The sequence below is a fragment of the Lissotriton vulgaris genome, chromosome 3_2 (genome assembly GCF_964263255.1).
Source record: "Lissotriton vulgaris chromosome 3_2, aLisVul1.2, whole genome shotgun sequence".
Lineage (NCBI taxonomy): Eukaryota > Metazoa > Chordata > Amphibia > Caudata > Salamandridae > Lissotriton > Lissotriton vulgaris.
Window position 1 is genome coordinate 323,740,701 of NC_141690.1, and position 72,089 is coordinate 323,812,789.

Here is a 72,089-nt window from a genome sequence, read left to right on the forward strand (position 1 = left end):
AAAATGACACAGCTCAGCACAGTGAACTGGCTTGCAGAGTCGCAATGTGTCATTTTTCTGTAAATGAGTCCCTGTGTATTTTACTTTTCAACTCTAGTCTTGCAATGTCTTAACCTTCATGCCTCCTCCACTTTTGTGAATAGCATTTTGCAATAAATTTGTAGTACTAGTGTAGCAATACAAAACGTATCATAAAATACAGTTTGGGAAAGGCCCCATTGTATTTTCCATGAGGTCCACGTGACTGTTCCAACATATGACCTCCCAACATATTCAGAGAGAGTCAAATCCAATCACAGGTCAGCCTATCCTAAAATACTTCTCTGACAGAACTGCAAATCCCTGCAGACCTCCTGTCTGGAACTGGAAACCAGCAAGCATACCATTTTCCCTATCTCTTGGTGAGCAAGATGTTTTATTAAATGGCAACTTTGTTTATGATTTTGTAAGAAGGAGCGGGCAGAAGGCTGGTCCAAATGTCTCTGATGAGATCAATTTAAGCTTGCTTCCCTTAAGGAAAGAGTGCGCCAAAGGTAAGCCCGTGTACGCCCGTCCGCGCCTGGACCGCGCCCAGCACCAGACCCCCTGGTCCACGCAAAGCGCACTCCTTCAGCATAACGTATGACGCCGCCACCCACCTAGCCCTTAACCCCGGACGCACACCTCTATGCTGCGTAGCTGCCCCAGGACACACCCATGGACCCGTCGCCTGCCACTCCTGCAAATTTACCAGCATCAAGACCCATACCACATCCACTAACCCCAAACACAGCTCCGACTCTAACCACCTGAAGTGCATCCTGCTGAACACCCGCTCGGTCCACAGACACGCCACCGAACTCTGGGATCTACTCAACACTACTTCACCGGATGTCGCCTTCCTTACTGAAACAAGGATGAACGCATTATCAACACCCGATATCGCCATAGCCATCCCGGACAATTACAAGATCATCCGAAAAGACCGCTCCAACTAAACAGGAGGAGACATCGCCATCGTCCATAAGAACACCATCAAAATCACGACCAGCTCTGCCGATAACCTTACAACTGCCGAACACCTCCACTTCCAGGTCCACACCGACCCTAGAACCACACTCAGAGGCACCCTCATCTACAGGCCTCCAGAAACCCGTAAACAATTCAGCGAAGACATCACCGACTTCATCAGTCCACATGCCCTCGCCTCCAAGAACTACATTCTATTAGGAGACCTCAACTTCCACCTGGACAAGAAAAACGACAGCAACACCACCACCCTTCTTGACATCCTGGCCAATCTCGGTCTCAAACAACTTGTTGACACCCCCACCCATGTAGCCGGACATACGCTCGACCCAATTTTCACCTCCAGCAAACACATCTCCTTCGATCACACCACAGCTCTCCACTGGACGGACCATAGTTGTGTTCACTTCAGCTACAAAACCACCTCGACCCACAACCCCCCACAACCTATCCCCCGAAGAAAATGGAACAAAATCAACACGACCAACTCCTCACATCGCTCAACCAAAACCCACCCGCCCTCTCATCGGACCCAAACCAAGCTGCCATCAAATACAAACAATAGATCACTCACAGCGCTGACAAATTAGCACCCTTGAAAAACCATCACACCAAACAAGACAGTAAAAAGGCCCCCTGGTTCAACGATGACTTTAAGAAATCCAAAAAGCTATGCCGCACTCTCGAGAAAACATGGAGAAAAAACCCAACCACCGACAACATGACCACCTTCAAGACAGCCACCCGCACACACCACCAGCTGATCCGAGCCACCAAGAAATCAGCACTCAAGATTCGACTCGACAACAACGCCCATAACAGCAAGGAACTATTCAACATCGTCAAAGAATTCACCAACCCCACCGCAGCCTCAAACGACATCACTCCCTCTCAAGACCTCTGTGACTCGTTATCCTCCTTCTTCTACAACAAAATTGCCGACATACATAACAGCTTCGAAAACAGTTCCAACAAACAATCCTCTCCACCCCCCTCAGAACCTAAACCGCCCTCTAACAACCTCAGCGCCTGGAACCCAATCACCACCGAAGACACCATCCGCCTAATGAACTCCATCCACTCTGGCTCGCCAACCGACCCCTGTCCCCACCACATCTTCAACAAAGCAGACTCCATCATCGCACCCCATCTCCGTGATGTCATCAACTGCTCCTTCATCTCTGCCACCTTCCCAGAAAGCTGGAAACATGCCGAAGTCAGCGCCCTCCTGAAGAAACCCACAGCAGACCCCTCCGAACTTAAAAACTACCGCCCCATATCCCTCCTCCCATTCCCGGCCAAAGTCATTGAGAAAGCGTCAATAGCCAACTCGCTGCCTTCCTCGAATCCAACAACTCCCTCGACCCCTCACAGTCCGGCTTTCGAGCCAAACACAGCACTGAAACCACCCTCATCGCAGCAAAAGACGACATCTGAACACTACTGGACAACGGAGAAACAGTGGCCCTCATTCTACTCGACCTTTCCGCCGCCTTCGACACTGTTTGTCACAGCACACTCATACATCGCCTCAGCAACATCTGCATAAAAGGAAAAGCCTTGGACTGGATCATCTCATTCCTAGCTGGGAGAACTCAGAGAGTCCAACTTCCCCCGTTCAAATCAGAGGCCACCAAAGTCATCTGCGGAGTACCACAAGGATCATCACTCAGTCCCACCCTCTTCAACGTTTACATGAGTCCACTCGCTTCCATCGCGCGTCAACACAACCTCAACATAATCTCCTACGCAGACGACACCCAGCTGATCCTCTCCCTCACCAAAGACCCCAACACAGCCAAAACCAATCTTCACAAAGGCATGAAAGAAGTAGCCGTTTGGATGAAAGACAGCCGCCTTAAACTTAACTCAGACAAAACGGAAGTGCTCATCCTAGGACCAACCCACTCTGCCTGGGACGACTCATGGTGGCCTTCGGATCTGGGCTCAGCACCCATACCCAGGGACCACGCACGTAACCTTGGCTTCATCCTAGACTCTTCACTCTCGATGACCAATCAAGTCAACGCCATCTCATCCTCCTGCTTCAACGTACTTCGTATGCTCAAAAAAATCTTCCACTGGATCCCCGCCGAGACAAGAAAGACTGTCACCCACGCACTGGTTAGGAGTCGGCTAGACTACGGAAACACCCTCTACGCCGGAATTACAGCCAAATTACAGAAAAAACTCCAACGCATCCAAAACGCATGAGCGAGACTCATTTTGGACATCCCTCGCCAAGATCACATTACCGGCCACCTGAAAGACCTCCACTGGCTTCCCGTCAACAAGAGAATAACATTCCGTCTCCTCACCCACGCACACAAGGCCCCATACAAACTAGGTTCCGAATGCCTCAACACTCGACTATCCTTCCACACACCCACCCGCCAACTGAGATCCTCCAATCAAGGCCTCGTAGCAGTTCCTCGTATCCAAAGATCCACCATGGGAGGTAGATCCTTCTCCTACTTGGCGGCCAAGACCTGGAACTCACTCCCCACTCACCTCCGCCTTACACAGAACCACATCTCCTTCAGAAAATAACTTAAAACCTGGCTATTCGACAAATAATGAACCCCCTCCCCAAGCGCCTTGAGACCCTCTGGGTGAGTAGTGCGCTATATAAATTCTTGAACTTGAACTTGAACTCTGTGGCTTTGTGTAACATGAACGGTGAATCTGCATTTATTTCGGTGCCCGAGCCAGTAGGTCTCCTAATCTAAAAAAGAAGGAATACATGACTGAATGTATGCATGCTTGAGTGAGTGAATGGACAAAACTAGCAAATTGCAACAAACAACCATGAAAAAACAGTTACTCAAAGGGGCAACTTTTTGACCTATCAGGGGGTGGGTGTGCATGTTGCTTGGAGAAGGAACATGTGTGTGTGTGTTTATTGACAGTATGTCTTCAGCCACATGTTGAAGAGATCGACTCCTATCCTTGATGACGTGTGTTGGCTGCCCTTGAAGTACATCGTCCTTCCTGCTGGGGCAAACTGATCACCAAGAATGGCACTGAATTTGCAATGTTGGATATGGAAATCTCTTTTGTCGCATAGAACACTACCTCTCAGTTTAGGAACACAGCTAAGAGCAACTTCATTCATAGGTGTGTATCTGACCATTGTTACAAGACACCCCTTCAAGGGGCACAGATGAGCCACTATTCATGGTGTCGACCATTTCAGCTGTGCAGCGGGGCTTAGCAGGGCTTCGCGTAGCTTGACTTCAGTTCCGTTGAAGCTTGCAGCTGTGCAGCGGGGCTTAGCAGGGCTTCGCATAGCTTGACGTCAGTTCCGTTGACGCTTGCAGCTGTGCAGCGGGGCTTAGCAGGGCTTCGCATAGCTTGACGTCAGTTCCGTTGACGCTTGCAGCTGTGCAGCAGGGCTTTACTTCGCTTTGTACTGGATTTCAAATGAGAGAGCAAGTTCTAGAGATCTGCCATTCACTACTAACATTACTAGAAATGTGTTTTGTCTTCTTATAGATAAGCAGTGAATATGGTATCCTAGTTACAAGTTACTATTTAAACAGATAGCCTTGACAGAATAATTTTGACAGTTGCTAAATAATTTCATTAGTGTTTACTGATAGACATTTCTATTCATTTTCAAAAAATATCAATGGTAAATGTGGTGAAGCTGCTTGGGTACCCAATATATATGTATGTGTATTAAACATATGTATGTGTATTTGTGAATGAGGGTGTAAATAAGTGTAGAACATATATAAACAAGCATTTGCAAGTACATTAGGTATCTAGCGCTTGCTACCCCTGATGGGGTGGAAGTTGAAGTTTTTTTGTTTGTTTTTGTTTTCTTTTTTACAGTGAGTAGCACGCTACTTCGGAACCTATAAGGGATTAGTGGTGAATTAGCATAGCGAAAAATATCAAAGTAATTTGAGTGGTGGATATGTTAGTCAGATTATTTGGATTGAGAAGGATTGTGATTGGATAGAGAATGCTTAAACGTATGAATAAACACAAGTAAACACATAGAGACACGCATAAACAAAGGCACATACACCGACATGCAAATAAACTAGACAAGATATCACTACTTTTATGTCCCTGGGGTACACAAGTCCAGCATTTTTAGGTTGTGCCATTTGAAAGGTGTATGGGAAAAGCTTTATGCAAACTGGTTTCACCATATCTATCGTTGCAGGGTAAAGTACACTTCTAGGCCCCGTACTCTCTGAAGGGGATAAGGAAACAACCTCAAATCCTAATGTCTGGTTTGAAAGGGGGGTCAAGCCAACAAGGAGCAGCTTGAGTCTGTATTGGCAAAAAACAAGTGATCCACATTTGAAATCCCTCACGGGGAGACGCATCAGTATAAAATTCTTGCAAACAGAAAATCAAAGACTACTACCACACATGAATCAACACAGAAAATTTAAACCCAGCAATAAAATCCTTTGGTAAATCTTTCATGCATTACTATCAATGTGGAGTAGTGAAGGGACATAATGTTTTCTTCTTTGCACAACTTCTACTGCCGACATGTCAAAGCTGCTTCAAAGGCTGCTCATTGCTCTAATACAGGAGGTCTACTGCCGCTCCTGTGACCAGTCTCTTAAAGTCTCATTCGCTATCCTCTGCAATATGTTATTTGGTTCACATCAACAGTAAGCACGCAGCCCTGCTCGAGATGCATTGCAAATGTATAAAAACTTAGGGGCATATTATCAAGGTGGGTGATAGGCAATTTTCGCTGCTTTAGCGGCCGTTTTCGGCCGCTAAGCGGCGAAAATTCTATCGCCCCATTAGCAAGCTGTCGCTAACAGCAGTTAGCGACAGCTTGTAGGAGATAGCGAGCAGTTTGGGGCCAGCTTTTCATGTTAGCAATAATTAACGCTAATGACATGCAAAGTGGGCGTTCCCAACCTGTTAGCGACTTAAAGCATTCGCTAACGTCGCTAACGCCTATTAGCAAGGCAGGCTTAGCGATGGCAATATTCGCGCTAAGTGCGAATATCACCAAAAACTAACATCTGCCCAGACCAGTTCTTAGCCATGTTATCCAATGAGAGGTGGATAACATGGCTAAGAACAATTAGTCGCTAATGAGTGAATATCGCTGTATTCTGAGCGATATTCACGCTATCGCTGGAAAAATTATCGCTTTGGAGATAAACGTAGCTAATAGAACGTTATCTCAGCAATAATTTCCGGCGATGCTTTGCAATAAAAAAATAGTTGAAAAGCTTAGTTAGCGATAAATATCGCTAATCTTTGGTAACATGCCCCCTAGTTCTCTGGGATGCAAACTGAAACCATTATCTCTGTTTGTAATAGTAATTCGAGCAAAAGTATCTAATATGTTATATTTTACTGTGCATGCCTCTTAATAGCACCACCTATAACCCAAACTTAGGGGGTCATTAGGATGGCGGACGGAAGTGCCTCCGCATACCCTGAGTATGCGGAACAGGCCTATTTTCCGTGCGCCCGTCGCGGACACTCCGTCCGCCAAATCAGGATACGAAATACGTGGCAAATTCCGTCCGCGACGGTAGAACACGGTCCGCCGCACCACCACACCCAACCACGCAGCAGACGTAACCTTTCCAGAGACTCCGCCGTACGGACTGACGACTAGGACCGTCCTCCAAATCAAGATGGCGGAAAACACACATAAAAGCGCGGCGGAAAAACAACCTGCCTGACCACGGCGGATGCTCCACAGCGACCATACCCACCACGAGCCGCACGCCGACATGGACCCTGCACTACAGGCTTACCCGATACTCTACGCGATCCAGTACGTCCTCGTCTTGGCCCACCATCGACGACGACGCAGGTAGGCACCTAAGCATTCACTGTCTGGAGAGGAGTACCGGCCAGGGCGGTGACGTAGGGAGGGGGGAGTGACATGTCCCAAAATGCACAAATGCCTGTGTACGGCAACGCCTCCAAGGGCCGTGACCCAGGTAGGGGAGAGTGACACGTAGCACAACCAGGGCTCAAGTCGGGGTACCACGCGGGTGGACGGCGTCAAAACACTAATTCAACAGGGAGCATGATAACGATAAACTGCTACTGAGTGGAAGCCACCCTATCACTTCCTGTCGTGATTTCTGCGTCACCCCACTTCTTGTTGCAGGACTTGGGTCCTGAGCAGAACCCACCGCCCCCAAGAAAATACCAATCCACACCAGCATCAGACACGCAAGAATGACTCTGACAAAGCACGACACATGAATCGCTATTTTATTTACGCTGATTCGGACCAAAGTCACAGTCTAGAATGGAGCATGCCCATAGTGGACACCAGAGCAGGTACATCACAGGGCATACATCAGTATCAGAACAGCGACAGGGCAGTGTGGACACCAGAGCAGGTACATCAGAGGGCATACATCAGTATCAGAACAGCAACAGGGCAGTGTGGACACCAGAGCAGGTACATCAGAGGGCATACATCAGTATCAGAACAGCAACAGGGCAGTGTGGACACCAGAGCAGGTACATCACAGGGCATACATCAGTATCAGAACATCAACAGGGCAGTGTGGACACCAGAGCAGGTACATCAGAGGCAGTACATGAGAGGGCACAATGCAGTATCAGAACAGCAACAGGGCAGTGTGGACACCAGAGCAGCTACATCAGAGGCAGTACATGAGAGGGGCCAAGTGCTCCAACAGTCCATTGCACTGAAAACGTCCATCAGAGGCAGTACATGAGAGGGGCCAAGTGCTCCAACAGTCCATTGCACTGAAAACGTCCATCAGAGGCAGTACATGAGAGGGCACAATGCAGTATCAGAACAGCAACAGGGCAGTGTGGACACCAGAGCAGGTACATCAGAGGCAGTACATGAGAGGGGCCAAGTGCTCCAACAGTCCATTGCACTGAAAACGTCCATCAGAGGCAGTACATGAGAGGGGCCAAGTGCTCCAACAGTCCATTGCACTGAAAACGTCCATCAGAGGCAGTACATGAGAGGGCACAATGCAGTATCAGAACAGCAACAGGGCAGTGTGGACACCAGAGCAGCTACATCACAGGGCATACATCAGTATCAGAACAGCAACAGGGCAGTGTGGACACCAGAGCAGGTACATCAGAGGGCATACATCAGTATCAGAACATCAACAGGGCAGTGTGGACACCAGAGCAGGTACATCAGAGGCAGTACATGAGAGGGCACAATGCAGTATCAGAACAGCAACAGGGCAGTGTGGACACCAGAGCAGGTACATCAGAGGCAGTACATGAGAGGGGCCAAGTGCTCCAACAGTCCATTGCACTGAAAACGTCCATCAGAGGCAGTACATGAGAGGGGCCAAGTGCTCCAACAGTCCATTGCACTGAAAACGTCCATCAGAGGCAGTACATGAGAGGGCACAATGCAGTATCAGAACAGCAACAGGGCAGTGTGGACACCAGAGCAGGTACATCAGAGGCAGTACATGAGAGGGGCCAAGTGCTCCAACAGTCCATTGCACTGAAAACGTCCATCAGAGGCAGTACATGAGAGGGGCCAAGTGCTCCAACAGTCCATTGCACTGAAAACGTCCATCAGAGGCAGTACATGAGAGGGCACAATGCAGTATCAGAACAGCAACAGGGCAGTGTGGACACCAGAGCAGCTACATCACAGGGCACAGTACAGCAACTTACAGCACACTATCAGGTGGATTGCGTGAAGTACCCGCATCGGACACACTGGCAGCACCAGAAACCGGAGTGTGACACACAGCCACAGATGTAGTGACTGACACGTGAGCCACAGACCCAGATACACTGCCAGCACCTGATACAGGAGTGTGACACACCGACACAGCCCGAGTTACTGACACATGGCCTATAGACCCAGATACACTGCCAGCACCTGATACAGGAGTGTGACACACCGACACAGCCCGAGTTACTGACACATGGCCTATAGACCCAGATACACTGCCAGCACCTGATACAGGAGTGTGACACACCGACACAGCCCGAGTTACTGACACATGGCCCATAGACCCAGATACACTGCCAGCACCTGATACAGGATTTGTCTCGACGGATACCCTGCCACTAACAGACACATGCGAGTCAACTGCACCAGCGCCACTGTGACCACTGAAATGATGAGCCACAGGACTGTATGGTCCAGGAGGCAGGGTGGCTCTGGGAGCGGGGGATAGTTGCAATTGGCCGATATCGGATTGGGCATGTGTCAATGCTGTGTGTCTACGCTTCTTTTGGACATGTGCCTGCACCCTGGACAGGACAGGAACCACAAGTCGACCGGACTGAGAAGCAATTTCACCCACCATGGGAGGTGCATGTGCTGGGGGGGGAATGGTCTCTGGGGACGTGCTGGAGCCTGCTTGTCGTTTGCTGTGTGGCTGCCTTGTGGCCTCTGCAACATGTGTCATGGCGGATGCCACGACAGGGTCCACCTGCATCCGTCCCTGACGGGCCATGATGGGAGTGGATGTAAGGGGTGACTCCACTGCTGAGTCTTCTGTATTCCGTTTGCCAGAAAACAGCTGTCTCAGAGCAACTATGGGTGATGTATGCCTGTCCCTGACAGCGCCACTATTCATGGGCGAGTCCTTGGGCCTTGGATGTTCCATTTCCGTAGGAGTACTGTACTCTGTGGACTTGCCCTGTTCCCTGGATGGTGCCCTCTTGCAGGCAGCAGACTTGTCGTCTGTGGTGTGCATATCAGCTGGACACCCCTTCTGCCCGTGTGTGTCCCTGCCCCTGGGACTGTCCGTGCTCCTCTTAGGTGCGTTTGTCTTGTGACTATTCTTGTCCCTGCCCTTGGGAGTGGCTCCTTCCTTCGTAGTCTCCCTGGCCTTGGGAGTGCCTACATCCTTCCTGCTTTCCCTGGCCTTGGGAGTGCCTACATCCTTCCTGCTATCCCTGGCCTTGGGAGTGCCTACATCCTTCCTGCTTTCCCTGGCCTTGGGAGTGCCTACATCCTTCCTGCTGTCCCTGCCCTTGGGAGTGCCTACATCCTTCCTGCTATCCCTGGCCTTGGGAGTGCCTACATCCTTCCTGCTTTCCCTGGCCTTGGGAGTGGCACCTTCCTTCCTAGTGTCCCTGGTACTGGGAGTATGCGAGCCCTCAAGAGATGTATTCGTCTTCTCACTGTCCTCGTACAGGGTAGTGTCAATGGAAGCGGGAGTGAGTCTTGGCCTGGTAGTACCTTGTGTGTGGGATGGCTGTGCAGCATGTGTAGCCATTACACCCAACCCCTCTTTTGCCTCACGTGTGTGTACTCCACTATATCTGACGTTGCCCTTGTGAACAGAGTTACCTGACCTAGGGGATGGGGTCTGAGGCCTCCGTGCCTTGACGTGCTGGCTGACGCTGCTTCTAGTGCAATAACCTGTATTGGAGTCCTGGTCAGAAAATTCACTCCCCCCTGACACATCCAGAGTTGTAGATGGCGGAACAGAAGTACCACCCAGTCCGTGCGACTGTACAATGGCAGACGACACACTGTTAGACAATGACTGCAGTGTCCTGTGTACACCAGCCAGATCACCATGCATACCTTCCATGAATGCCACCACCTGCCCCAACTTCCTATCGTGGTCTTGGAATGCATTAATCATATTTGTCTGGCCCACACACAGCTGTCGCAGCAGATCAACAGCCTCTGCACAAAGAGAATTTTGGGTCACCGAGGCTGGGGCAGCGGTGCCGACACCGAACGCCACTCTGCTCCCCCTACTCCTGCGTGCACGTACAGTACATGGTGCAGTTGCCGGCAGGGTGGGCCCTGTGTGCTGTGTCCCGACCGAAGGTGTTGGTTGCCCACTCCCAGTCTGTGACAACAGTGCTGACTCACCAACACTGTCGGAAGATGATGACGATGTTGTCTCCACATGCGAGTCCTCCGGGACGGTCCTGTCCCCCTCTCCGCCGCTGGCCCCTTCGGTGTCAGTCTGCGTGTGCGCGACGTCTGATCCGGATGCATTGCCTTCTGTAATCTCCGCCGTATGTGGCTGAGTGCCCTCTGCCAATGCTGAAAAGCACAGGAAATGGGTGTAAGTAATGGGCACACACACGTACAGTACTGCTGCGGAATCCCTAAAGCCACTGATGACACTGTCCATCGATCCCCCAACCTGCACACAGCCCACCCCAAGCAGTCATCCTCACAGGAATTCTGTGGCGTTGGCCGTAATACATGTACAGCATGCACACTGGGCATGAGGAACTACATCAGCACACAAGTGTTGGCAAGGGGTGACGGAGCACTACAGCATGTGCATGACAACTGAACAGCTTAGCAGGTGGCGGCTCAACATTCCGCATGTGCAAGTGCAAAGTTAACTGTGGCAATGTCACCAACATGCCATTGGAAATAGACTCACGATAGACGGAAGACCCTAATGTGTGTGCGCAACCATACATGCATTGCACTCACAAGCAACATACACTGACAGTAAGCTTACCGCCACGTTGATGTTCATCCACACGCAACCGCTCGGACAGGTCAGGATGCGTCACAGCTATGATACGGTGCATGAGAGGGGTCATTGAGCGTCGGGCCAGACGTGCCGTCCGTGGAATCAGCCCTAGTGTCACTTCCGCTACATTCTTGCTCAGTCTGGAAATGTCGTCCCAGCGTTTGTGGCAGTGTGTATGTCGTCTATTGCACACCCCCGCTGCTCGTACTTCACGTGCAATGCTCCTCCACACGTCCTTGCGAAGGTGCAGCTTTACCTACCATGATGGGAGACAAAAGGGTGGAAGTCAGTGGACAGTTGGCCAGTCACACAGATAGGAGCAACACATTACTCTCAGCAGCCATGCACATATCGATTCTTTAGTTGGTCACACATCACACCGCCAAGTTTCCAGAGCCCAGGTGCCATTTGACACCTCATGCACTACAACTTATCCCCCACTGCACTTACCGCCTGTCCGGGTGCGCCATACAGGCGTCCGTAGTTGCGGAGCACAGCGTCCACGAGGACATCCAGCTCCGCGGCGGTGAAGGGACGAGACCGGACCTCTTTGACTCTCGACATGGCAAGGTCACGGAGTATGGCACTAGAGCGGCAGTCGGTGGTCAGCTCCGCAGCAGCAGGTGGAGGTGATGGTCACAGGCAGCAGTCGGTGGTCAGCTCCGCAGCAGCAGGTGGAGGTGATGGTCACAGGCAGCAGTCGGTGGTCAGCTCCGCAGCAGCAGGTGGAGGTGATGGTCACAGGCAGCAGTCGGTGGTCAGCTCCGCAGCAGCAGGTGGAGGTGATGGTCACAGGCAGCAGTCGGTGGTCATCGTAGAAAGTTTGCTTTTGCACATCACACATATATAGGGCCCAGTGGCCATGTCAGTGGCATACGGCGCCAGCCATTGGTCCGCCGTGAGAGCGTGTTTGGAATTGGGCCAATGATTGGCCCTGGTGTTGCGGTGAACACCATACGGTACTTGCAATTGGCCAACCGTGGCCCATGTCCACACCTCCCATTGGCTGCACTTGCACAGACCGTCACGCTCACACACCGGCAACTGCACGTGCTAGAGACCAGGACGGATGCATCATTTGCAACAAAGTTGTAAGAGTGGCGCCACCATGGCGGGGCACGTATTCGGCGGGGGAGGTGGAGGCCAATACAGCCATTAGCTGATGTGCATGCACATGCCAGTTCATGACCCCCTTACAGTGACATTGCATCAGGCAGCCTACACCGGCCGGCCCAGCTCTACCCACTACCGCCGTGCCAGGCCTAGCCCTTGACCGCCGTTGCGGCCGTGCCAACTACCGCCGCTTCAGGCCCCCTCCACTACCGCCGTGCCAGACCTAGCCCTTGACCGCCGTTGCGGCCGTGCCAACTACCGCCGCTTCAGGCCCCCTCCACTACCGCCGTGCCAGACCTAGCCCTTGACCGCCGTTGCGGCCGTGCCAACTACCGCCGCTTCAGGCCCCCTCCACTACCGCCGTGCCAGGCCTAGCCCTTGACCGCCGTGGCAGGGCCGCCAGGGCACGGCGGTAGTGGAGGGGGCCTGAAGCGGCGGTAGTTGGCACGGCCGCAACGGCGGTCAAGGGCTAGGCCTGGCACGGCGGTAGTGGGTAGAGCTGGGCCGGCCGGTGTAGGCTGCCTGATGCAATGTCACTGTAAGGGGGTCATGAACTGGCATGTGCATGCACATCAGCTTATGGCTGTATTGGCCTCCACCTCCCCCGCCGAATACGTGCCCCGCCATGGTGGCGCCACTCTTACAACTTTGTTGCAAATGATGCATCCGTCCCGGTCTCTAGCACGTGCAGACAATTGGAATGTTGAACGCGGGCCGCGTATGGCCAGACGTCAACAGCGGAAGCAGTGCACCGCCATGGCGGCGTCAATGAGTGCATGTCAGCTGACGATGCACGATGCACTATGTTTAATTGTCTGCAGCTGCATGCTGAGGGTTGTGTGCGTGATTGCGTGACTCCACACTTCATGCTCTATCCCATGGTTTCCATACCATGCCCATCGGTGTGCCACTAATGACCGTCACTTTTGGGTCATGTCACATGCCTTGTTGCCAGTGATGTTGAGGTGCAACAGAGTGCATTGGACATGTTGCAACACATCATGTAGCTGGTGGGTGCACATTGCTACGTCAATCCATGTTGTTGTGACAATCAGAGGTGTCACACATAAGCAAATCGAACACTGCCTATTACATGTTGGATAGAGTGCGGTGACATGTGAGTGAGTTGCACAGACATGCGTTGTATGTGAATTGACTTCCATTCCATTTACTCCCACACAGGAGGGCTCAAAATGTCCATCGCCCATATACTGTGCTGGAGGACATGGTGGACGAGGAGGTGGTCCGGAAATTCAGGCTTGATCGACGTCGATTGCTGGAGCTTGTGAACAAGTTGTCTCCTCACCTGCAGCCGCGGAGAACTTATCCAGGCTCAATTTCACCCACCCAAAAGGTGATGGCGGCACTCCATTTTTTTGCTACGGGAACATTCCAGTACACTATAGGACATGCCGGGGGAATGTCACAGGCCATGTTTAGCACGGTACTCAATGATGTACTGACAGCCATGATGCTGTACAAGCATGAGTACATACATTTTCCACAGGCGGCAGAGTTGGCAGCGGTCAAGGCAGACTTTTATGCACTGGGTGGCATTCCACACGTTGTGGGTTCAATTGATGGCACGCATATTGCGATCATCCCGCCACGGGCACGTGAGCAGGTGTTTCGGAATCGGAAGCACTTCCACTCCCTTAACGTGCAGGTGGTGTGCCAGGCCAACAACATTATCTCACATGTGTGTGCAAGATTTCCTGGCTCTGCACATGACGCCCACATCATGCGGAGCAGCATAGTCCCACGACTGATGGCAAATCTGCGTCCGGCACAAGCCTGGCTTGTTGGTGAGTATGCTGTGGTGACTGGAGTGATATTTGGGTGGCTTGGTGTGGCCACATGTTCAGGTACTGATGTCTCTCTCTAATTCCCACATACACAGGCGACTCGGCTTACCCAAACAGGCCTTGGCTTCTGAGTCCAATTCGCAATCCCACCACAGCAGGAGAAATGCGATATAACGATGCCCATGGTAGGACACGTCGAGTGGTGGAACGAACATTTGGCCTGCTTAAGTCTAGGTTTCGGTGCCTAGATAAGACTGGAGGGGCCCTGCCTTACGCACCTGGCAAAGTATGCAAGATTGTGATGGCCTGCTGCATGCTCCACAACCTGGCTGTGCGAAATAACATTGCACTGATCTTGGACCCAGATGAACAGCAAGTTCCTCGCCCTCCCGACCCACCCATGTCGACTGATGAGGATAGTGATGAGGAGGAAGGTGTGGACCAGAGGCGCCAGCTCATAGCACGCTACTTCCCTTGACTGTAAGTGTGCCTCTTGTGCTGCTTGTGTATGCCCTGTGTAGGTTTGCTGCTCTGGTGTCATTGTGTTGGGGATCATCTATGTGTTGTGTTATGTGATGTATGCATGTGTGTGTGTGTCTTCATTTATGAGTACATGCACTTCTCCATGATGTGTGTAGTGTCAGCCATTCGTGTAGTGATGTGTGTGGTTTGTTGTAAGTTGCACTGCAGTGAGTTGGGATGAGTGTGATGCTGTTTACTAACGTCTGTTTGCGGGTTCTATGTTTCCCTAGGTCACTCCGTTGCGGCATTATTCTGTACCTGTTGGATCCCTGAACCTGGTTACGTCTGTTTCTGATGCAATCATGTGAATAAACATGGAGGCAACACATCATTGAGTGAGTAAGTGGTATTTATTTACAGATTGTGCATAGGTGTAGGTGCATATTTACAAAGGAGTGAAGGGGTGGGGGAGTGAGAGTCCAAGGTAATGGTAGATGAGATGGGCGTGCAGACACCACATAGGGTGGTGTGTGCCTAGTGCAGCAGGCCTGTGGCAGGTGGGTCCGGATACTTTCCAGGTCTCTGAGGTACTCCAAAGAGTCACTGTCGGCTCCTCTTGGAGCGTGTGTCATGTGCTCCAACACTGCTCTCGGCCACTTCCTGCCTCGGACGGCCCCTCCGTCTTTGTGCCGGCACGGGGTCAGCTAGGGGCGCAGGCTGATTCGGTAACACATCCGCCGCCAGGGGCGCAGTCGGCGGTGGCGGTGTTGTGGCCGGTGCCGGTGTTTGAGGGGGGGGGGGGTGGTGTTGGCGGATGCCCTGGCGCTGAAAATGTCGACCAGTTGGCCAAGCCGCCTCTCGATGGCCCCCAACATGGCGGTGTTGTCCACAAAGTCCTGGTGGGCCCGGTCTGCATGTTCCTGGCTACGTGCATAGCCCGCCTCCACCCGGACTAGTGCTTCATGGCACTGTTGCACAGCAATCAGTGTTGTGTCCTCAGCCCTTCTTTCCGCCCTGCTCCTGCCTGCAGGATCTGCCCTTGCAGTGGTGGGTTGCCTGACTGTCTCCCTGCGTGGCTGGGATGGCGCTGGCCCAGCGTTGGCGGCGGGGTTGGGCAGGGCGGCAGGGGCAGAAGTGGTGGTAGTAGTGGTGGTGGTGGAGGTGGTGCTGGAGGCAGCTGTGCAGGTCCGAGTCGCCGGTGTTGTGATGCCAGTGCCCGTAGTCGTTGTAGTTGCAGGTGTGACCTGCGTGCCAGAGGTCCCTGGCTGGCTGCTCGATCCGGCACCATCCTCTGCCCCGGAGTTGGCTGCACAATCGTCCCATGAGTGCTCGGAGTTTGGGGATGCTGGAGGCCTGGTGTCAATGGCGGCACTCAGATTGGGATCCCCTGCAAAAGAATAATGTGATGATGAGTAATGTTGCCTATACGTGTACATGTATTTATGGTTGAAATTCAGTCGGCATTGGCACACACCCCACCCACCACCACCTCCCTCTCTATGGACATGGGGGCCTGTTGGAAGTAGGACTAGTGACCCCTCACACACCCCACCCACCACCACCTCCCTCTCTATGGACATGGGGGCCTGTTGGAAGTAGGACTAGTGACCCCTCACACACCCCACCCACCACCACCTCCCTCTCTATGGACATGGGGGCCTGTTGGAAGTAGGACTAGTGACCCCTCACACACCCCACCCACCACCACCTCCCTCTCTATGGACATGGGGGCCTGTTGGAAGTTGTAGTTCCGACCCCTCACACACCCCACCCACCACCACCACCCTCTCTATGGACATGGGGGCCTGTTGGAAGTAGGACTAGTGACCCCTCACACACCCCACCCACCACCACCTCCCTCTCTATGGACATGGGGGCCTGTTGGAAGTAGGACTAGTGACCCCTCACACACCCCACCCACCACCACCTCCCTCTCTATGGACATGGGGGCCTGTTGGAAGTAGGACTAGTGACCCCTCACACACCCCACCCACCACCACCACCCTCTCTATGGACATGGGGGCCTGTTGGAAGTAGGACTAGTGACCCCTCACACACCCCACCCACCACCACCTCCCTCTCTATGGACATGGGGGCCTGTAGGAGTGCTTTGGAGGTTGGTGAGTATGTGGACTGCATGCAAGGCTGGGGTATGTGGGATGTGTCTTCAGAGTTGTGTGGCCCACACCGTGTTGTTGTGTTTGTGGTGGTTGGTTGGTACTTACCAGCCTCTTCTCCATCAGGAAGTCCATCGAGGGTGTCAGGGTGCAGGATGGTCAGCACCCTCTCCTCCCACTCGGTGTATGGTAGGGGCTCCGGGGGGGTACCACCGCCGGTATGGTGGGCCCGGACGTAGTTCTTGGCTCTTATTGACTTCACCCGGGTCTTCAGGTCGTGCCACCGCCTCTGGATGTCTGCCTTGGTTCGCGGAACGCTCCCGGAGGCATTGACCCTGGTCACGATGCGGTCCCACATGCTGTTCTTCCGAGCTATGCTCGTCTGCTGCACGAGGGACCCGAAGATGTGGGGTTCCACACGAAGGATCTCTTCCACCATTACCTTGAGCTCGGTGTCGGAGAATTTAGGATTTTTTTTGGGTGCCATGGTGCTCGGGGGGTGTGTTTGTGTGGAGTGTGGAGGTGCTGGTGTGTGCTGTTTGGGTGTGGTGGGTGTTTGTGTGCAGGGTGTCTTTGGGTGTGGTGTGGTGGGTGTTTGTGTGCAGGGTGTGTTTGGGTGTGGGTTATGTGTCTGAATCAAATAGTTTGCTGTTTGTCAAGTCAAGTATTGTCTCCTGCTGTCAGCTATGCTGGGATGCAGAGGATTTCGGGAGTGGGTGGGAGTCAATTTATAGTCTGTGTGTTGGCCCTGTGTGAATGTTGATTGGCAGTCAGGTGATGGGCGGGTGTGTTGTCAGGTGTGGTCTATGCAGTTTTTGGGGGTGGGTAATTGTGTCTTGTGTTTGGTTTAGTTGTGTCAGGTGGGTTGTCGTCCATTTTGCTGTGTTTGGTGATGGATTCTGTCGGTATGTATGCCATTTGAATGACTGTAGGGATGTTGGACTTCCGCTGTGGAGCCCCGTTTCTCATTGCATTGCTACCGCCGCGGACGTTGATCGCGGTGACTACCGGGGTACTTGCGGAGTTATCCTAATTGCGGACACGGAATGTACGCAGGTATCGCGGGGGAGGTTGTTGTTCTCCTGGCCATGTGCGTACGCGGCGGTCGGTGTTTTGTGGGTTCCGTCCGCATGCCGCGGAATCAGCTGTACTTCGACCGCCGCGGACGGGGATTGTTGTGCTCCGTCCGCCGCGGACGGCGTTTCGGTCACATTTGATCCTAATCGCTAATGCGGTTTTTCCGCGGCCAGGTCCGGAGTATCTTGACACCTTCCACGGCGGACGGAGCACGTTTCCGTCCGCCATCCTAATCGGCCCCTTAGTCATCATCATTGTATCTTTATTAAAAGAAAAAACTACAGTAAATCATCTTCAACAGCAACTTAAAAACAATAGCTATTACATCATAAACATTTGAAAGTGAAGTGATGTGCATGCTGACCAGGCAGGTAACAGAGCATCGAGGCTTCCTAATCTACACTCCAAGATCTCTAAAACACATTTTTAAAACAAAATGCCTACAAATAATCTAACAACAATGCTTCCAGCATAATTAGTTGTAAACATACAAAGTAAAAGGCTTGCTGTTTGGCAGATGGCAGTGCAACGAGGCCTGCGGCTCAAAAATCTAAGAATCACAAAAAAAAATTCTAAAGCAAAATACAAAATCTGAATCCAACAATAATGATAATAATAGGCAGTAGGGTCAAATCTAGGGAGCCAAGTGGTGAGGGAATACTAATCTGCAAATGAATACATGCATGGGATATCCAACAGCGTTGCATCCACGTAGGCATCAAAAGGCCTTCAAAACAATGGTAGAACTATAGCCTGATAGGTGTCCTCACATTTAACTGGTATCTACCATGGCTAGGAAGAAGGGTCAGACAACCATAGCGTATCACGATGCTATGGACGCAACTTTTGCCCGAAGGTCCCCCCTTTATTGATTTCATACGCCTTACTGCCACTATAAACAAGCATTTGCAATACAAACGCCATCCGCTCATAGTATTTAAAATGGCAGATGTTGGCGTTATTTTATGCGTCCCTGGCTCGGCTGTGTGCTCTCCCAGTGGGCTGCAGACACTCACGCCCCATGACTCGACCTAAAACTAATACTTAAAATCATGAATAGAGAAGACAGCACAAAACCTAGGATCAACTATGCCACAGGGATGTGTACAGTGATGACCCAATGTCGCAGAGTTCAGTTTTGAGCCAAGGGCTGACTGAGGATGTGAGTGGAGCCAGGACAGAACTTGAGCAGTTGCTCCGTGTAGAATTACCATCTCACATCAACTCAAATTTAGGACAATAACAGTCCTCAAGATTTAGGTAGTTCTGGGGGTGAGAGAGAACAACTAGAGGATGGCATTGATCTGCAACATACGACAAAATCAATTGCAAGGACTTACTACTCATTCAAGCACACACGCCTTCCACAGCAGTTTTCTGAAGCTGTATTAACAAACTGCAAATACACTACTGGTAGGAATCTATCTTGAACCTAAGTAAAATTGGCTCATGCCAACTTCACAGGTCTGTTTTTAAAACTTAGCAAACTTCACGAAGCTCACAAAGTTTTGATAAACATGATGTGTGAAATAATAAGCAAAATTACAGCATTATTCTGAAGAGAATTCCACTTTTTGTGGGAGAACTTGCTGGCCACAAAATGTTTTTGCATGATAAATCACCAACAAAAATGCTGTTTTGGAGTGAATTTTACAATTGTGAAGTGCAGTTATAATTTAGCTGATACCGGACTACAATATAGTGTTCGAAACTGTTAAAAACTGACTTATTCAGCCAAAATGTGGTAGCATGGTAATGCTACAAGCAGGTGTTTCTGTTGTTTTAATGAGTTTAACATTTTGGTCTTTGATTTCTTTTAATTGTTGATATTGAATTGCGTTTATATTTTTGATTCACGCTGCTGCTTTTTAAAGTTTACTAGTGTGTCGTACTGCGACACCCAGCGCCATACTGGGAGAAATGTTCACTTAGATAAGAATCGATAACAAATCTTTTTGCTTGTTTTCCTATCATGGGATTAAGAAAACACAGTATTTTGATAGCTTTTCTTGAATAAAGGTTTTGCCCTACGACAAACGGATGAAGGATAATTTTGCACTGTATTTTCAGCTTATTCAAAAAGGTCTTTAGTGAACCGTTTTTGCCACGAATTGGGGGACCTAATTGGGGTTTGGTAGAGCAGAAGGAACGTTATAAGAGAGCGTTCCTCCTAATGAGGTGTAACCAATGCCCAAACAGTTGTTAACATTTAAAAAAAATAACAAAACAATGTATCCTACTACAAAATATGCTGCATTATGCCGCATAATTTGCCATTTATTGTTGCATAATTTACTCAAGCCTGCCGCATAATTTGTCCCTCTCCTGCCCCATGATTCCAGGGTCCCTGATTTACAGTCGGAGAAACCGTTGAATCTGCTGGCCGTTGGTAACCATTGATGCAGGGGTCAATCCCCTACAGGACAGCTGAGTCACAGTGACAGTCGCCGCCCATGTTTAGAGCTTGGCGACTGTTACTAGCTTTCCCTGCCCGTGCAGGCCATGAGACGCGTGAAAAAGTTCCCTGAGCACCAGGGCTATTCGTTTTGTTGTTTTCAAGAAAGAAACTCCGCTTGGAGAGTGTGTTTCTTTAAAACAAAAAGTTTTCCAAGCGGGTGCTTTAAACATGGTAGCTAAAGCCAGTGCAACATCTCTTTCCCCTAGTTATTGTTCTGCATATAGAAAGACATCACAAAACCTGTTTCTAAAATTTCTCATGTATTTGCTAAGATTCAGTGTTGTTTTCTGAAGCATAGGCCCGGGAATCAGGATCCATGGTGTAAAATATTCTCATGGCACAAGTGGCGTAAGCGGTGCAAATGGGTTAGCAAAGACACAAAGTGGAATGCATCATATACCCCTGTTCCACATTTTGTTGGTATCACGTGGTTAAATTAATGTATCCCATAAGCCCCTCCTCCTTATTAGTGCTGGAGCAGCCCAGCCAGCAGGGGCGGCTGGTGTACACGGGCGAGTTGGGCGTCGCCCTGCCAACCCTGGGAGAACTAAAGAAATGCCTAATGGACACTGAGCAGTTTAGCAATAAATTGTTCTACTGGCTTCTCGTGAGTTCTTATAAACATGAGCAAATCTGTGGTTTTTTTTAGGGGGTGGGGTAGGATGGCCCTTGCTTTGCACATGCTTTTGGCTGGGCGAAGATTTCTTCGACCTGGAGCCAGAAAGCAGGGCAATGACGACACACTGGTGGGTGAAGCCTGTGTCTCACTGCCAGTATAACATCCTGATTTTGGACGTCATTAGCTTGGCCCAGGGAGGAGTTGGAAGCCCTCCATTAATTCCAATGGCTGTGGGAGGGGCTGTCCGGAAGGTTTAGATGTATGGGGTGTGGGCGTGGCCTTTGCCTCATCCACCAGACCCAGCAACAGTTGCAACTTGCTTGTTGTTTTGCAAGTGATTGGTTGCTGGATTCTGGGGAGGAGTCCAAGAACAAATCAGGTATTTTCCAGTTTCAGTTTGGCTTGTGCCTGCGTGCTTGCCACGCTGTCTCTGCAACTCTAGTCCTGGACCCCGGCTCAAGAACATGGAGGACAGGACACTAACTAGGTAAGCCAGTTCGAGCAGGCAAGTGCGACTCACCCGGCCACCGGTACCCCACAACAACCTCCTAATTTGGGCTTTGTTGTCAGTTACACTTACCTTGAGCTACCAATATTCTCAAGATGACCTTGTAGCTGTATCTGCATTTAGGATCTATCATTAGCTCTCAGGTTATTAGCAGAAGTAGAGTCACGGACAAAGCCAGAAGGAACAGAAGAAAGCCAAGTGGTTTGTTGTTGGGCAGTGTTTCTCATCTCATCAGTGAAAGCATTAGACCTTACAAAGGGGTCTATGCTTAATTGGGAGTTAGATCTAGCCACGTCAGTTATTGCAGTGATATTGGGAGGGAAGTGATTTGTGAGATAAGAGATCTCCGGAGCTCTTAATTTTTCCTCTATTTGAGACAATTTGTACAGTACAGGATTCAACAAAACAGTCATCATAGTTTCTAGTCTCTTCACTAAGTCTGAGTCACAAGGATGCACAGCCCCCAAAGCACGATTGTTAGCATTTTCATTTTGACCAGCACATCTAGTAGGGCAATGAGAGACCTGAGTCGGAGTTGTTACCCCCAGTATCTTTCTCCTTACAAATCCGCTTTGTAGTTCTTTGCTTTACGGGACCACCCCCCTTTCTCTTATTAGCATTTGAATCTGGTTGATTTGTTCCCTCTTGGTTCGTCGTTAATTGCTTGTGGGTAATATTGGGGTCTCCATCTGTGGTGTTAGTAGGGGGTAAAGATGGATCCACAGTTGGAACTCCGATAGAGCCAGATTCACCTACAAGTTGGCTCGAGTTCAGTCGGTCAGCGGCAGTAGCTAAATACCCTTGTCCTAAGGCAGAGAACTTTTGCATGATCAAGGTGTCCAAGGAAAGCCTTCTCTCCGTGAGTTCAATTTCATGCTCCAAGGCTGATTCTGCTTATGGTAGAAAGGCATCCAAGGTACCAACATGGTCAGTTCCTTGTTTTTCCTTGGGGTTCTTTCTTTTATTCATTGTTGCCCTTATTTATACAGATCTCCCAGAGTCAAATTTAAACTTTCTTAACAGTGCCTTAACAATGCCACAGTTGAATGGATATAGGTAGGTGCGATTTTATAGGAACCAAACGAGACCCACCGCCTTCCTACCTTATTCTTCAAGTTAGTAGCGATCAGAGATCCCTGAAATGATGATTTCCTGGCAACGTGGAAGGAAGGTAGGCCCAGCCCAGCCTCTTCCGGCCCCTGTCAGCACCTGACGGGCATGGACAGGCACGGATGGGCCCGCCCTTGGCCAGGGCTCGGCCTGGTCGCGCCAGCGATGCGGGAGCTGCAAGTGCTTTTCTGCACCTATGGTGCGGGAAACTAGCATCATCGCCTTCTGGTGCAGCAGCAAGGACTGTTTTGGCCTGGAGTCTTCCAGGCAAGGCAAGCAACAACTGGTGGCAAGCTGCTCCCAAGATGCGGGGGTTGTGAGTGTTTTTCTGTACCTCTGACGTGGAAAACTAGCGTCGGCGCCTCCTGGTGCAGCAGCAAGGTCTCTTGGGGCTTGGAGTCGCCCAGGGAAGGCAAGCAAAAACTGGCGGCAAGTGGATACACCTTTAAGAAAGGCCTGTCTAAAAGCCTGTTAAAGAAACAAGGCAAGCAAACCTCAAGGCAACAGGATCTTGAACGGATTACACACATCCCTGGTGCAGAGGGTCTTGTCTACTCAAAAAGAGCCACTCCATGTCAACCATACCTGAAGGCAGGATTGGGAGGGCAAGCCCTACTGATTGTTCTGAGAACAAGGCTCCTAACATTACCAATAGGGGACTATAGGGGCCACTGGAAAAACACATCGCCAAGAAACAGGGGATGTTGCTTGTGCCAATACCACAAAGAATCAGCTGAGCATATCATCTGTTGTTGCCCAGCTTTGCCCAAGGTGACTATACCTAAGAACAGTGTTCCTCCAAAATGGAGTAGGATCATTCAATGATGCTTTAATGTTCATCTACACTACCACAGTGCTAATGGACCTCGCAGAAATTGGCAAGTTATATGGGGCATCTGGAAGGACTCTAGGAACAATGCATGAATCGATGAAGAAAGTTAATAAAACATCAACTGTTGAACACCTACTGTGGCAGTAACCCTGGCATCATATGATTCTATACACCATTCACCTGTACCACTGAGCTTTCTGCTGCACCCAGGGCCGGACGGGCCATAGAGGGCACCGGGCAATCCCCCGGTGCGCTGCACACATGGGGGGCAGTTTTGGTCCCCCGGGGAGCCGTTTTTGTCACAGGGGCGGTTTTTTCCAGCTTAGCTGCAAAATCAGACCTATTCCAAAATCGGCCAAAAACCGGCCCCGGGAAAGAGCTCGGCAGCACCTCCAATGTCTCCCCTCCCCAAGTGGGGAGGCGGGGGATCGGCCGAGCACTTTGCCAGGGCCCGTTGTGGTTCCCAGTCCAGCTATGGCTGCACCCATAGTATTTTGCTGCTGCAGTTTCAGATGTTCTTAAAATTCCATATTGTTCACACATTCTTTTAAGGCGAGAGCAACTAGCCCGGGGCCCTGAATAGCAGGATCCCAGGCCAACTATGTCAAAAACCAGCTAAACACCAGGCAAAAAGTTTGGGGGTAACCATAGTCAGATATCCACCTTCCTACATAGGGCATCATCCACAATCTGCAGAGTTGTACTCTCAGTGCCGCAGCCATGACGGAATCTGGATTGAAGGGAGGCAAGGAGGTTGTTGACCTGGATGTGGGATGACAGTTGGGAGGCAAGATAACTTTCAATCACCTTGCCTAGGAGAGGTAGGGTGGATAATGGGCACCAATTGTTATATTCCTCAGGGTTCATAGATTGTTTTGTGGGAGAGGAGGAATGGTACCCCTTTTTAGATAGTCTAGGAACAAGCCCTGATCCTATGATGAGTTAACTAGGGTTGTCAAATTGGGGAGAACCAGTTTGTCTAGGGATTTACTGATGGACCCTGATATTGTGTCGTAAAAAGTGTAACAGGGTTTCATCGTTGATAGAGTTCATAATAATTCTTTCACATAGATTGGGGAGAAAGAGGACCCTGGCTGTAGTGCCTTGCAATGTAGTACAACTTTGATTATGTTGTTGGCTTTGGAAGGAGGATCTATGCGAGAGGCTTTCATTTTTTTCTCAAAGAACTCAGAACTTAGAAAATGTATTGCAAAGGATGCTCGAGGCTTCAAATGGGAGGTTGGGTGGAGGTTTGTTGGCTTGAATAATTAATTCAAATATCTATTTTGGTCTATTCATGGACGTATCAAGAAGAGATCTGATATGTGATGCCTTGGCTATAGAGGTGTGGCCTTTGTAATTTTGTGGTACAGTACAAAGCTTTGATAGATTAGTTGTGAGGGTACTCGCAACCAGTCTTTTTACAATTTTCTGATGTTTTTCCTTTTTCCATAAAGGGCTTTGGAGCACCAGGGACAAGAGAGGTTTGAGGGTACCGTATTTGCTCTTGATGGGTACAAATTCCATCATCAGCCAGTCCATGCAGGGGTTGAAATTGTATGTGGCCTTGTTGATGTCAAGATGTCAAGTTGAGGTACTATTGAGGCGAGGTCTGATAGTGCTAGGTTGGCCATGATTTCAGTATCAGTGTTACTGGTATGTCTGAACCAGATTTTATCTTTCTTCGGTTGACCAAGAGTTTTCTTTTTCAGGACACTATGAACGAAATCTCCAGGTAATCTGACTAATCAACCTAGAAGTAGTCATTGGTCAGAAGGAGATGTTATCTGGACATCAGGTTGAGAGTGGCGCCTTTGCAGTGTGCAGGTTTCTGGAAGTGCTAATGGGCCAGTGATTTATGTATTTTGGAACTCCAACTGAGGTTGAATTTTAAACAAGTTTTGGTTTGACTGAGAGGGTAGTAGATCACATTCAATCTGAGTTTAGAAGAAGCATGTGAGATGGATTTCAGTGATAGACACTCTGTTGGAAGTTGGGTTACTATTGAGGGGGATGAAACCCTACTCAGGCAGCAACTGCATTCTCTGTCAGGGTGAAACAAAGCAACCCTCAAAATTAACCTTTTGTCAACCCACTGGTAGTTTAGCAGAAAAATAGGCTTAACTTAGAGGCAATGTGTAAATCACTTTAAACGATGATAAAGTGAAAACACAGCACAAAAATATGACAACACTAAATTAAAAAAATATACCAAAATAAAAAAAAATCATTTGACACCACAATGACAAAAAAAGAGATTTGCAATCTTAAAAAATGTCAGTTAAGTAAAGAAACTGAAAGGACAAAGCACCACTCGCGGTTATCTGCTCGTGTGAGACTGGGTGTAACTCTTAAGTTCATGCCAAACATGATGGGGTGCAGGCTTGATACAGGGACCAGGCTCTAACTGCTGAAAGAGGTACCTTTGAAGTTCAAATCGCATTGGAAGGGGCAGCGATGAGCAGGGCAAGTATCACAGATGGTCGTCCATGTATTGCAAAGAGCAGGCAAGGTGTCACGAATAGTTGTCACTGTAGAGCAAAGACATTGTCAGACATCAGGTGTCATGGATGGTCATTGATGGAACTTGGCAGTCACCATGAGCTGTTGATGCTATAGTGCGAATTCCAGATCTCATGCTGCAGGGTGTCAGTGGTGGTCACAGTGATGCAAAGAATCGAGTCGAGTTTCGCATAACGTCATTTTGGCAGGTGGCATGGGCGGAAAGAGCTTGTGTTCATGAAGGGCCCAACATTTAAGGATTTCTTCTTTTTGTTGGGAGGTGCTCAACTGAGTTTACACAAAATGGCTGGTTCCTGAGATGCAGCTCTTGGGCATCAGCAACTCACTCCAGCGGAGGCCAGCAGGGCTCAGGTAGGTCCAATTGCAGGTCCAGGCAGCAGGTCAGCAATTCAGTTGCCGGGGGCCTCTGTGTCCTATTATGTTCCTAACACTCCCTTCTCAGAAAGCATGGCAGCAGATAACCAAGCAGCAGAATAGCATGGCAACAGAGTGGCAGTCCTTCAGGCAGCAAGGCTGTACTTCTATATCATTCACAGGTCCAGGTGAGTACTGAAGAGTTGGGTCTCAGGGTCCAAGTTCCGGTCAGTTGGTTTTGTATGGACCACAGTTTTCAACTTCCCCTTTCTGTATTGATTTTCACATCAAGGAAAACCGTTAATGTGCGGTGAAAGTGTATCTGTGGTTGTCTTCACATGCATTGAGCCACTCAATAGATGTGGCCATGTATATGTCTCCCTGCAACAGGACTAGCACATTGTCAATAAACCTTCTTCACATCGCTAGCCTTGATCTAAAAGGAATAGTCTCATGTTTAAAAAGGAAAGGAAAAATGAATAGCCCAAATAATAACACAATGATGTAGAGAGATCTGATTGAAAGGCCAATCACATGCCACCAAGAAGGGGTGAAGTTTATAAAAGAAAAAGGCCCAAATGATAACAAAGCAATGTTGAGATATCTGACTAAAGGGCCAATCACATGTGACAAGGAAGTAGGAGGAGACATTTTCATGGGGCTATAAAGCTGGTTGCTCCATTTGAACAGTTAAAAACTGCCCAGCAAGGAGAGGGGGCACTTAGATGATTGAGCCCAACATTTTCATTTCTTTGAAGAAGTAAGTGGGGAGTTGAACATGGCCTTCCCCTGGTAGATGACTGATAGTAATTCAAATGTAGTGGGTACAGGTGAACTTAGGCTGAGATTACAGACTGTCAGACCTAGCATTCTCGGCATAGTTTCTCCCGGCTTTTTACCTCTACCTCCTGTATTTTTGATTGTGGGCTGGACTTCGTTTTTGCTGGTTTAGGTACTCGGGCACTTTATCACTGCTGATCAGTGCTAAAGTGCAAGTGCTCCCAGTGTAAATTGTGATTTGTGTTGTGGTTGCCTGGGTGGGTGTGTGTGACCTCCCAGCCTATGGCAGCTAGTAAGGGTGATCAAGAGGACCTGGAGCCTGAAATAGTGGCCCAGGTACCTGCCAGAAAGAGAAGGGGCAGCGTTTGTGAGTGTGTGAAACTGGTGCTTGAAGTTCCCATGTTCACGGAGGATGCTGACCATGAAGGGGTGCCCCGGAAGCTACAGGGGATCAAGTGGCCAAACTGTGGGCCTTTCCTGATCAGACCCATTGGCCCCAAGAAGTGGGTCCCACCAGGGAGGAGTTCTGCATGGAGCAAAAGGATTGTCCTTCTCTTGTGGGTCTGCAGCAGCAGGCTGTTGTCCAGGAAGCTGGCAAGGAGTCTGGATGACAATGGATCTATTTTGGAGAATGGTCTCATTTATAGTGATCCTGAGATTGCTGAGCCTGGGTCAGCCGAGGTGCTGGTGGTACCCCAGTACTTCTGAGCGTTCCTATCGGGTCTGGCTCATGACATTCCTTTGGCAGGACATTTGGGGTCGGACAAGACATTTAAACAGCTTCTCACCTGCTTCTGGTGGCCCCAGATGTGAAGGCAATCTGATAGCCATTGACGGGTCTTGCCAAATTGCTAGGCAAGCCACAAGATTGGAAGGAGATGCATGGCTCAGCTCCATCCTTTCCCTGTTGTAACACACTTTTGAGTGGGTGGGCAATGATAAAGTGGGGCCTCTGGTACCCCAAGACAGCCATGGGCAACAGGTACATCCTGGTCTTGGTAGACCATGCCACCCGGTACCTGGAGGTTATACCTATGAGGACAATGACCGCACCCGTGGTGAGCTCGGGTATTGATGGGCATATTTTTCCATGTCGGTTTCTCCAAGAGGGTGGTATCCGACCAGGGTACCAACTTCATATCCCAGTATATGAAGTATCTATGGGGGGAGTATGGTGTAACCTACAAGTTCACCACTCCTTACCAACCTCAAGGTAATGGACTTATTGAGAGATCCAACCAAACCCTGAAAGGGATGATTGGGAATCTGTTGGACTCCTTAAGGCATAAGTGGGATGTCCTCTTCTAATGCCTTCTCTTTCCTTACAGGTAGATGCCACAGAAGTCTCTAGGGTTCAACCCCTTTAAACCCCTGTTTGGGTACCCTTTGGGAGGACCTATTCATTTGTTGAAAGAAAGCTGTGAGAAAGCTCACAGTGAGCCCCCTGTTTGTATTTAGCTTCTGTCTGGCCTTCAGAAACCAGACTGCTCACCCAGGAAAACCAGGAAGAATACTGGGATGACCATAATATCACTCTGGTTCAGTTCCAGCCTGGCCAGAAAGTGTCACCATGCAGGACAAATGATCCGGGCCTTTTTAGGTGGGGGAGCACATATATTTGAAATATACCAAACATGGCAACACTACTCCTTTCAGATCAGAGATTACCACTGAAACACACGTCGGGGAATTCTCAGTTCAAATCTATGAGAAGAGCAGGCCTCATAGCAGTGAGAACCCAAATAGGCTGTTTATCACTACCAGTGCAGGCCACACAATGATGGCACATGTCCTAAATTTTACCTTTAACAGCACCCTGCCCATAGCGCTACCTAGGGCCTACCTTAGGGGTTACCCATATGTAGTAAAAGGGGAGTTCCAGACTTAGCAAGCAACTTTAAATGCCAAGTCACTGTGGCAGCAAACTGCGCAGGCAGGCCTAAGACAGGTTTGAAAGGTTGCTTCTGCAGATTGTGCAAGCTGCACTGCAGGTCCACTAGTAGCATTTAATTTACATGTCTTAGGTATATGGGATACCACTGTACAAGGGACTAACATGTAAATTAAGTATGCCAAACAGTTGTAAGCCAATCATACCAAGTTTAAAGGAGAGAGCACATGCACTTTTGCACTGATCAGCATTGGTAAAGTGCCCAGAGTCCTAAAGCCAACAAAAACAGGTCATTCAAAAATAGAGGATGAAGACAAAACGTTTGGTGATTACCCTGCAAAAAGTAGTAGGTCCAACAGTTGGCTATAGCCATTTTTCTTACAGGCATCCTTCCTCAATCTTTTTCCTCCCCTTTGGCCTTCTCCCTACCAACTCCCTAGTACAGGATTTGGAACCTGCTATGCCCTCCCTTCCACCCAGCCCTATCTGGTGACAGTTTGCTTATTAAAGAATTGCTTCAACAGAATTGGAAAAATAAACCATTCAAAAATGGCCACCATGCATGCACATATATGGATGCCATCTTGTAACAGAGTTTAAAAAAATAACATTCACAAAGACAGTCATGCATGCACACACATACACAGGGTCCATATTGTGATGCAGTTCAAGATGTTTTTCAAAATACATAACAAGATCTACATGTGTACAGTAGCAAAAAAAGGCCAAGTCATTAGAGTTTTGTATATTATCAAAGTTGATCTATTGGCTTAACTAATGGCCATTTTGGACTGGAAAATACATGCTCTGTCCTTTCTCAGTGCTGAAATATGTGTTTACCACAACTTTACTGTTGCTTTTGGCTTTTGCTTTCCCAGATGTTTTACTGAACAGAATTTGCAGTTTCCATGCAATTTTCTAAAAATGGATTTCCAGTTTTATCATTTTGTATCTACTTCTTTAGTATTATATAGAGAGCCCACTATCCTGGCTGGCCAGACTGTATTTAAACACTGGCTGACCTTCAAGCATCTCTGCTCCTTAGCTGTTCTGGTTGTGAGTGGCAGGGGTCTCAGCTGCAGGAGGTCACAGATGGGCCTGCCACTTCCAAACCCCACTAACCGCCACTTCCTAATTACCACTCGATGAGTAAGAACTGGCTGTTATTAGGTATCCGTTCACTGTCTACTATATATATGTTCACTTAGTTGACAATGTTTAAACTACAATGTATTACAAAAAATGATAGACTCATCTAAGTTCTTGAAAGGGAAATGTAGGAATCACAATGACCTTCATGTTGTTTATGCCTCTCTGTATTATTCTGAGACAGGTTTTTGCCCTCTGATATTTTTCTCTTTCTACTTGTTGGTGGTGATATTTTAAGAAGCATGATGGTTGTGCCCGCATTGGGCATTGTCAACCTGTTATGTGCAGGCTCGCCCTTCCAATCAAAGCTTCAGCACGGCTGTCAGGTTCATGTCTCTGCAAACGTCTGTCAGTGATAAGAAGGCGGGGAAGCAGCTTACCTTTTTGGACTGCTTTGTCTGATCTTTAAGAGTACATTGCAGATTATTAAAAGAAACTCAATTTCATCTATAATGTAATTGTTTGTTTATTCAAATTTTTTATGTCTTGGGTTTATTCAATTAAATATGTGCACAGTATTAAGCAGGGACTTAGTTTTAATTCTGTTTATACTGTGATACTCGAGAAATAAAGATTATCATTTGTATGCACTTTGTAATTAAATTTTGTGGTTTCAGTTCAGATTGTCGCATATTTTAGGTTAATAAGAAATACCAGGCCAATGATGGTTGCAGTTTTCTGAGCCACAACTGCGAGAGGTTCTTAAATATCTATTGCCCAGCACCAGGTCAAGCAAAAGCAGAAACCCCGGCCATTGTACTGATGCAGAACACTTGCTTACTCGAAAGCGCACTCAGAAAATTTGAAGTTGCACGCTTCTCCGAGTTTCATGTGCAAATCATGTGTGTAGTAAAAAAAATACGTAGGAATGCATCGTAGGTGATACTTCTGGAATACAACCAAATACTGCTACTATTAGGACCTAATGTTTTTTCTAATTTCCTGTGCAAGATTGATAATTGCTAGGGCTTGGATCTCTGATAAACCACCAGTGGTAACCGAATGGTGGCTACTGGTAAATGAGATATATGATATGGAATTTCAACTGCAAAAATTCGAGGGATTGGTTCTTTGAAGAAAGTTGATAAAGTTTGGGGTAACTTGTTCCCTATTCACGATTTGTGAATAGTTCCTGAAGTATTCTTTTTTTTAATATACTGTAGATCTTCTTGCCTATCTATCTTTTATTTGAGTAAGTTTTCAAGGACTTCATGTACTTTAATTTTCTTCTTTATTTTACTATTGTTGTAAAATGTTTTATTTTAGAAATGTAAGTTTGCTTGTGCCGTCAATAAAAATGTTATAGGAATGCAGCGTAGGGATCTATAGCAATATCACGTTCCTTATGCGTTGCGCATCATTGAACTTTATAAAGTTCATTTCTCACAGTTTATGGGAAATATTCTGCTGCAATTAAGCTGACTCTATAACCACACTTGTGGCATCTGCTTGTAACTTACAGTTGTGCCGTGAGATTAGTACTGTCCTAATGGTGTATGGTTCAAGCTGATTTGGCTTGCCTTTGAGTTCGTTTTACTGGAGTTGTGTTGTAATTTACTGTAGAAATATATAGCGCCTACTACTCCTGACGAGGTATAGAAGCCCACAGAAAGTTTGTGCTATTAATTGTAAGTGTTGAAGTTAGTCGTATGCTATGTAACAATATTAAAGTTGGTATACTGAGTAGTTGCAGTGAGTGTGTGCTTACAGCTCTATCATGAATCATGAATAGCAGAGTTGGAAGGCAGTTACTGGCCCTGATAAAAAACTGGTCCAAATTATGTTTGGAACCTCATCTTTTAGAACAATTACCTGCTAAAGGAACACAATTAACGAATCCTGAATAATTACCTTTTGAGAAGCTACTGCAACCAGAAGAAGCCTGTGAAGAAAGAGAACCTGAGCAAAGATAGCTGCATTCAACAGAATCAGGCTTTCTAGGGCTATAACTCACCCTCGCTTTGGGAAAACTGCTGTAATCGTTTAGACGTCCCCCGCCTGCAGGCAGCCCGCATGCACTCTTTAACGACAATCTATTTATTATTCCTTAAAAAAACAAAGATGAACTCTAAACAAGCATTCACAATGGAATAGGTCTCGCTTTTTCGAGATTTTGAGCTATCAGCATTGAAAATGACAATGCCTTTTACCTATGTGTTTTGAAAACCTGTAAGCAGTGCGTAAACACTAGGGGGTAGATTTACAATAACTGGCACATCCCCAGGGATGCGCCAGTTATTGTGCGCCGCAGCCTTGCCACCCATGGTACGCCGCATTTACAATGCAGCGCACCATGGGGCGAAAAACGGCACAGATCCATGATGCATTTGTGTCGTAAAGGCGGCGCATTGCTGGAGTTGCGTTGCAAGCGTGACGCAGCACCAGCAAGGCTTGGGTGTGCCCTATTTGTCCAATGCTGCGTCAAGCCTTACGCCTGCTTCAAGCAGGTGCAGGGTTTTGAAGCAGCATTGGCCTAAAAGTGACTCAGTGAAATCTTGGAGGTGTTCCTGCGCCGGAACGCGCCCTCCTGCACCAGAACGCCTCCTTATGGCGCAGGGCTTTACAACATGACGCATCTCCCAGATGCGGCACGTTGTAAATACCCCGCACCATTGCGCATCTTTGCGCCGCCGCTGCGTCACAAAAGTGATGCAACGGCGGCGTAAAAGAGGAGCAAGGGGCTTGTAAATCTGCCCCTTTATACGTATAGTTGTTGCTTACGATAAGCAAGGCTAGCAGTAAGTGCACCTCTTTTGCTGCCAGGCTTGCCTCTCATACCCAAAGACTATAAGTACAAAATGTGTGTTTACGCACTGCTTGAAGGTTTTCAAAACACATAAATAAAAGCCATTGTCGTTTACAATGCCAATAGCTCAAACTTTGGCAAATGCGAGACCTATTGCATTGCACACGTTTGTTAAAAGTGTCAGTGGGCGGAAGAAAGTGGTTTAACTAGGTGGAAACCTGTTTTGAAAGGAAATTGCATGATGCACTGTACACCAGATCCCGAAAGTTAACAGAGTTTGGTTGCTGGTGGGTAGCAGCCATTTTAAACGCCCTACACACAACCATTGCTGCGGTTCATGGCATTTTGAATACCAGCTGTTTGTATCAGCCTGTTCATTAGTGTACATGTATTCAAATGGAAAGCTGCATCAGTTAGGTAGGGATTCAAAATATATTTACTGAAAAATTGAGCACATACACACACTTCAATGTAATTGATTTTGGCTTTAATAATGGCATCTATTCCTTTAAGGAGTCTGGAGAAATGGCCATTTGATTTTTCTTCACAAATTGAGATCGTTTTACAAAAAAAGGACCAACACTAGACCTTGAAATCTCACTTGAAGGAGTTCAGATGCTGTGCATGAGAATATTCACTAAGAAAACAAGATAGGTTTTTGTATCAAAACTAAAGTAGTCCACACAAACAAATCTCGATTCGAGACTTCTCACAGCACACTGTTTTGACAGTATATGGATGGGATAATTTCGTGAAAAGTTTGAAAGTGACATTTTAAAACACATTGGGAGAGACACACAGGGCAAAACTGGGGAGGTTGTTCAGTAATATGATGAGGGACTATGGAGATAAATCATTACATTTATTTGGGGACAAGATTTGTACTAGAGAATGAATTGTGAAGCATGTCAATGAGTTTGTTAAACCCAGCTTGTAGTGGCACATGAATACAGCCTTTACAGGCCTTTTGACTAATGGTTCTGTCAGCTGTTCCTCCTTCCACATCTTGCCCCCCCAACATGGCATCCTCTCTCGACTGTCCCAAGCAGTGTCAGCAGGCAATGCTTCAATTACAAAAGTTCTGAATTGTTACCCATAGTTTAATACTGTACAATACCGATTGCTTCGTGTAAGACACTGTTAAGGTTGCCCTATTCCCCCTGGAGCCCCTGTGTTTTTTCGGTGTAGCCTTGTGATGATAAAGTCAATAACATTACTAGCAATCATTTGTTTATACAGCTTCACTGCAAGCCGTGCCACTTCTTCCATCAAAACTGAAAGTACATGTCCTCGGCGTAATGTCAGAAAGCCATTATAGCTAAAAATTGACTTTATTCGGTAATGGGTGGGTGAGGGTATGAGGGTCGGGAGCGTGTGAATAATAACGGTGGCAGTGTCTCCAACCTGCTTGCCGGTTGCCTCGACCAAGGAGAGCGTCCGTGCAATGGTAGCTATTTTAAACTGCTATTTTAAACTGAACTGTAGCAATATTTTAATTGAAATACACTGAATTGTAATAGTGTGATTTTTTAAAATTGGAGCGCATTACTTGCACCCACGCACTCACTAAAAAGCAGCTCTGCTTCCAGCCATCCTCGCGTGACCCACGGTTGGTGATAGCGCTAGGCTGCCGCCTCCCACGCTTACAAGGGGGTGGTAGGCTCTTTCACTCACTTCCTGTTTACTTCCTGGTCCACTGGGAGCGGTTAGCGCTCTAGTGGATCCACACAGCGCTATATAGGCGGAGCGCCGGGGGTGCTCGCTGTGGGAAGGAGACGGTGGCAGTGTCTCCAACCTGCTTGCCGGTTGCCTCGACCAAGGAGAGCGTCTGTGCAATGGTAGCTATTTTAAACTGAACTGTAGCAATATTTTAATTGAAATACACTGAATTGTAATAGTGTGATTTTTTAAAATTGGAGCGCATTACTTGCACCCACGCACTCACTAAAAAGCAGCTCTGCTTCCAGCCATCCTCGCGTGACCCACGGTTGGTGAAAGCGCTAGGCTGCCGCCTCCCACGCTTACAAGGGGGTGGTAGGCTCTTTCACTCACTTCCTGTTTACTTCCTGGTCCACTGGGAGCGGTTAGCGCTCTAGTGGATCCACACAGCGCTATATAGCCCTCGCGCCTTCCCGAGCGCGCAGCGATCGCGTGCAGCCCCGCCGAAGACCCGCCAAAGAGCTGCCCGTCTGCGCCCATCCGCGACAGGACGGGGCATAGGGGCCAGGGACATTGCTCCCTCCATTTTGTCACGACTAGGTATGTGTCCACATCGTATCACCTACACTACCCACGCCCTACTAGACTTAAAACCACTGACCTCATGTGGTACTAAAATACCATGGCACACCGTAGAGGGAGCCTTCTCATGTTTAGAATGTCATCACCGATTGCTCAGTAAGAACATCCCGTCTAAAGCAGAAGCCCCTGTAGCAGGGCTGAAGGCCTTCCTTCTAAATGTACGATCCCTGCCTAAACATCAGCATGAGGTATGGGATCTGGTAAATTCTATCCAACCAGACATATGTTTCATCACTGAAACTTGGATGAAGCCCCACACCATCACAGCTGTAACAATGGGGATCCCAACCGGATAAAAACTTAAACATCTAGATAGAGAAGGGAAGACAGGCGGTGGCCTAGCAATCATACACAAGGATGATTTAAAGGTCACTATATTCTCACAATACCAAAGTCTACAACTAGAAATTATGTTTTTTAAAATTGTCCTCACTAGCCATATTTTCTGGAAAGGAGCCCTTGTTTACCGCCCTCCAGGACCAAACCCTGATTTTCCCCTCTTTCTCCAAGAATTGCTAGTTCTCCAACTCAAATCCAATGAAGATTTTATTCTTCTAGGGGATTTTAATATTCATGTAGACCTACCAACTTTACCTGAATCCTATTCCCTAATCACCAACCTGTTAAATGTAGGTCTAGAGATAAAAAACACTGGACCCACACACAATGGTGGCCACACGCTAGACCTTGTTCTCTCCAACTGTTCCAAGGTCATTTGTCTTCCAGCTAGAGCGATTTTATGGACAGACCACTTTCTTCTAGAAATTATACTCTCAACTCCCAAAAGACCTGTAAATAAAGGACCCTCCCTTCCGACTTGGCGCCGCCAATGGCACAAAATTTCCCTAAGTAATTTACAGGAAATTTGGGTACAACCCACCATATTAGCAGAAGATACAGTAGATGTAGCACTGGCAAAACTCACAGGCTCAATCAAGCAAGCCATTGATACTCTGGCCCCCCTAAAACTATACAAAGAGTATCCCGCCTCCAAACAAGAAAGTTGGTATACTCAGGAGTTAAGGGAGGAAAAACAGAAATGTAGGCAAGCCGAAAAAAAATGGAGGAAACATAAGACCGAGGAAACTAGAGCAGTCTTCCATCATGCTCAATCTCAATATTATAAGACCATCAGACAGGCTAGAAAAAATCGTCTTCTGCAACAACTAGAAGAAGCCACTAACTGTCCTAAGGAGCTTTTTAAAATCCTTCAAAACTTCGTCAAACCCGCCGCATGTGAGAGCTCGGAGGAGTTCTCACAGACCTTATGCGACGAGATATCGTCCTTCTTTGAGAGTAAAATTAATACTATATACGAAAAAATAGTGGCTGCCAATAATAGTACGAGTGGCACTAACAGGATCACACCTCTAAACCCGCCTAAAGAGAAAGACAATGCAAGTCCCATATCACACTTCCCCCTTATTGAAAGTGCAGATCTCCCTCATCTCATTACTCACATCAAATCAGGGTCTCCAAACGACCTCCTCCCTGCTAAGATGGTTCCCCCCCTGATCCCTCTCCTGGGCCCCTTCATACAGAATGTTATTAACACATCTCTTACTAAAGGACAAGTCCCAGCAGACTGGAAGAGGGCGGTGGTAAACCCAATACGCAAGAAAGCTGCTCCCCATGGACCGACCTTTCCAACCTGCGTCCTATTTCACTCTTACCATACATCAGTAAGATAGCCGAGAAGCATGTGAACACCTATCTGTCACAACATCTAGAAGCGACGGAGGGCCTGGACTATTCCCAATCTGGTTTCAGGCCGAACCACAGCACCGAATCTGCCCTCCAAACAGTGACCAATAACATCAGAATGGCACTGGATGAGGGCAACTCTATGATTCTGGTGCTGCTGGATCTCTCCGCCGCTTTCGATACGGTGTCTCACAAAGTGCTTCTTGAGCGACTAAAAGACGTAGGTCTGGAGGGCATGGCTCTGGCATGGATGGAAAGCTTTCTGTCAGGACGTTCTCAAGAGGTTAGGCTGGGCTCCCACAAATCCATCCACAGGGAGCTCAATAAGGGAGTGCCACAGGGCTCTTGCTTAAGCCCTACACTTTTCAACGTGTATGTGGCTCCCCTAGCCAACCTAGCAAGATCATTTGGGTTTACACCAGTGTCGTATGCTGACGACACCCAACTCCTCTTTCCCTTTAAAGATCTGACACCTGCGATAAAAAAATCTTTTGCAGAGGGAATGAGAGCAATATCTGCTTGGATGTCAGCAAACTGTCTCCAATGCAATATAGGAAAAACGGAGGTCATGCTGTTTGGACAAGCAGTAACACATTGGACACCGGACTGGTGGCCCCTGGAATTAGGTCCTGTTCCTAGTCCTAAAAACACGGTGAGAAACCTAGGAGTGTTAATAGACCAAACACTTACATACAAGGACCACGTAAATCAGGTGGCGAGTACCTGCTTCCGAGCTATCGGAATGCTAAGGAGAGTGTTTCCCTACCTGCAAGACCGCCATAGAAAAACACTAGTGCAGGCATTAGTCATCAGCAGAGTGGATTACTGCAACGGCCTTCTTTTGGGAGCAAATGAAGGGCAGCTCAAAAAACTGCAGGTAATCCAAAACACGGCAGCAAGGATAGTCCTCAATGCCCCCCCCAGGACTCCCTCCCTCCCACTGCTGATTAAGCTCCATTGGTTACCAGTGAGGAAGCGAGTGCATTTTAAGACCTTATGCACAATCCACAAAAGTGTGATAGGCAAAGGCCCTAAATATCTGACCAACATCTTCTTGCCTTATGCCCCTGGGTGAACCCTGCGCTCTGGTAACCAGCAGCTTCTGCAGGTGCCAAGAATAAAAAAGGCCAGACAAGGAGGGCGAGCCCTGGCCCATCTTGGACCAAAACTTTGGAACTCCCTACCCCTTGAGATGAGAACACTGACCAACCATCTGACCTTCCGTAAGGTCCTAAAAACACATCTATTCCCCAGTAACTGATCCCCCTCTCTCAATACGTACCATTCATCTCTTCATTACCATCTGAGGATATTCTCACTGGCAAAGCGCTGAGATACCCCCTCGGGGGTCTATTCATGCGCTATAGAAGAATATAAAATACATAAATAAAATAAATAAATAATCAATCAGTCATTTGTTAAGCGCACTACATACCCACGAGGGTCCAAAGGCGCTGGGGGGGAAAGGTGGGGCCACTACTGTTTGAACAGCTAGGTCTTTAGTGTTCTCCTGAAAGTTAGCAGGTCTCGGTTCTGTTGTAGGCTCAGTGGGAGGGTGTTCTATGTCGGCGGTGAAGTGGGAGAAGGATCTCCCACTGGTGGTTGTTCTTCAGATGCGCGGGACGGTGACGAGTGAGAGGTCGGTGGGGCGTAGCTTGCGGTCGGGGGTGTAGAAGGAGAGCCGTCTGTTGAGGTAGGCTGCGCCGGTCTTGTGGAGTGCCTTGTGTGCGTGGATGAGGAGTTTGAAGGATATCCTCTTGTTGACGGGGAGCCAGTGCAGGTTTCTCAGTTGGGGGTGATGTGGCCGTGTCATGGTACATCGAGGATCAATCGTTCCGAGGCGTTTTGGATGCGTTGTAGTCGATTGATGAGCTTGGTCAGGGCTCCCGCGTAGAGGGCGTTTCCGTAGTCGATTAGGACTGTTTTATGGCGAGTAAGTAATAATGACAAGAATTAAGACAGAGTGTAAGTCCCACCCAAAAATGGGTAAAGCCTGTAAACTCTGAAAATTAGTGACCCAAATAGTTAAGTATCAGGCATTATTTCTGAAGACAGAGTAAGGACAATGTGGGGCAGAGATCTACACATCTGACGATAGTGTGAAAATGTGCCTTTAGTACACTTGCGAATCCATCAACTTTCACAGGTAATCACTAGCTAGGGAACAGATACTAGGCTGAGAACACAGTGCCCTTTTGATTTTCGTAAAGGAAGTAACAAAAACAGGTACAGCCTCTCAGTGCTTAGAAGTGTCCGTTTGGTGGCGAAGAGGTCATCTGCTATGTGCGCTGGTGCTGGGATGCTTTCCGTTTCAACCCAAAGCAGTTGCAGTTCGCCACATTGTGCTGGACTTCAGTATTTCCATGATAACCATCAGGAGCTCATTCCATGCACTCACCGAAGTCAATCGCAACATCACAGTGACCTGGGAGTAATTTCATGCGGCTTTTCCGGTTTGTCCGTAGTTTTCAGTAGGCCTGGACGGCAAATTCCATTCCGCTCATGGAATTTGAGTAATTTCGCGTTCTGCAAAGAACACGAAATTGCCCAAAATTCTGCGTTCCGCGACTATGTGAAATTTTTCGCTTGATCACGTTCTTAAAATGCGTGTTCGCAAGATATTTCCCCCGAGCATGCAAACAGCGATTACGAACAGAAAAAAAGCTAAGCGAACAAGCAATTCAGCATGTTCGCGGAATTTCTGCGTGTTCGCAGAGATTTTGTACCGTTTCGCAGAGATTTGCGTAACACAATTTACGCAAATTCCGCCCACCCCTACTTTTCAGAAAATAGCGAGTGGCAGAATTCAGCTCCATGTATGAAGTTGCATAGGGGACTTTGTTTGAACCCAGGCACACTATGGGGCTTTGCAGAGTACTGATTGCAGAGAAGTAGACAGAGTAGCTGCTCTGAGGACTAGCGAGACTCGCAGCATGGGTACAAAAAAAGCTAAATAAAAAGAGTATCACAAATGAATAAAGTAGACAGTAGATCTTGTGAAAAGCACAGCGCCCTAACAAAAAATAACATATGCAAAAGGAGGCGGCCACATACATTGCAAGCAAAAGCACAAGCGTGGCACATTGTGTAGATACCTAACTTGACCCACGAAAAAAAAGTAGTCCTCAGAGGAATACTTTAACCCTGACATCCTAGGGAGATAGTACCTGGCTGGTGTTGTATAGCTAGAAAGCTGAAATAGAAAGGAGGGAAAAGAGGAACAATAGCCCAGTAGAAAACAAGGATTTTCTAAGGACAGTGGCATAGACAAATAAAAAGCAAGGGCAACCAGTGGGAGGAGTTTAACTCAACAACTCAACAAACATTCAACAATAGGTTCCTGATGGGCTCGACCTAAGAAGGGGCTTGTAGGCTGCCCATTTCTTACCATTAGTTGGCTTCTTCGTCACTCCCAGTTCCTTGCTCCTAACTGATCAGCACGTGCAGGCGTCACTTCCTCTGTGTGTATATTTTGTCATTTCGATGGTGTATTGGCCAAGTGCTTATGAATTGTTCTTTATTGGTTTCCTTTCACTGCTCACATTGAGGTACTTTTCTGTTTTCTCTTCCCCTCTTACCACTTCCTTGTCATTGTTGCTTGCCCCTTACTGCTTGCACCCTCTCCCATTTCTTTTCCAGTACCCAGCAACTGCAACAGAATTTCTCTGCTCTGGAAAACCTGAAACTCGCAGCAAGCATTAAGCCTCAGCAATTCTATTCAATGCCACCAAAACATTAACGCAACGTCGGTCTAAGTTTGGCCCTACTTCATTCTGTAGTCTTCTTTTAAGCAATTCCCAGAAGTTGGGGAGTTCAATGAATAGCAGAGTACTGAAAGTCACTTTCTGGGTGGAATCTACGCTAATGCCTTCCTCCCTAAGGCTGTTGTATGTCAAGGCAGAACTCGCAAACCTGCACCTTATTTTCCCACCCACCTGCTTGCTCATGAGAAAAATAGCAAGCACCTGGTGTGCTCTGAAAATATCGCTGATAAAACTTAGTACAAGTATGTGCTGAAATTCTATCATAAGGTCTGTTGTGATGCTAGTTTCCCTTACTTTGATGTTAAAATTAGACATGCCAAGAACTCAGCCAGGGAGATGTTTCAGATAGTCAAATCCTTGATGGATCCACTATGCTTGGTCCCACACATGTCTTTTTCTTTTTACAGTCGAAATGAATTCGCCAATTTTTCTTTAGGAAGGTAGCCAACATCTTGTTCTCATTTGATGCCTCTGCGCAAGAAGTGTTGCTTCATGTGGATGTTTGGTGCCATTTAATTGGTTAGACACAGGAAGCTGTGAGCCTCTGATGACCCCTAATACCAGCAACTTTGTTGTTATTAAAACATGGCTTTAAAATGTTCTCTCCTATCTGGATTAATCTTCTCAACATGTCCAAACAAAGGTTCCTACTGGTCTGTAGCATTTCATGATTGTCCCCTTCCTTAAAAATCATCTTTAGAGTAGTCCAAGCCTGCAAAATGTTATACTATTTCACCTCTTCCTACTTTAACAAAAATGCTGGAAAAACATATTCATGCGCAAGTATCCTTTCACTGAGAACTAAATACCTTTCTTCATGGCTGCCAACTTGGCGTCCACTCTGGCCATAGCACTGAGTCAAGTCTGTTAGGAGAATCACTGACACAATATTATGGTAAGCAATATTGATGCCAAAAATATTGTTTCAAAAATATTGTTTACCATAAACTCTTCGAGTTTGGGGTAATACAAACCTTGAAACTGCACACTTGAGTGCACTTTTTTCTCAATGAGTGGGTGAGGGGCTTGTAATATATATATATATATATATATATATATATATATATATATATATATATATATATATATATATATATATATATATATATATATATATACATATATATGTATATATATATATATATATATATATATATATATATATATATATATATATATATATATATATATATATATATATATATATTGCCAGTATGTTGTTATAGTTAGGATTTTTTTCAATGTTAAATCTCAAAATTCTATTTGGAATACCTTTGGCGCCGGTTGATGAATCTGACTGAAAATTTCCTCAAAATGGCCTTGCGGAGCTCCGGTCCTTCCCTGAAAGTTTGGGGGGGGATTCGTCAAGCGGGGTCCGAGATAAAAGGGGGGTCCCAAAACGCGTTTTCCCCATGTTAATTTCCATAGGGCGGTCGATTTCACTTTTAGCCCGAACGGCTGAAAGGATTTCCACCAAACTTGGCAAAATTGTAGGGACTGGTTGCCCGATGTGCCTTTGCTATGTCACAAGATATGTTCTCCAGTGGATTTTGAGTAATTTAGGTTAAAAAATATATATATCTATAGCCGCGCCCCGGTACGTGCACCGGGGAGCGCACCGGGCGCGTCATGCGACTTGCGCGCAGAAAGCTGATTGCCTCTCGGGTGTCTGTAAACATTCTAAACAGTCCGGAGCGGATGCCATCTTGTGTCTCGGTAAAATCGAGACACAAGAGGTGGCAAAAACGAAAGGGGGAACTGAGCATAAGGGGGCAGAGTAGACCCCCCCTGACCCCCTACGTTTGATATGGGGGCCATTAAAGGGCCCGCGGGGTCTCAAATTTTTTTTTTTCGATTTTCGCGGGGGGAGCGCCCGGTACGCGCACCGGGGAGCGTACTATGGGAAAAAAAGAATCACTTTTAAAAATTGTATGTTTATTAATTGTTCTTTTTGTTGTTTTTTTTTTATTTAAGTACCAACATGTAGGTATCAATGCAGAGTCTAAAATTGAATATACATAGTTTCCTTTGTAGATATCTTGCATGTTGTTACAGAAGTTATTGTGGTATATGGAATTCATAACATAGTCTGTCAGGAAAGCTGAAACAACATTGAGGCTGGAGATGATAAAGAGATGTTAAATACACATTGGAGATAATATATTGGGAGAAAGGAAGTAACTATGAGCAAACTTTCTATGTAACACAATAAAGTTGCACAGTATATTATAAGTCTCACTTTATATTTTAAACATTTTTGATCTACTTGATGAATTACATATAAAAATGAATAATGGCTTGAACAATTTTTGATTATTAAATATAAATTTATTCTTCTGATTCTTTTTCATAATTTAATAAAACTTCTAATAAAATGTTGTCTGGAATCTCTTCATTTACATTCTGTGTTTCCATTGATTGCACACATTCAAGTAATTCAAGGTCCAGAGACTCATCCATAAAGTCAATGTCATCATTCTCAGCATTTTTTCCATCCTGGTTGTTGTTCAAAACAATTTCAAAAGATATATTCTTTTCTCCTTCCATTTTTTTGTTGTTGTAAATTGCATAACAAATAATTATATCAGTAGAGATAGGGCACTGTTGGGTTTAAGTTCAGACATGTAGTTTGGAGTTTTTAACAGTGAAGTTATCTTTGGGCAGTGTATGGTAGCAGGCTGGAATTTGAAATATAACAAAGAGTATGTGATGAAGCCTAAGTAAATTTATAATAATACAAGGGAAGTCTAACTCAATCCATAACTATAACAGAGAAGCCTATTTCAATCTATAACTAATACAGAGGGATAGTATATAACTAACAGAATATTTTTTGTCAAATTAACTTAAAGTGCACAACATGCTTCACTTTCCAAAATAACAACTTACCTTTGAGAAAGCAGTTGAAGTTGTCAGTGTTATTTCTTTTCAAATGTACTTCAGGAAGCAGTAGTCAAAATGGCTGTGTTTCCTTCGCTTTTTTTTTATTTATTCATGTACATAACCAATCAAATGTCAGGAAATAATCGTAGAAAATGAAAGAAACTTTTTAATTGGTTGTAAATTCTCATACTTCATATGTGTTTTGGTCATGTAATTTACCTCAGGATATTTATTCAGGTCTGTAGCCTAAATGTCTCAATGGAATTCCACCAAATTTGGGCAAATGGTAGGGACTGCTATGTAGTAGGGCCTATTCTACATTTGCTGAAAGTGTCTCCAGTGGTTTTTCTGTAAATTACTTTCCCACCTTTTTTTATAGAGCGCTTACCGGTGCGCGCCCCGGTACGCGTACCGGCAGCGTAACGGGAGTCCTCCATTTTGTGTTTCGGTACAATCGAGACACAAGATGGAGGACAAACAATGTCCGGAATGGGTAGAAGGGGGCACCATAGACATTTCTTGACCCTCTAGGTTTTCTGAGGGGGGCTTAGGAGGCACATGAAGGCCCCAAAAAAAAAATCTTGAATTTTTCGCGGGGGGAGCGCCCGGTACTCGCACCGGTGAGCGTTCCGGGAAGCGTACTTTGGTGAAAAATAGTGAAAAAAGTTAGAAAGAGATAAACGTTTTGAATGATCACAGGTAGGGTAGCTCTGAAAAGAGCTTTTGGGTTCTGTGGCTGATTTAGGTACCTACAAGTAGGTTCCAATGCACAGTCTTAAATTCAGGAGGAAAATTCGATTTCCCTCATCTGAGAAGTGCACACCATCTCCTCTGTAGATGTCTTGCATGTTGTAACGCAAATTATTATTGTATATTGAACCCATTCCACAGTCTCTCTTGTAAGCAGAAACAGATTTATTCACATGTTTCCGTGCTTTCTCAAATTGTGGACAAAATTGGTTGGACCAGTTCCATTTCTGTCTTTGGCATATATTGGAATATACCAAGGCAGTTTGTGGAAAAAGTGTCATCAATTGATAAAAGGTGTCCTTTAAAAGCATTTCCAGACCAACCCCAGTCATAGTGCCAAAATCATTTCCACCACAGTGCACTATTAAGAGGTCAGGGCTTGGCAGATGCAACAAGGTTTTCACCAATGGTATCAATTGATGACATCTCAATCCTCTCTGGCCAATCCACTTGATTTCCAAATGTGATAAATCAAGGTTGTGATAATTTCTGCTTGCTGCATACCTTTGAGCCCAGTGGATGTAGCTATGTCCAATAATCCATACAGAATACATGATTTGAGAAGGTTCTGGTGCAGTCAGATGAAGTGTGGGAATGAAATGGCAGTTGGAACAGTAGGAGTTTACAAAAAAATAATTATGGAGTTTCACTGCTCTTGAATCACAAGCAAAGATTGGTGGATTCAGACAGTTGAAAACTGAAAGTTAGGGTGCATGGTTGTGTTGTGTGAAAGAAGCAATTTGAATGGTTAAAAAAAGTCACAAGAGCAATAATACCCTGGATTAGCTGGTGTATTGAGAGGTCAAACATCCTTGCTGAGTTAATTTGCAACATTGTACAATAAACTTTTGAACCTGAGAGTTCAGTTAGGAGGGAGTTGCTATGGTAACAGATAGAAAGATCGAACAGGGGGAAGGGTGTTGGTTTGAAAATAGTGAGGGAAGACTATTGATTGGTTGAATTAAGGCATATGTGTACAAAGTTAGAGATTTTCTATACCAGTCTTGGTTTCAGTGTATTGAGTGCACATCTTTTGCTCTGCTAAAGAAAAATTGGTGTGTGTGTCTGACACTGTTTTCAATCTCCCAAAGCATTTGTAAAGGTAAGAAATGTTTTATTTAATTAAGATAGAGACTTGTTTGCTCTATGGAGAATATTTGGAAGCAGATAGTTATGTTTCAGAAGTGAAATTGTATGCTTGTATATAGGTCCTGTGTTGTGTTTCTAAAATGTTATACAAAAAACGATTTTGGGTGTAAATGAATGTTATTTTCATTTGGCGCTTATTTATGATTGCCTTGTGCAGCCAGTGCATCACTTTAAACATGGGAAATAAGTGACGCTCTTGTGGCGCAAGGCCTTCATAAATAAGGCCTTGAGTTTGTTGGCTGTTGGTTTGTGTTCTGCTTTTTGATAATGCTTGATATCAACATTTGCAAGATAGAGGATTTGTATTTTGGGAAACAGTGATGTTTCAAAACTGAAATTCTGTGTTTGTACATAGGTTCTGCTCCGTGTTTTTTAAATGTTAATCAAAAAACGATTTTGGGGGCAAATCAATGGAATTTATATTTGGCTGTTATTTATGATTGTCTTGTGGCGTCAGTATGTCACTTTTAACATGGGAAATAAACGACGTTCTTCTGGCGCAAGGCCTTTATAAATAAGGCCTTGAGTTTCTTTGCTCTTGGTTTGTGTTCTGCTTTTTGATAATGCTTGCTATCAACATTTGCAAGGTAGAGGATTTGTATTTTGGGAAATAGTGAGATTTCAAAAGTGAAATTCTGTGCTTGTACATAGGTTCTGCGCAGTGTTTGTAAAATGTTATTTAAATAACGATTTTGGGTGCAAATGAATGGTATTTCTATGTGGCCCTTATTTATGATTGCCTTGTGCAACCGGTGCATCACTTTATACATGGGAAATAAGTGATGCTCTTTCGGAGCAAGGTCTTCATAAATAAGGCCCTGAGTTTCTTTGCTCTTGGTTTGTGTTCTGCTTTTTAATAATGCTTGATATCAACATTTGCAAGGTAGAAGATTTGTATTTTTGGAAACAGTGATGTTTCAAAAGTGAAATTCTGTGCTTGTATATAGGTTCTGCCCTGTGTTTTTTAAATGTTAACCAAAAAACGATTTTGGGGCAAATCAATGGAATTTATATTTGGCTGTTATTTATGATTGTCTTGTGGCGCCAGTATGTCACTTTTAACATGGGAAGAAAGTGACGCACTGGTGGCGCAAGGCCTTCATAAATAAGGCCCTGAGTTTCTTTGCTCTTGGTTTGTGCTCTGCTATTTGATAATGTTTGATATCAACATTTGCAAGGTAGAGGATTTGTATTTTTGGAAACAGTGATGTTTCAAAACTGAAATTCTGTGCTTGTACATAGGTTCTGCGCCGTGTTTTTTAAATGTTAATCAAAAAACGATTTTGGGGGCAAATCAATGGAATTTATATTTGGCTGTTATTTATGATTGTCTTGTGGCGTCAGTATGTAATTTTTTACATGGGAAATAAATGACGTTCTTCTGGCGCAAGGTCTTCATAAATAAGGCCCTGAGTTTCTTTGCTCTTGGTTTGTGATCTGCTTTTTAATAATGCTTGATATCAACATTTGCAAGGTAGAGGATTTGTATTTTGGGAAACAGTGATGTTTCAAAACTGAAATTCTGTGCTTGTATATAGGTTGTGCCCTGTGTTTTTTAAATGTTAACCAAAAAACGATTTTGGGGACAAATCAATGGAATTTATATTTGGCTGTTATTTAGGATTGTCTTGTGGCGTCAGTATGTCACTTTTAACATGGGAAATAAATTACGTTCTTCTGGCGCAAGGTCTTTATAAATAAGGCCCTGAGTTTCTTTGCTCTTGGTTTGTGCTCTGCTATTTCATAATGCTTGCTATCAACATTTGCAAGGTAGAGGATTTGTATTTTGGGAAATAGTGAGATTTCAAAAGTGAAATTCAGTGCTTGAACATAGGTTCTGGGCAGTGTTTTTTAAATGTTATTCAAAAAACGATTTTGGGTGCAAATGAATGGTATTTTCATGTGGCCCTTATTTATGATTGCTTTGTGCAACCGGTGCATCACTTTATACATGGGAAATAAGTGACGCTCTTCTGGCGCAAGGTCTTCATAAATAAGGCCCTGAGTTTCTTTGCTCTTGCTTTGTATTCTGCTATTTGATAATGCTTGTTATCAACATTTGCAAGGTAGAGGTTTGTATTTTGGGAAACAGTGATGTTTCAAAAATGAAATTCTGTGTTTGTACATAGGTTCTGCCCTGTGTTTTTTAAATGTTATTCAAAAAACGATTTTTGGTGGAAATCAATGGAATTTATATGTGGGTCTTATTTATGATTGTCTTGTGGCGTAGGTATGTCACTTTTAACATGGGAAGAAAGTGACGCACTGGTGGCACAAGTCTTTCATAAATAAGGCCCTCAGTTTTTTTGCTCTTGCTTTGTATTCTGCTTTTTGATAATGTTTGCTATCAACATTTCCAAGGTAGAGGATTTGTATTTTGGGAAACAGTGAGGTTTCAAAAGTGGAATTCAGTGCTTGCACATAGGTTCTGCCCTGTGTTTTGTAAGTGTTATTCAAAAAACGATTTTTGGTGCCAATCAATTGTATTTATATTTGGGTCTTATTTATGATTGTCTTGTGGTGCTGGTATGTTACTTTTAACATGGGTTGCACTGGTGGTGCAAGGCCTTCATAAATAAGGCCCTGAGTTGCTGTTGTATAAACTTAAATATGTTTCAATTTATTGTTTATATTGTTTGCTTTTTGTCATTACTTTGTTGTTTGCTAATAGTGGTCTTTCATGTATTTTTTTTCAGAACAACAGATTTAAATCAACTTCTGAAAGGCAAGAAAAAATGCCTTCAAGGCAAAGAATTATCAAAAATACCATACGCAAAAGGAGAACATCAGCAACAGAATTTAAGGAATCCTCTACAACAACTACTTCAAAAAACACCAGAAAAGCTCCTGGTAAGCCAAATAAGTCTTTTCTTCGCAACATATGTCGTACAAAAAGAAAGGATATTGCTAATGTGAATATTCAGAAGGAGACAGCAAATCTAAAAAGGAAGGAGAGGCCCACAAAAAATGTCTCGATTGGAGCAGGAGAGAAGAGAATGGATAACAATAGAAGGGTAAATCAATTTAGGGACATTCGTAGGCGAATGTTTCGCAATAGGGTAGTTTTAAATTTGCTAAAAAATGATAAGAAAGGTAAACTGAGAACTGCTTTTTACAAGAAAAAGAAATGTGTAGAGAAGATTGTTGATCAGGCTTTTGAAGTTAAGAAAAAATTATTTATTTTAGTAATCAATAGAATTAGGATACTTAATAAGGCAATTGATGTTTTCAAATCGAACAGTAGATGGAAAAGAATTATTAATCGGAGTAATTTTTGTGAAGTATTTTCTGGTGAATGGATGCATAGTTCAAGTTCATAGCCATTTTTCAATGAGGAGAGTTACTTTCAGGAAAATGATTTGGTGCATGCAGTTGACACCAGTGGTCGAGCATAGGAGGTGAAAGATGGTTGTGTGATGGAAAAAGAGAAACTTGTGTCTAGAGATGCAGAAGAGCTGTTAGCTGATGAAGTTTTAGGGAGACGTACTAAGGGTCCAGTGTACACATGGAAGTGTAGTAGTGTTTGTAGTGTGTGACAGGATTCAATCGATTTGCTCCGATATTTCTTACGTACATATAGTAAGAAAAGCCTCAAACAAAAAATGAAGATGTTGCAAGACTTAGATCCTTGCAGAGTGAGAGAAAGCACAGGTTTGCATGGGCATTCACTAGCTTGTCTTTCTAGAAAAGTATGTCAGAGTGTTTTTCATCATTTTAGGATGTTAGCAGTGCATCATAATAAGGTGAGGAAATTAGTGAGAAAGTTGTATTATGCAAAAAGTCCAGCACTTAAGCTTAAACAGTTAAACAGTGCTCTTTTGCATGGATCTGAAGTGGATGTGAAGACTATTTGTGAAGAAATTGAGTTTTGTTATTTTGGGAACAAAGAGGACAGTGTAGAAATGGATATAGTATTGGATGGTAATGTGGAAGACAATGGACAGATTTCAAGTACAGAAAAGTTTGACGAGGAAATTACCAAGTTTAAGGTGAAATCAAGTGAAAGGCCTAATTTAACTTGTGTGTGTTGTCGACGGACTCATTATAAAATTCAGACTAGGTTAGTTGATTTATATGCAAAATGTGAATTGGAAAATAATAGTTAATGGAAGGATTTTGTAAGTTATTTGTTGGTGGAGAATTCTTTTGATTTGAGTTTTGATCAGCGTATTTGTAATTATTGTTTGAACAATTGATAGATATTCCTTCTGAATTGATGGATTTAAATACTTATGAATCAATTTTGATTCAATGTGTCCATCCTTTTCAAGCTATTGTTCGCATGAAGCCTAAAATAGGGAAATTACCACCTACAGATTTGCAAAGAGGATTAAAGGGAAGAGTTGTATTTTTGCCTCTAGATGTAAAGAAAAATATTGATACAATTGGTGTAGAAAGAGTAGAAGAGGATCCTCTTGTTATTCTAGTTAATGGGGTTCCGACAAAGAGTAAGAAAATCTGGCAAGATTTAGTGGATGTTAAGAAAGTCAAAAAGGCAACGTTGTATTTGATCAAAAACAATGAGTACTACAAAGATGTAAGTGTTGGAGCAGAGGAAACAGCTACAGAAGAAGACAGTGATTGTTCAGTTGGTCAAATTGAAAAAGTTGATGTGTCTAGAAGAAGTAATGGGGAATGCAATTGACTTTGTTTCAAATGAAAGCAGCAAAAGGAAGTCCTATTAGTGTATGGGAAGAAAGTTTAGAAGCCCGTTGTTTTCCACAAATATTTCCAACAGGTCGTGGTGGACGATATGATGATCGACCAGTTCAAATTCCTTTAGCTGAATACCGGACTTTAAGATTATATGCTGAAGATCCAAGGTTTCGTCAATGCATTCCGTATTTGTTTCATCTACTGTTTGAAAGTGATTTGTCTGGGCTTTCTTATGCAGTTAATCATATACTGAAAAGTGGAGCTCATCTGCAAAATCTTTCTGCAAGGGAAAGTTAATCTGCAAGATAGTATTTTGAAATCTCAGCTAATCAATCTCATGGCATGTCAGCGTGGAACCAATGAGTATTGGTTCTGTCGTCATGGAGAATTGAAATGTATGCTAAGAAACTTAGGAACTCCTACATGGTTCCTCACTCTTAGCTGTGCTGAGTATGCATGGGACGACTTACTTGAATTTCTACGAGAGGCAAATGGAAACATACAAAATATAGAATTCAAAACACCTGGATAACTGTGTTCTTTGGATCCAGTAAATGTTTGCAGATATTTTAATCATAGATTTGAAGCTATGATGTCTTTTATTACCAACAAAAAAAATCCTCCCCTTGGAGAGGTTTTGGATTTCTTTTGGAGGAAGGAATATCAAGCGAGAGGTGCTCCTCATATACATATGTTGTTATGGATTAAAGATGCACCCAAATTTGGATCAGATTTGGATGAAACAGTGATGAGTTTCATTGAAGAGTATTCAACATGTGCTGTTCCAAAATCTACTGAAGAAAACAGTTTAAGGCAACAAGTTTTACGTTTTCAATCTCATCGTTTTGGAAAGTACTGTCGTCGAAAATTTAAAAACAAGGAAAAGTACTACACGAAATGTCGTTTTGCCTTTCCACGACCAGTGATTTCTAAGGGAAGAGTAAATAATTTGATGTCATCTCTATGACATACTGTGACGAGGAAATCTCCCAAAAATACATACAATTTGAAAAGAAATGAAGAATCTAAGTACATCAATGACTACAACCCAGTGATTTTGTCCATGTGGAATGCTAACATGGATATTCAGTTCGTTGCTGACAACTCTATTGCTGTGGCTCGATATGTGACATCTTATATCACCAAAAAAGAAAAGACAGAACTGAAGGAAATGTGGGAGGACATTTCACATGAAAAGAGTCTAAGCAAGAAATTATACAGTTTCAGTCTGAAGATGTTGTCGCATTGAGAAATTGGAGCATATGAATGTTCTGATCGGTTATCATCAGCAAGTCTCTATGCCAAATCAAAAACAATCATTTGGGTGAGTCTAGGTCTTGCTGCATCACGAAACCGAGTTTTGAAATCTGTACAAGAAATTGAATATTTGGCGGAGAAAGAACCAAACAGTACAGATATTTTGAAGACAAATATGTTGGATACATACTATCCAAATAGAAGTGCTCACCTTGAGAACACTTGTTTGTATGAAGTTCTGCAAAACTACAGTTATAAGAGGAACATCACAGAAGATATCAATAATGGAAAATATGCAGTCATTGGCTATGAAGGATGTCTAGTGAAGCAGAAAAAAGGCCATTTGATTAATCATCGAAAATTGAGTTGCGAAGCTCCAGACAAAAGAGAATTTTACTATTTAGCTCTTTTGCAACTCTTTAAGCCATGGCGTACAGAAGAGGAACTACTTGGAGATTTTCTCTGTTATGAAGACTCTTTTAATGCAACTAAGGATACCATAGAATGTCCTATTTTTCTAAATTATCTGCAAATGTTGAACGAAGAAATAGAGCAAGAAACCACAATTGCTGAAGAGATAGCTAGAGACAGTTCTCAAGACAGTCAGAGTTCTACTTCATTGAGTCAGGATCCACTAGGAGGACCTATTATCCAAAATGAAGCTGCCACTGCCATGGATGAGGTGGAAAGAGCTATTGAACAATCTCAAGAGGATGGAGTTAACTTAGAAGATTTGGTACAGCAACTTAACGTTGAGCAGAAAAAGATATATGATGAAGTCACAGAGCAGATTGAACATGGATTCAGACATGAGAAAAAAGAGTGCTCATGTACATCATGTGACCCTGTCTGACTGTACGTAAGTGGAGAAGCGGGGACAGGAAAAAGTTTTCTAATTAAAGCCATTGCAAGTTATCTGCAGAAAAGGACTGATTCACCGTTGTCTTGTGTTGTAACTGCTCCAACTGGTCTGGCAGCACATAACATTAAAGGGATTACTCTACATCGTTTACTGATGCTGCCAGTTGAGCATGATAATAAATTGCATTACAACAAGTTATCTGGAGATGCGTGTTCTGAAGTTTCAAGAGTTTTGAAGAAAATGAAACTTCTTATTATTGATGAAGTAAGCATTGTCTCAAATCTAATGCTTGCTTTTGTGCATTTGAGAATGCAAGAAATTCTTAGAACAGAGTATGATGTGTTATTTGGAGGAAAACACATTATTGTTTTTGGAGATCTATTGCAGTTGACTCCAGTAAAAGGACAACCAGTGTTTAAAATGCTCACACATGAAGATACTAGGAAGTCCCTTGGAAGCATTGGAAACGTTAATATATGGTTAAATTTTAAATATGCTGAACTGCTTCAAAATATGCGACAGGCAAAGGATGAAGATTATAAAAATATTCTACAAGATGTAAGAATTAGAAAAGTAAGCGAGCTTGGGAAAGAAGCTTTACATGGTCGATTAATTTCAAATTTGTATCCTAATGAAAACATTCTTCCAAAAATTTAAAAAAATTACTGAGAAGAAATCTGGGATATGTTTGATGCCAACTCTGAAAGAATGTTCCATCTTCAACAACAAAATGTTAGAGTTAGAAAATGAAGAGATTGTGAAACTGGAAGCAATAGATAAAATAGAGCATATGGGTGCAACAATTGTTTTGTCTGAAAATTTGAAAACTAAATTGGATTCATTAGAGAAAAGTATTTCTAAAACAGCTGGTTTTGAAAAGACTCTGAATGTCTGTTTAAATTGTCGTATCATTTTGAGAAGGAATTTAAATGTTGAAAGAGGTCTAGTAAATGGAGCAATGGGTTATGTTGTTGATTTTGTGAATTATAGAAATAGAGATGAAATTGAATTTTTAAAAATAAAATTTGATGGCATTGAGCAAGTACAACAAATCAGTCGTTGTTCTGCTAGATTTTTACTTGTAAAAGACTTATATGTTCGCCGAAAACAGTTTCCTGTTTGTTTGGCATATGCAGTAACAATTCATAAATCTCAAGGTTTAAGTGTAGATAATGCTTTAGTGAACATTGGAAAATCTGTGTTTAAAGAGGGTATGGCATATGTGGCAGTATCCCGAGTTAGAACTTTATCAGGATTGTACTTGATTGAGTGTGATGAGATAAAAATTTGTGCAGATCTAGATTGTGTTAAAGAATACAATAGGTTAAGAAGAGAATATGCTCCACATTTGCCTCAATATCCTCTGTTTGAAAAACGTATGGTAGGCCGCAAAAGAAGAAATGAGAGTAATTGCAGTGAAGTAGTAGCAAAAAGACAAAAAGTAGACAAAACTGTAATTGAAAACAGGAAGAAAAAGAATTGTGAAGAAAATGTTTTTGGATTTCAGTTTGAAAATAGTTCTGGTGTCAACTGCTATGCTAATGTAGTGTTTAATGTTGTTTTTTTTGTTAAAACTTTACAAGAACAGATTGTTGAAAATCGGGATCAAAGATTGTGTGGTTTATTGAATTCTGTGTTTGAGAAATGTAGCAGTGATAGAGCAAAAATAGAAAGTGTAACAGAAATTCGAAATATTTTAGATATGTGTTCTGGTCAAGATAAATTTTCACAGAACATTCAGCAGGATTGTCAGGAATTTTTAATGTATATGTTTGGTGTTTTGGAAGCTGAAGGTGTAGATATAAATAATCTTTTCAGCCTTTCTTATCAATGGCAGCATGACTGCCACAATTGTAGTTCATCAAGTACTACTAGAATAGACACTGAAAGATTTATGTATTTGACTTTACCTGACTGTCAATCAGTGTCATTTAAAAATCTAGTTAAAGCAGCAGATCATAATATGGTGTGTACTCAATGTAACTATCCAATGGTATCCACATTATTTATACAAAGTTATGGGCAGTATATCATTTTAGTTTTCCAACGATGTAGACCTGATGGAACTAAATTGACAACTTCTATCAAAAATGTTGTGGCTTCTCAGTTATCAATTTCAGGAAGAACCTTTACAACTGAAGCTATTATTTATCATGACGGTTCTTCGACAACCTCAGGACATTATACATGCTACTTAAAATGTGAAAAAGGATGGAGTTACTGCAATGATTCTCATTTAACTTATAAACAACGTTTTAGTAAAGGGAATTGGCCTTTGATGACGGGAATAGATAATACAAGTTAGTTAGTTAGTTAGTTAAACTAATGTTTTAAAATATTTATCTCATATAGATACTTTAAGTGGATCTCAAAGTAAAAAATACTGATATATCTGACACAAATTGGCCGTGAGGAAAGTGTAAGGTATGATGTTCTTAGATCTTTTTTCATAGGAAGTCGATGAAATGGAAGATGTAGAGCACAGCAGAATTTTTTTCCACCAAAAGGACCTTCACTATCTTCTATTTGGCCTCACGGAAAAGTAAGTGAATCAAAGATTAGTGTACATATATGAGATGTATGTTTGAATGTTTTTTTTTAAACACAATCTTTTAGATTGTGTTTTTTTTTCCCCGCTGTTATATGATGAAGACTTTGAACTCACTAATTTAAGTGAAATTCAATATATTCTGAGAACAGCAAAAATAAATAATGTAACATATTGTAGAAGTTATTGTATAGTTTACATTGTGTAATTTATATTGTATTCACATTGTCTCACACTCATTTTCCTTTTTCACCCTTATTTACCTCTCTTTACTCATTTACACTGCTTTTTTAACTTTGTTTCATCGCTGTTCCTTTACTGCACTTCATTTACAACTTCTCAATCCAATTTGAACTGTCTGCATTTCCTCTCTTCCTTCCACCACTTTTTATCTTTTTCACATTCTCTCAGTGCCACTGCTTTAGTTTTCTTCCCCTCTCTTTCTTTCTTTTTCTCCATTTTTTTTCTTTCCCACTCATTGTACTGTAGTTTACATAGTCCTTTCCTTTGTTTTTCTGTGTACTTATTCTCTCACTCCTGTTTCATCCATCGTTCTATATTAACCTCATTCCCTTCATCCCTTCACTCTATGACTCCACTTCACTCACTCTCAGTCATCTTCTATTCCTCTTTTTTATTAATAGTTCCTCATTCAGACTCCTCTCCTTTTCACTCATGTTCCTTTTACTTTCTTATCTTTCCTGATTTCGTTTTGGTATCTCACATTCTTTTAGTTTCTTACTTACCTTCAGTAATTTCTCTTTCTTTTTCCTTCTTTTTTCTCTTTCTACATTACTTTATTTCTGTTTTTGTATCCTTCACTATTGCTTTATTTCTTAGTAAACTTTTTTAGATTTTTAAACCTCTTGAACTGTGTCTTCTATTTTAATATATATTTTTAACTAATTATAACGTGTTTTTTCTTTGTCTTTCACAGATACAAGTTTTCATTAATTATATGGTAAGTGTGTTTAGAAAATGTACTTTCTTATCACCCTTTGCTTTAACCTCACTACTTTTCTCTCACTTTACCTCACCCCTGTTTCCTTACTTTGCTTCCCACACTTATTCTTATCCTCCATGTTTACTTCCTACCACATTCAACTTCTTTCAGTGCCCCTGCTTATCCATACTCCTTCACTTTCCTTTTTTACTGGTTCACTTAGTCCCTTTGTGACACTCCTTCCTTTACTCTCTCTCTTCTTTCTCTCTGTCACGCCCCATATCTTACCCTTATTCACTTATATCCACCCTCTTTCACTCCTCTTAACTTACGCTCATTGCTATTTTCTTTCCCTCCGTCACTGCTGTTTTTTTCTCTGGTTCCGTCACTATCTGTCAGTCCCCATACTTAAGTCTCCTTCCTTTTACTTTCATCACCCATTCACATTTTCCCAAAACCTCGGCTTTAGTCTTCTTCCTCTTTCTTCTCATCTTTTGCTCCCATATTCATTTTCTTTTTGTCAATTACTTCCTCTTACACCTTTTCTCTGTCTTACTATCTATTACACAGTCCTACTGTGTTCCTCCCTCTATCTCTCTTTGTCTTAACACCACTCTCTCTGTCCCCATTCCTCATGCTCACTCTTTCATTATTTTTTTTAATTTTTTTTTGTTGGTGCGCTGACGGGACGCGCACCGGTACGCGCACCGGGGCGTTCACCGGTACGCGCACCGGGAGCGTAGCAAAGACAAATATAAAAAAAAGAAAATACTATTTTAAAACAAAAATATTTTCTTAATATACAATATAGGGTTCATTTTTTGAAAAACATACCTTTCTCACTTAAAGACATGATTATATATTATAGGTATGAAGCCCTATAAAAAGTCAAAAATTAGCAGTTAAAAAACCTATGAAATTCACAGAAAAAACCAAAGGTTTCACACCAGTTATAGTTAGGAATTAGCATTTAAAAAACCTATGAAATTCACTGAAAAAAACAGAGGTTTCACACCAGTTATAGTTAGGAATTAGCATTTAAAGGACCCCTGACAACAGAAAATTGGATCATCCTAGAATCAAGAAGGATTCTCTGCAAAGGAGAAAGCTGAAGCTGAAGAAGGAAGACTGTCCTGCTGTTGCTCTGCTGGACTGACCTGTTGCTTTGCTGCCAAGGAGAGGGGAAGGTCTTTGCTGTTGTGCTGTGTCCCCTGTCTTGAAGGAATCTCCAAGGGCCTGAGAAGAGCTGGCTCCCTGTTCTGAAGTCCCAGGAACAAAAGGACTTCACCCCCAACTTCCTGGAACTCTGCTGAGAGAGTTCTGTCCTTCCTAGAGTGCTTGATCCAATTGTGGGGCCTCTTGAAGTTGTACCTGTGCTTGGAAGCTTGAAACTAAGCTTGAGAGACTTTTTGCAATTGAAAGGTTATTGTATCGCTTGCTGCGGAGCGCATCCCCGACAGTGCGAGAAGTTTCCCGCCGCTACGAAGGTCGAGATTGTCGCAGCGCCTGTTGCCGCTGTCAGAGCCGCCGCATCCTTCGTTTGCGGGACGCACCCGATCGGTGCGGGAAGCCTAACATCTCTGCAAGTGTCATTGCAAAGCCTGTCGTCGCTGGGTGAGATCGCCGCACTGCTTGCTTGCGACCGCATCACGTCGCTGCGAGTGTCCTCGCAGAAGCCATTGCATCGAAAGAGCTGCGAGAGAGATGATCACCGCTGGTTCACGCATCTTTGCCCAGGAGATTGTCGCAACTCAATAGAGATCGCCGCATCGTGCCTTTGCGAGAACAAACTTCCTACGGAACCTTCGCCCCGGAATCTATACAAGTGGCCTTCCTCCCCATACAGACCGGATTCATCGCAACACGCCCGCTACTGCAGCGGGGCTGTCGCATCGCCCCCCCAGTGTCTCAGGAGCAATGCATCACATGTTTTACACTGCACCAGCTTCTGCTTTTGGAACTTTGTCGCAACTAAAGGTACTCTGTCTGAAACGTGACGCAACTGTGAACTTTTCACGCAACAGTGGATTATTTTATCGCAACCAAAAGAACTTTTTATTACAACCTTAAGAACTCTTTTGAAACCATATTCTTGAACTGTGTATGTTGGATTTTTGTCGTTTTGGTCTAGTGTAGTTTAGATTAAATACCTTTATTTTTCTAAACTGTTGTGGAGTCAGTTTGTGGTGTTTTCACTGTGTTACTGTGAGTGTTGGTACAAATACTTTACACATTGCCTCCTGAATAGCCTTGACTGCTTGTGCCAAGCTACCTAGAGGGTGAGCAGGGGTTATCTCAGAGGGTTTCCTCCGTACCCTGACTAGAATCAAGGGTCCCTATTTGGACAGTGTTACCTACTTCTGCCAACTAGAGACCCCCAGTTCTAACATTTGTGATCAACGAGATTTCGAGGCACAGACACCACGGTGTTTGTCCTTAAACTCTGATGTTATCAGACTTGGTCACACGTATACCTAAAAACTAATTTGAAGTACGTAAGTCTAAACCATTACAACGCGTGTTCGTCAACACAAAGACATTATTAAGATTATTGCCGCTTTTATCGGCAAGAAAACTGCAGATAAAGCGGCGATAAAGGGCTTGATAATAGGCCCTTGTGAATTCCCATAACAGCCCAAGTTAACACCAGAAACTGGGCTGCTATGGGAATTTCCAAGGCCCTATAATCATGCCCATTATCGTTGCTTTATCGGAATTTTTCCTGCCGATGAAAGCGGCGATAATGTATCACCTTTTGTTGATAATATGCCCTGTCCTCAGCAGAAGCAGCCGCTCCCACCACCTCCTCCCGACCTGACATCCTACCACAGATCCTCAACTCCGCTAAGTACTCGTTCTGCTGGGCTTCTGTTGCGCTTTGCTGGAATCGCTCTGCTGGCACTTCTGTAACACTTTGCTAGCTTCGCTCTGCTAGAATATAGTAGCGCCTCTTACTATCGCTCTGTTGGGCTTCATAGCGCTTGGTGTTAGCGCTTATACTACTGAACTTCTGGGCTTCATAGCGCTTGGTGTTAGCAACTGTACTAGTGAACTGCTGGGCTTCATAGCGCTTGGTGTAAGCAACTGTACTAGTGAACTGCTGGGCTTCATAGCGCTTAGTGTTAGCACTTTACTATTGAACCACTGGGCTTTGTAGAGCTTGGTTTTTTTATTTCACTGATCTCCGAGTATACTTTATCATTGCTAATTTAGTCTAGCCTCGACCTACGGGCTGCACAATTACATAGCTTAGTGAACTTCACCCAAGTACTGCCTTACCTCGTAGCGCTTTAACCTCCCCCATTAACGCTCCACTATATTTACAGCTGGTACCTAACATCGTCCTGCCTTGCAACATTTGTTTGTTTACTGTTGCCGCCATTTTTTTTGCAGTGCCGTCCTCCCACACCGTCACTCCACCTGACTCCCCGCCTCCCAGCTGCCCCTCCCACCCACTGTAGCTATACGGCGTCCGAGCCCTCGTGGAGAGCTGTGACCGCCCTGTCCTCAGCAGAAGCGGCCGCTCCCACCACCTCCTCCCGACCTGACATCCTACCAGAGATCCTCAACTCCGCTAAGTACTCGTTCTGCTGGGCTTCTGTTGCGCTTTGCTGGAATCGCTCTGCTGGCACTTCTGTAACGCTTTGCTAGCTTCGCTCTGCTAGAATATAGTAGCGCCTCTTACTATCGCTCTGTTGGGCTTCATAGCGCTTGGTGTTAGAGCTTATACTACTGAACTTCAGGGCTTCATAGCGCTTGGTGTTAGCAACTATACTAGTGAACTGCTGGGCTTCATAGCGCTTGGTGTAAGCAACTGTACTAGTGAACTGCTGGGCTTCATAGCGCTTAGTGTTAGCACTTTACTATTGAACCACTGGGCTTTGTAGAGCTTGGTGTTTTTATTTCACTGATCTCCGAGTATACTTTATCATTGCTAATTTAGTCTAGCCTCGACCTACGGGCTGCACAATTACATAGCTTAGTGAACTTCACCCAAGTACTGCCTTACCTCGTAGCGCTTTATCCTCCCCCATTAACGCTCCACTATATTTACAGCTGGTACCTAACATCGTCCTGCCTTACAACATTTGTTTGTTTACTGTTGCCGCCATTTTGTTTGCAGTGCCGTCCTCCCACACCGTCACTCCACCTGACTCCCCGCCTCCCAGCTGCCCCTCCCACACTCCGCCCCCCCTGCCCATTTATAGCACATGTTCCAACGCGCAGCGTCCACGCGCTACGGCCGCGCCGAAGGTGCGCCAAAGGTAAGCCCGTCTACGCCCATCCGCGCCTGGACCGCGCCCAGCGGCAGACCCCCTGGTCCTCGCACCACCCACCCCTCCCGCATTACATACGACGCCACTACCCTCTTAGCCCTAAACCCCGGCCGTCTCCCCAACTGCGTCCAAGCCGCTCCCAGACACACCCATGGACCCTTCTCCTGCAACTCCTGCAAGTTCGACGGCACCAAGACCAACTCCTCATCCACTAACACCAAACAGATTTCTGACACCAACCACCTACAATGCATCCTACTCAACACCGCTCGGTCCACAGGCACGCCATCGACCTTTGGAATCTACTAGACACCATCTCCCCGGACTTCGCCTTCCTAACAGAGACATGGATGAACGCCTCATCAGCCCCAGACATCACCATTACCATCCTGGAAGGATACAAGATCATCCGTAAGGACCGCACCGACCAAACAGGAGGAGGCATCGCTATCGTCCATAAGAATTCCATCCGCATATCAACTAGCTCTGACGTCAACCTTGCTAGCGCCGAACACCTTCACTTCCAGATCCACACCGACCCCAAGACCACACTCAGAGGCACTCTCCTCTACCGGCCTCCAAGGCCCTGTGCACAATTCAATGATGACATCACTGACTTTATCACCCCACACGCCCTCCCCTCCGAGGAATACATTCTATTGGGAGACCTCAACTTTCACCTGGAAAAGAGCAACGACAGCAACACCACCACCCTTCTGGACAATCTCGCCAACCTCGGACTCAAACAACTTGTCACTACCCCCACCCACATTGCAGGTCACACACTCGACCCTATCTTCACTTCCAGCAAACATGTCTCTTTCAGTCACACCACAGCTCTCCATTGGACGGACCACAGCTGCGTTCACTTTATCTACAATAAAACCACAACACACAACCATCCTCAACCTACTCTGCGAAGAAACTGGAACAAAATCACCATCGACCAGATCTCCTCAGCGCTTCTTCAAAACCCCCCTGCCCACCCCTCAAACCCCGACCAAGCAGCCATTAACCTCTCCCAATGGCTATCCAACAGCGCCGACATCCTAGCACCGCTGAAAAAACGTCAAACCAAACTAGGCAGCAAAAACGCCTCCTGGTTCAACGATGATCTTAAGAAATCGAAGAAACGGTGTCGCTCCCTCTAGAAGGCCTGGAAAAAACCCTAACACCAGCACCAGGGATGCCTTCAAAAACGCCACCCGCATACACCACCAACTAATCCGGTCTGCCAAGAAAGCCACTTTCAAAGACCGACTAGACAACAACGCCCACAACAGCAAGGAATTATTCAACATCGTCAAAGAATTTACCAACCCTTCAGCCAACTCCAACGACATCACTCCCTCTCAAGCCCTCTGCGACTCCCTAGCCTCATTCTTCCACAACAAAATCGCAGACATCCACAACAGCTTCGACAACAGACCCCGAGACCAACCCACCCAACCTTCTGCAGGACCCTCACCCCCCTTGAACATCCTTCATGACTGGAACCCAATCTCCACTGAGGACACCATCCGCCTGATGAACTCCATCCACTCAGGATCCCCCACAGACCCATGCCCTCACCACATCTTCAACAAAGCAGACTCCATCATAGCACCACACCTCCGAGACGTCATCAACTGCTCCCTCAACTCCGCCACCTTCCCGGAAAGCTGGAAACACGCCGAACTCAGCGCCCTTCTGAAAAAACCCACAGCTGACCCCACCGAACTCAAAAACTACCGCCCCATCTCGCTCCTTCCATTCCCGGCCAAAGTCATCGAGAAAGCTGTCAACAACCAGCTCGCCGCCTTCCTCGAAACCAACAAATCCCTCGACACCTCACAGTCCGGCTTCCAAGCCAAACACAGCACTGAGACCGCCCTCATCGCAGCAACAGACGACATTCGAACCCTACAGGGCAATGGAGACACAGTCGCCCTCATCCTCCTTGACCTCTCCGCAGCCTTCGACACAGTCTGTCATAGCACCCTGCTACAACGCCTCAGAAACATCGGAATCCATGGAAAAGGACCGGAATGGATCACCTCGTTCCTCACCGGAAGAACCCAGAGAGTCCGCCTCCCACCATTCAAGTCTGAGGCCACTGAAGTCATCTGCGGTGTACCACAAGGATCTTCACTCAGCCCCACCCTCTTCAACCTATACATGAGCCCCCTCGCGGCCATCGCACGCCAACACAACCTCAACATCATCTCCTACGCTGATGACACTCAACTGATCCTATCACTCACCAGAGACCCCAACACTGCCAAAACCAACCTACATGAAGAAATGAAAGAAGTAGCCGAGTGGATGAAGCACAGCCGTCTGAAACTGAACTCAGACAAAACAGAAGTCCTTATCTTAGGTACCTCCCCCTCCGCCTGGGATGACTCTTGGTGGCCAGAGGCCCTTGGAAAAGCACCCATCCCGACGGACCACGCATGGAACCTGGGCGTCATCCTGGACTCCTCACTCTCTATGAACAGACAAGTCAACGCCGTTTCATCATCTTGCTTCAACATTCTTCGCATGCTCAAAAAAACATTTCGCTGGATCCCCACCGAAACTAGAAAAACAGTCACCCACGCACTGGTCACGAGCCGCCTGGACTACGGAAACACCCTATACGCCGGTACCACCGCAAAACTCCAGAAAAAACTCCAACGCATCCAGAACGCTTCAGCCAGACTCCTACTAGACATCCCGCGTAAAGACCACATCTCTGGTCACCTGAAAAACCTCCACTGGCTCCCCGTCAATAAGAGGATCACTTTCCGCCTCCTAACCCACGCACACAAAGCACTTTACGATATGGGACCCGAATGCCTCAACGCACGACTCTCCTTCTACACCCCCTCACGCCAGCTACGATCCTCCAACCAAGCCCTTGCTACTGTACCTTGCATCAACAAAACCACCATGGGAGGGAGATCCTTCTCCTACCTGGCAGCTAAAACCTGGAACTCACTCCCTACTCACCTCCGCCTCACTCAGAGCCACCTAGCATTCAGAAAGCAACTTAAAACTTGGATATTTAACAAGTAATTCCCCACCCTTCTTCAAGCGCCTTGAGACCCTCTGGGTATGTAGCACGCTATATAAATCTTTTTGACTTGACTTGACTTGACTTCGTTCCGTGCCCTGCATCGCATTTTGCGATGCAGGATGCGGTATGAAATTCATTTTATTAATTTAATTGTTTACTTACCTGCAATCATCGAGATTCCGCTGTTTATATCCCCCCACCCTGCCCCTCCCCTGCCCCACCTGCCTACCTCACCACGACTCCCTCCACGGGACGCGGCTGAGTCAGTTACTTGTACTTACCTTAAGCATAATAAATAATAAAAAAAATCTATATTATGAAATCCTCACCTGTGGAAGATACAAAAAACACAGTTACAATATATATTTTACAACACAAAAAAATGTGTAAAACATTTCATTTGCCTTTTTTGCTGTTCTCAGAATATATTGAAATTCACTACAAACAGTGAGCTCAATAGTACTCATCACATAACAGCGGGCAAAAAAAAGACAATCACGAAGATTATCTTAAAAAACCCAGTCAACATTCTCAATAACAATATAAAACATAGAAATAAAACATATCATAAATGTTTTTTTCAAAGAGCAATTTCTTACGTAAATATAACATATCTCAAATAATCAAAAAATAACAATACATTATGATTCATTTTCTTACACTATAAATAATGTTACTTACAAATACATGGTGACAAAATACACAGCAAAAAGTCCTTAATGGTTTCACACACTTTTCCTTACGGCCAAATAGTATGCCTCAAGTGCTTTGTTGGGAAGTTGTTCAATAGTAATCCTGAACGTCCGCCTCCCAACCTTCTGATCCAAAACCACTGACATCATCTACGGGTCCCAAGGACTCAACCATCAGTCTTACGCTGTTCAACATCTACATGGTCACCCTCACACAAGTAGTCCACCATCACAACTTCAACAACATCTCCTACACAAAGACCACCCAGCTCATCCTCTTCCTCAGCAAGAAGCCATATACCACCAAAAGCAACCTCCACGACAGAATGAAGGACGTCACCAACTACATAAAGAGCAGCAGTGTAAACACAAACTGGCACAAGATGAAGGTACTCATCCTCAGACTCGCCCCACCAGCCTCAGACAACTCCTGCTACCCGACTATACTGTGAACAGTAGCAACACCTACCAACCATGTCCACAACGTAGGATCCAACCTCAAATCCTCCCTCTCCATGTGTAACCAAGTCTACACTGTCTCCTCGTACTGCTATAACACCTTCCACATGCTCTGCAACATTTACAAGTGGATGCTAACAAAAAGAAGAAGAGTGACACAGCCCTCATCAGCAGGAGACTACACTGTGGTAAAACACTCTACACATGAATTGTAGCCAAACACCTACAACAACTACAACAAATCCAAAATACCTCCACCTGAGTGATCATCAATGTCCCTGGCTGCACCCTCATCACCCACCACCTGATACACCTACACTGCCTCAATATCAACAAAAGGATCACCTGTAAGCTCCTCAGCCTCACTTACAAAATACTCTACAACACCACACTAATCTACCTTAATAGCACTAATCCTAAAGGGAACATTTTGATCTTAAAACTTTGTCTTTAAAAATATTAGGTAAGAATTTGGTAACTCTTTTGGCAAACGTTGCTTAAAAACTAATTGAGTATCATTACACTGTATCCAACCTTTCAGACATTTTAAATAAACAATTTAATGTCCAGATGTGGTAGAAGGTCCATCATGAAAAATAATAGCAACCGCTATAAACATTGACCAGCTACAACATGCTACCGGGCACATGGGAGATCCCGGAATCCGCTGGACAACTACGCTGTCCCCGATCGCCTTCTGATCGGTCTTGGACCTGGCAAATGAGACTACCATTGTCTCCCCTTTCATTTGAATGTGCTCTCGGCACAGACCTCCCCCGTATCCTGCTTGTTCCTCGCTACCAGCTCGCTTACCCGCATTGCCCCATGGAATGCTAATGCGAAAGCGGCCCTGAATAGCACTGTCTCTGATTGAGATGAACATGTCGCAGGGAGTACGGACAGTAACAGGGCCAACCTTTCCAGACCTATCGGGTGCCTCTCATCGACTCTGCGACCCTCAAGGCGTTGCCACCCACGCAGCGCTTTCTGTACCACAAAAGATGCTGTGGGGTCCTGGATACCATGAGCCCGCGCCATGAAGGAAATGGCGGCCCGGTGCCTATGGGCCGTAGCTACTGATTTACCTGCCTGATGTAATGATAACAAACATTTCAGGACATACTCTTCTTGGCCGCAAAGCTCCCCCCCAGCAAAACCCAAAAAGGACCAGTAGGAACGGAACGCCCCTTCGTATGCCTTCCTTGTCCTGGGTGCTAGACTCTCTCCCACGAGGTCTTGTAATCCGGGGCACCGAGAGACCAGAGAGCTTCGGGAAATGGTGTCGCCACCGGGTCCGCTGTGGGCAGAAAACCCCAGAAGGCCTGCATACGGGAACGAGAAAGTGCATCAGCTGCCTGATTCAGTTGTTTTTGCAATTGCCGCCCTAAGTGCGCTGGGGATGCCCAGACGTGGGTCCCAGGCACTCCACACCACTTGGAGTCAAGCTAGCCGGGCTGATGAGAGGTGTTACCTCGAAACCGGTCCGGTCCTCGGATGCTTGGTTCCGTTCTGGGAAGGACATGGCTTTTGTAGTTCGGACTGGACTGTTCCCATGGGGCAACAGGGTCAGAGCTGATTTGCATATCGCCATTGTCTAACCCAGGGTGGTGTGGAGTGCAAAAAAACGATGGATTTGGGCCCAGATCTTTTGACTGGGGGAATGTGTGACATTGATCCACATTCGGTCCATCACTTGTTGTTTTTGCAGCTGATTCAGCACCCCTGGCACATGTTTTGCCCTAAAATGGACGTTCAGTCTCATGCATAGCAGGACAATTTCTTTAAGCAATCTCAAAATCCATTTGCATCGAGCTGCCTGACTATTGATACACTCAACCACGGTCATGTTATCAGACCAGAACACCACAGAGTGATCACGAAACCCCTCCGGCCATGTTGTCAAGGCCACCAGAATAGGGAACAATTCGAGAAACACAATGTTACCTGTAAGCCCACTGTCATGCCACCATGACGGCCATGTACGGGCTGACCAATGATTACCAAATATGGCGCCAAAACCCACACTCCCTGCCGAGTCCGTCCACAACCCCAGCTCCTCGGAGGACACCGTCGGTTTGTTCCACATGACACGACCATTAAAATCCGCCAGGAATGCCAACCATATGCGCATATCCTGACGAACCTCTGCCGAGAGCCTTGTGCGGTGGTGCCCTTCTTTTAGGCCGATCATGGCTTGTGCAATCGAGCGGGAAAAGGGGCGAGCCATTGGTATCACTCTAAGGGCAAAATTCAGCTGGCCCACAGTCTGCTGCAATTGATGCAAATGTACCTTTGTCTCGCTAATACATGTTTCCAGCGAGGCCCTGAATTTAATCACTTTTTCCTTGGGCAGCCGGAAGCACCCCTCTTCGGAATCGAGCTCTATTCCGAGAAACTCGAGCGAAGTAGCTGGGCCCACTGTCTTACCTGGTGCCAATGGCACGCCAAAATGTTTCATGAGATCACAAAATTCATGCAAAGCCCGTGCACATTCCGAGTCCCCAGCTGCCCCCCGGAATAGAAAATCGTCAAGATAGTGCATAACATGCGTAAACCCCGTTATTCTTGTGAATGCCCATTGGAGAAAACTACTGAATTTCTCAAAATACGCACAAGATATGGAGCAACCCATTGGCATACATTTATCCATGTAATAGCGCCCCTGAAACATGAAACCAAGGAGACGCTGATCATCTGGGTGTACCGGGAGCAACCGGAACGCTGACTCGATATCTGATTTTGCCACCAGCGCCCCGGGCCCCAGGCGATTCAACATGGCGATAGCCTCATCAAACGATGCGTATCGCACCGAACAGACTCCCGGGTCAATTGCATCGTTCACCGAGAGACCCCTCGGAGCTGATAAATTATGTATCAACCTGAATTCCCCTGGGTCCTTCTTGGGGACAACTCCGAGGGGCGAGCAAACAAAATCAGCTACCGGCGGCATGTCGTATGGCCCGGCGACCCGACCCCGGGTCACCTCTTTCCCAATCTTTGCTTGTACCACCGCCGTATTCTGCAAAACAGACAGTTGGTTCCTACATTGTGCTTTACCCTGAAATTCCCCCGCCGGGATGCGGAAACCACATGAAAAACCATTTCGCAACACCCCAGCGGAGCCATGATCCGGGTATTCGTTGAGCCAAGGAATCATTGCCATGGTATTGACGGGAGTCGGGAGATGCGCCCCTCGGACTATTTCAGACCTGTTTGGCGCCCCCTCTACTTCCCGTGTCACCCGTTTTGGCTCTGCACATGGTCTCGGGATGCGAGGACTGTCCGCACCCTGCACATTCATGCCTAAACTTGCACGACCCCTGGGGCCTTGTACATTTGCCTCTGTTAAAACTCCAGCATGCCCCCCTCTTACCTGAGTTGCCATTAGGCCTTGAGTGCTGATCATTGCCTGATCCCGCCCGAAAGGGCGCCCCAGACGAGTGGCGGGAAAATTCGCCCCCGCTCCCCCCCAACCAATGGCGCCCTCGTCATGCCTGATTTCTCCATTTTTTGCCAGGAAATGGAGTCGAAACAATCCCATGTCAGAGATGTGTCGTACTCCTTGGACTTACGAAATATGCTATCATAACAAAACCATTGATTGCCATCATGTGTCTGATATATTTCCATAATACGTGTCTGATATACGGCTAGTTCAGCCAACATTTCGGGCCTTCGTTCCCCCATAATTGCAATGAACATTCCAAACGCTCTGCCCCAATTACCTATCGATTCATCCACTCTGAAAGCGGCCATTTTTGCGCGCCAAACACTAGGATGCAGAAACTCCTTTTGATTTTTTACATGCTCAATCTCATAATGATCAGTTAGTAAGGAAAACATGTTTACATATTTATCAGCCCATATCCTCTCTTTGACATCCATCGGGATATGCTGAACAACTTTTTCCCTTCTCGAAGGTACAGATCCCTTCCCTGCCATCGGCACTAGCTGCTTACCTGAACCGGAAGCTGTGACCGTAGTCGCTGCCGAACTCGCGCCTGCTACTGGTTGTTCCAAGGGAGCCTGTGTGGGAACAAGAGGACATGGTGCCTTCGCAGCATCTCTCGATTGCCGCAACTGCTTCATTACCGCCCTGGCATCATAAGCCGTGGCCCCCTCGTTATCCTTTCCCAACCATGCCGCCAACTGTGCAGCCAGTTCGGGAGGCATATCCTCCCCGTTCACGGGAGTGACTACAACCGGGATTGGTTGCCCCTCATTCGGGACCGGGATCGGGGTCCCAGTCGGTGTATCCGGGTGCGCCGGGGGTGCCTCGGGAACTGGGGCCTCCCCCCCGACGCTCCCTTCTTGGCCCTTCTACCTCTCCCGTTAGGGACTACTCCCGGCAATGCTGGTCCCACCACTCGCTTGGGTCCCCCCACACCATTCATTGCCGCCATCTGCTTCTTCATCTCGGCCATGTCTTTCACCAGCATGCGGAGCATCTGATCAGTACCGATCCTCTTTCCGACCTTCTTGCTCGGCATCATCCAACGCTGACTTCCTGAAAGAACAAAGAAAAGATTAAATCCTTCAAAATTGGCTCTTCGTTCCGTCTCGAGCTCACGTGCAACGGGGAGGTGCAGCTTCAGAGCACAGGAACAAGAGGATGCTTTCTTGGCTCGTCGCTCCTTTTATCCTTCTTCAGGGCGGGCGTGGACCCACCTCCAATCCGCCTCCGGGGCGTGGCTAGCGGCTTCGGTGTCTAGGACAACCTACTCTTGGGCGGGAAAAGGCGCGCCCCGGCTGCGCCGCTTCGGGCATACCAGCCAAGACTCGCCTCCCGCCCAAAATGGCTTCCCGGGGGGATCGGGGTACTCCACCATACGTTCGGGGGGACCGAGTGGTCGCCCCTTTCCAAAATACCTCCACCTGAGTGATCATCAATGTCCCTGGCTGCACCCTCATCACCCACCACCTGATACACCTACACTGCCTCAATATCAACAAAAGGATCACCTGCAAGCTCCTCAGCCTCACTTACAAAATACTCTACAACACCACACTAATCTACCTTAACAGCACTAATCCTAAAGGGAACATTTTGATCTTAAAACTTTGTCTTTAAAAATATTAGGTAAGAATTTGGTAACTCTTTTGGCAAACGTTGCTTAAAAACTAATTGAGTATCATTACACTGTATCCAACCTTTCAGACATTTTAAATAAACAATTTAATGTCCAGATGTGGTAGAAGGTCCATCATGAAAAATAATAGCAACCGCTATAAACATTGACCAGCTACAACATTTTTAATTAAAGTTTTCAATTTTGTTCCATTAGTTCTACAACGTTGCAGCATTAAAATAACATACTGTCCATATCTTTGTATAAGTAATGTTGATGACATTTCTGATTTAAATTGGCTACACTGCATGTTTTGACTTGCTCCTCTAATTAGACTGTTAAAAGACACTGATTGACAGTCAAGTAAACTCAAATATATGAATCTCTCAGTGTCCATGTCAGTGCTACATGTAAACAAACACTTTTGACAGTCATGTTGCCAGTTATAAGAAAGGCCAAAAATGTTTTCAATATCTATACCTTCATCTTCCAGTACACCAAACATAAACATTAAAAATTCCTGACAATCTTGCTGAATATTCTGCGTACATTGACTAGAACCAGAACATATGTCCAAAACATTTCGAATATCAGAAACACTTTGTATTTTACTTTTATCACTACTACGTTTGTCATAAGCAGAATTAAACAATGAACAGAATCTTTTGTCCCGATTTACTACGATTTGCTGTTGGAAACTTTCAAGAAAAAAAAAAACATTAACCACTACATTAGCATAGCAGTTGACACCAGAACTATTTTCAAACCGATAACCAACATTCTCTTCAATACTGTCCTTTTTCTTTTTGCTTGCAAGCGCAACTTCATCTTGTTTTTTTTCTTTCTGTACAGTTTCACAACAGATATTCTCAAATCTTCTTTTTCTACCTACCACAGGCTTTTCATTCACTGGATATTGACCTAAATTGGGTGCATACTCTCTTCTTAACCTATTATACTCTTTCATACAGTTTGCATCTGCAGAAACCTTTGTCTCATCAAAATCAATCAAGTACAATCCAGATAAATTGTACACTTTCACAGGACAGTGGACCCATGAAGCAACAGAAAAGGCACCAACCCTAAATCTTGTGCAAACCAACAGTTTTTTTAACGTTCTGCGTGCCAATTCCAAAAGTGCCCTCTGTCCAAGAGCACCACCCTTACAGTAGGGTAAATAGAAATTCTCCTTAAATTTAGAATAGCACCGCTTAAAAAGTAAGTTCAAACAGCCAAAGATATCAAATGTAAAGTCCTTATTGACACGCTGAGTCTTGATATATATTTCAATGCTTATTTAATGTTCCTTAGAAAAAATGAAGACAGCCAGCCGACGCGTTTCGTTCTGTACAACAGAACTTCTTCAGGCCGATGTTAAGTCGAAATCAGTAACTCGTACTCCGTATTTAAGGTATAATACCATTAATGAATGAATGAATGAATGAATGAATAACTTTATTGTGTGGTTACTTAAAACCATTACTATAATACCAATACAAATCCGAAAAGTTCCTGTATTGAGGTAATTATATTTTCAAAATGATCCTATGTTTTTATCCATTGTGCAAAAGTCAACTTGAGTCCTAATGTCATATCCTCAAGATACCGATATTCACGTGTATTTCCATATATGTGTAACCAGGGGAGTTTATAGTCCAATTCCAAGTAATATTTTCCGAGGTAATCACCTCGTTTGTTGGCGAAATTAGCCGACACCGCGACGCTCCACTCTTTAAAAAAAAAATGCCGCCACCGTTTACCCATAATAGACAGTACAATATAAAGGAATAAAGAAACAGCGGCGGTCCGTGGAGGGAGTTGCGATGGGGCAGGCAGGCGGGGCGGAGGAGGGGCAGGGTAAGGAGTGATAAACAACGGAATCTGGGGGCTTATTACCAACAAGTACCGATATTTATCGCTAAATAGGCTTAGCAACGATTTTTGTCTCACTGCCTATTGCTGGATATGTTAGTGGAGAAAACATGCTATTAGCAACGTTTTTCTCCATTGTGCTAAAATATCCAGCGATAGCGGCGAAATGCGTGAATATCGCTGAGAATACAGCGATATTCACGCATTAGAGACGTAAGGGTCTTGGACATGTTATCCACCTCCCATTGGATAACATGGCTAAGAACTGGTCTGGGCAGGTGTTAGTATGTGGAGATATTTGCGGCTAGCGCAAATATTTCCAACTCTACGCCTGCCTTGCTAACAGGCAATAGCAACATTAGTGACTGCTTTCAGTCGGTAACTGGTTGGGTACGCCCACTTTGCACGTCATTAGATAAACATCGCTGACATGCAAAGCGGGCCCCAAACTGCTCGCTATCGCCTAAAAGCTGTTGCTAACATCAGTTAGCGACATGCTGCTAATAGGGCGATAGAATTATCGCCGCTTAGCAGCCGAAAACGGTAATATGCTCCCTGGATCATTGCAGGTAAGTAAACAATTAAATTAATAAAACGAATTTCGGGACATATTATCAACAAAAGGCGATAGATTATCATCGTTTTTATCGGCAGGAAAATGCAGATAAAGCGACGATAATGAGCTTGATAATATGCCCTTGAGAATTCCCATACCAGCCCAGGTTAACACCGGAACTTTGGCTTCTATAGCAATTTACAAGAACCTATTATCAAGCCCATTTTCGTTGTGTTATCAGCAGTTTCCTGCACATAAAACGTTGATAATTTTAACACTGGTCCTTAATAATATGACTTTCAGTGCCATATTAACA